The 72,089-nt window shown below is 42.0% G+C and overlaps 1 protein-coding gene and 2 pseudogenes across 2 annotated transcripts; 1 reads left to right on the forward strand and 2 right to left on the reverse strand.

The window, feature by feature from the left end:
• Positions 1-3,155: 3,155 nt before the first annotated feature.
• On the reverse strand, positions 3,156-10,859 carry PTGDR (prostaglandin D2 receptor). 2 transcript variants are annotated; one of them, XM_060098117.1, is made up of 2 exons: positions 10,014-10,859; positions 3,156-3,395 (listed from the first exon to the last, which is right to left on the reverse strand). In XM_060098117.1, exons 1-2 carry the CDS (start codon positions 10,857-10,859, stop codon positions 3,156-3,158), a joined length of 1,086 nt encoding a protein of 361 aa, XP_059954100.1. The 2 variants fall into 2 exon arrangements, with proteins under 2 accessions (XP_059954100.1, XP_059954099.1); XM_060098116.1 differs by having other exon boundaries at positions 3,299-3,395; positions 9,817-10,859.
• A 30,831-nt stretch (positions 10,860-41,690) lies between these two features.
• LOC132488053 (NADH dehydrogenase [ubiquinone] 1 beta subcomplex subunit 8, mitochondrial-like) lies at positions 41,691-49,394 on the forward strand (annotated as a pseudogene).
• Positions 49,395-52,572: 3,178 nt separating this feature from the next.
• Positions 52,573-57,618, reverse strand: LOC132488054 (TLE family member 5-like; annotated as a pseudogene).
• Positions 57,619-72,089: the final 14,471 nt, after the last annotated feature.

Raw genomic sequence — 72,089 nt, forward strand, 5'->3', positions numbered from 1 at the left:
TCACTGTGAAGTTCTGATAAACCTACACAACACCCTTAGTTCAGGTTTCCTCTTCTGTAATGGGACTGTGTGTGCACATTTATTACTGGGATTTCCACACTCTATTGTAACTGTTTACATGCTTGTCTCCCCCACTGGACAATGAGCAAATCATGCGCCAGAACTAAGTCTTACGTTTTTTTTTTTTTTGCGGTACGCGGGCCTCTCACTGTTGTGGCCTCTCCCGTTGCGAAGCACAGGCTCCGGACGCACAGGCTCAGTGGCCATGGCTCACGGGCCCAGCCACTCCACGGCACGTGGGATCTTCCCGGACCGGGGTACAAACCCGTGCCCCCTGCATCGGCAGGCGGACTCTCAACCACTGCGCCACCAGGGAAGCCCAAGTCTTATGTATTTTTTTCCTCAGCACCTAACTAATTGCCTGACCCAAGGTATGTGTCAATTAAAACTTATTTAATGTTTAATGATCTAATGAGTAAATCAATGAAGATCATTGAAGAGTTGACTTTTAACGTAACATGGATTTCATCTAGATGTTATATCTACATTCTGTGTTAAACAGCACTACTAACTCCTTGGATAAACCTGTGCAAACTTGTTTAAAGGAATACATATGCTAATAGAACAGCCTATAAAAATCCTCACTATTAAACTGCTAGAGAATGAAAGACTGCTGGTAGCCCTTTACTCAAAACAACAAAACAAAACAAAATAAAAAAACTAAACCCTTTTATTTCACTTGAAGAAAGTAATTTTCTTTGCAAAATATCATAAAGTTATGTTTATTGACGTATCCGGGAACTTTTCAAATGATCTTGACAATGATCATAACACACCTTCCAAAAGGAGAGGATGAAACAAATGCACTTCCTCTGACAATGAAACACATACAGGTACTTACAAATTAAATATACAAACGAGAGTTAAACTTGAAAACAAGTGCATTTTTCATCACATCATACTCTCAGATTATAATTCCTGTATGCCTAATTTGGCCATTTCACAGTTTTGCTACACACAAAAATTACACATATATTTCCAGGTTAATACCACCTCTGAGATAAACCAGAGGTGAAAAAATGGGGCTGCTCCTAAGCTGAAAATAAGGCAAATACTTTGATCTTTGGAAGGGATGGCTGAATGGGGGTCTCAGGCTATTCAGATGTAGCCGGCTGTCCAGCTCAGAGTCTGAGTTAGTCAGGTACACCACAGATGCTGAAACCCCCCTGATGCCCCCATGAAAAAACTTTCATCTTTTACCCAAGGTGAAAGTTCTTCCCTGCAGGCTGGGTCTACAGTCTCTTGCTTAGTTTACCAGCTGCGGCTGTGTTTTTCCCACTTTTCCCTTTTGGTCATAGTGTTGCTAACGTTTGTAAACATTATGTACAATTAAAGTGCTTGGTGGTGCTCCATCTGAGCCATATTCTGCTCCAGATTGAAAGCGTATCTCTCAGGAACCTCAATAAGGTCTTACTGTCTCCACCAAGGGCAGAATATGGCTTTAACATGTAGATGTTAAGGTCATTGCCACTGCTCTCAGCTGAGGCTGACTGAGTCCCGGGTGAGCTTGTCTCTGTGCTGAATGCCCGGCTGTGTCACAGCCATGCTTAGTAAACACGCTCTCTGGGAAGTCCTACATCCCTGTCTTCCAAAGACCATAAATCCCTCCCCACCAAAGAATCCATTATTTTGATAAACCTACAAAATGGAGCTTCCAAAAACTGAAACAACATTTTGTAGCCCACTCCAAATTTTCATGCCTACTGACACCCCTACCTCAACACACAAGAAACTGGACTTCAAAGGGTAAAAAGAACTTTTTCTTCTCTAGGGTGTAGACCATAGTCACATCTTGCCTTTCATTTACTTATTTACAGCTTCGCCTCTTCACACAAGGTGGTGAGCGTTTTCCCAGAGGGTGGCTGGGGAAGGACCCTCCAAACGCCTCACCTAGTTATATTTTCTACCACCCTTTTCAGAGGAGCATCTATAATTCAGGCTATACTTGTATCAGTTGGCAAAGGAAAGAATTAAACAGGGGCAATTGTGATGCAAAATAAACAAATCAGGTTCCACTAGAAATAAAGAGGGTAAGAAACTTTAAGAACACCTATCACATAATTGTAAACTGTGTTGTTTCTACTGAATTTAAATAAAGACCCAGAGGTCTCAAGACCGCCTTAAAAAATTAGGGACACCAAGTACAAACAATGGAACAATTACTATCATTGCTTTAAGACTTTTAACATTGTTTACAATATATGAAATTGTAGTTGCTATTATACTCAAAATGAAAAACCCCACTGAACTCTTTCATGAATATAGAGTGACAACACATTATTAAGATCGATCGAGGGCTTTCCTGGTGGCGCAGTGGTTGAGAGACCGCCTGCCGATGCAGGGGACACGGGTTCGTGCCCCGGTCCGGGAAGACCCCACATGCCGCGGAGCGGCTGGGCCCGTGAGCCATGGCCGCTGAGCCTGCGCGTCCTGAGCCTGTGCTCCGCAATGGGAGAGGCCACAACTGTGAGGGGCCCGCATACCGCAAAAAAAAAAAAAAAAAAAGATTGATCGAATAGTTTTGAAAATACATTTAGATGTTTTGTTATGGGACATAGCTTTTCTTTTTTTTTTCTTTTTTTTGCGCTATGCGGGCCTCTCACTGTTGTGGCCTCGCCCGTTGCGGACCACAGGCTCCGGACGCGCAGGCTCAGCGGCCATGGCTCACGGGCCCAGCCGCTCCACGGCACGTGGGATCTTCCCGGACCGGGGCACGAACCCGTGTCCCCTGCATCGGCAGGCAGACTCGCAACCACTGCGCCACCAGGGAAGCCCTAGGACATAGCTTTTAAGGATGTAACTTGTAAGATTTTTTTTTTTTTTTTGCAGTACGCGGGCCTCTCACTGTTGTGGCCTCTCCCGTTGCGGAGCACAGGCTCCGGACGCACAGGCTCAGCGGCCATGGCTCACGGGCCCAGCCGCTCCGCGGCACGTGGGATCCTCCCGGACCGGGGCACGAACCCATATCCCTTGCATCAGCAGGTGGACTCTCAACCACTGCGCCACCAGGGAAGCCCTGTAAGATTTTTTTGATCATGGTTCTTTGCCAGAAAATGTGATATATTCCTGAGTTTACGAGAGAGGTTAACACACTGTCACAGGCTGGATTCCATGTTAGTTCCGCAAGAATTGCTGTGCCAGTTCCTATACATAAGAGGCCTTATGAAAATCTTGTGAAAAAACATCCGAAATACTGATGTTCTGAAAATGATGAAAATCCAAGGGTCCACAATGGAGATCACAGAGAGAAAGCGTAAGGCTCGGAGGTCTTCAATTTCTTCAGCAGTTCCATTTTTCTCGTGAACAGCTTTAAACGCTCCATAGTAAGCACGATACTGTTTTAAAGGAAAATATTCAATTAGGATAGTGGAAGGTCGATGGCTGCAACAAATTCACTTACTTCACTTAGGAAACATTACTTTTCCGTAAGAGTATGGCAGCTTGGCTCGAGTATTCATTTGGGTAAATTTATAAGCAGCTAAGGCCACCACAGTGGATGGGTGCAAGTGAGAAGCCAGGGAGGTGCAGGGCCGACCTGGGAGGCTCAGTGGAAGCCTGGTCCTCCTGGGAGCCCCTGGCTAAGTCCCTGGAGCTGGTCCACCTGTGGTGAGTGTGGCAGGGCTAGAGTTGCCCGCTCCCTGCCTAGCGGTGTAGAGGAAGAGCTGAAGTGGGACAAATCTAGTCTACTGAGTCGTTTACAGAGTCACCGCACTCCCATAGATACTGATTCTCTTCCCTTTTTCCTCTGCCTCCTTCCTGTCCTCGATTCTTAGTTAGCCCAGAAATAAGCCACTCTTGTGAAATGTCACATGTGTGGAGACACCAATGAAACAGAAACTTGTTTTTTCTTTCTCTGAATTTTTTTTATTGAAGTATAGCTGATTTGCAATGTTTTAGGTGTACAGCATATATATGTATATGTATATACATATAAATGTATTTTTTTTCTTTTTCAGATTCTTTTCCAATATAGGTTATTACAAGATATACAGTTCCTTGTGCTATACAGTAGGTCCTTGTCTATCTATTTTATATATAGCAGTGTGTATCTGTTAATCCCAAATCCCTTATTTATCCCTGCCCCCGATTTCTCTTTTGATAGCCATAAGTTTGTTTTCTATGTCTGTGAGTCCATCTGAAACAGAAACGTTTAATCAACGTGAAGAGACAGGACATATTCCAGTGGAAAGACAGGAGACAACTTGTGTAAATTACTCATTTTTAGCACAGATGCTTATCATTCTGTGGTTGTCATCCTCTTTTCAGACTAGGAAGAAAAAAGAAACATACACAGAGCGATAAGCCTACTTACCTGTGCCCAGCCACTCCTGTATTGTCTTGCTCTTCTTTGAGCTCTCTGGCCTCTTGGGAGCCCTGCAAACTGCTTCACCCCTTTCCTGCCATTCAGCCGACACTGCTGTCTAGACCAGCGCTACAACTGTCTCCCACTCAGTTGGAGGCCAGCCACTTTTTCTCAGTGCTCTTACATCGCCCATGCTCATTGAGATTCTAAATCCATAATGGGACAAAATGGACTCTAATGGTACAGAAAATATGCACACTCAACATTAATGGGAGGGGATATGAATAAGTACACAGACCAGACCCATTCAACGCAATCAGGGATATGAGAAGATGTATGTTCTCATAATTGTTTCCTTACCTTTTTATTCTCTTTTCTGTAGGCTCAGATACTTCCATCTAGTGCACTTAGGAAGACGGAGTTTATCTGGAAGCCCTCTCCCATCATCACTGCTTAATAACACTAAGAGTAATAATAATGGCTAACGTCCACACAGAGCTTCATATTCTCAGGCACCGTTCTAAGTGTTTTACTTTTAAAAGTTTGTTTCATCCTTACGAAAGTCCTGTGAAGTAAGTATGTTCATTATCTCCATTTTACAGATGTGGAAATTGATTACATGCCCAAATCCTACCTTCTTTCCAGGTTGACCTAAAACATTACCCCCAACACGAAGCCTCTGGTGATGGTTAAGGTGGTGGTTAAGCTCATCAGCTTTGGAGTCCGACCATCCAGGTTAGATAGAATCGCCTCACTGGCTGTGTTACTTCAGGCAAGTTACTCTGTTTCCTCATCTATACAATGGGGATAATTGCACCTTTCTTTCAGGATTGTTATGAAATTTGCATGAGATAGTATGAGTACAACCATGAGAACAGGTCCTTGCATTAAGAATAATTCAATAATTAGCTAGTATTATTATTTTATCAATTAGGAGTCAATCCTTTCCTTTTCTAACTCCTTTCCGGCCCTAGTCACTCCCTCTCACCCCCAGTATTATAGCTGCGGGCAGATGTGATGTTTTTCTCATTTTATATCCCCACAATGAATTACAGTGCCTGGAATGTTGTAGGTTCCAGATCTGAGATGAATGAATAAATGGATGACAACAGGCTACACACTTGAGTTGACTGAAAAAGCAAACACTTTATATGACTTTAATCTTTATATTTGCTCCTTTCTCCTCAAAGTGGAGTGCAGCAAGATATAATTCTTACTATTTGAGAATGCTTGATTAGTTGGGATCTGGGTAACTGAATGATGTTTATATAATTAAGACAAACTTTATTTCTGTACACTATTTATCCATATCAATTCTATTGCATATTATTAGGTTATCTGCACTTTCAAGTCACCTGATTTGTATTAGAAATGTAATATTCTACAAACGGCCTTTTATTTATTTTTTGAGTTTACTAAAAATATGACAAATTTATTCCCTTGTGACAGTGATCAAAGTACATATTCTATTAATTCTCACAAGACATCCGTTTGAACACAATCTAGACTTTCGAAAAATCCTCTGATGATCAATGGTATTCCCTAGAATATACTTTATAAACTGCTCCTCTAACAGAGGGCTTGAATACGGAATACCCTCAGAATATACAACTGGTTTGTTCAACGCGTGTAGGTCATTACACAAAGAGAACTGGTGTGAGAAGAGCGCCCTCTGTTGAAATTAGGGGTCCACAAAAAAATGTTGCTGTTGCCGGTTCTCTGGCGACAGCTTGGCTGGACATCCCTGCTTAGGACATCAACATTGATTCCAACGCCCTCTCCCATTCAGTTCATCCATCACCACACCCTAGACCTCACCCTCTGCTCTAGCTCTTTAAATCCACTTCTTACCCTTTTCCCTGGGCCAGTCTCTTGCTACCATCCCTTACACAACTTTAACAGCCTCCTATGGATGGCGCATCCCACCCATTCTTTCTGCTCAACAAAATGAAACACACACACACACACACACACACACACACACACACACACACACACAAGAGTTATCTCAATGCATGCAGGAGGTCCTCTAACCACTTCTCTGACTCCATGGATTCTGATATATGCGATTGCACAAGCTTGTGCATACCTTTACCTGGCTTCTAAACCTTTCAACTACTATGTTGAATCTCTTCATGAAAACCCTCTTTCAGCCATTCCTGCTCCCCGACGAACCTCCAAAACACTGTGGTTTTCTAAGGTAAAAATAATTTTGATGAAAATACTTTGTATACATTAAAGAACGTGCTGCAAACTGCCACTAAAGTTCCTCCCATATTCTCTATACTTTCTTTTTACCGTATCAAATTGGAAATATGAGAATTCAATCTAAACATCTTGCTCTAATCCAGCATTATAACAAACTTAATTAAAAAATCATATTCCAACAAACTTTTCACTGGCTTAATGAAATATGATATTTATGTGATGAGCAAGATTTTTTTTTTTAAGTTTACCCACCTTCACATACAGCCTTATTTTTTCCAATCACTAAATCCTTTCCTTAGAAAAGTGATTTTCAAAGAACGGGCATCTTTAATACTCTTTCCGTGTGTCTATGTGGTCAAAACTATTTTCATAAAAAGATGTTACTTGTCTTTTTTCACTTTCATCCTCTCATAAGTGTACAGTGAGTTTCACAGAAGCTGCCTGATATGTAATGAATGACATCATCACTCCCATAGCTAATGGAATATGTGCTGTGTACTCTTGCATTTTCTAGACCTTTCTAAGGTAATAGGATATACATATGTGCATTTTCAGAGATTGTTCTCAGTGTTTCTGTGCTCTTAACATGCTTTTTCCCATGTTATCTGCTAATATTACTATACTTTATTATCATTCATTAAATAATTTTGAAATCTCAAACTTCTCTTTCACCTATGCAAAAACACAAGCAATAAGTACATTGTAACTTGTTTTACAATAATATCTAAAATTTTTCTTATTTTTAATTTCTAATATTGTAAATACTAATAGATATAATCCACATAAATAAAACATCTTTGGGTCCTTAATAATTTTTAAGAGTGAAAAGAGGGTCGTTAGACTAGAACAAGTTTGAGAACCACTGCCTTAAAATATTATACTATCTTCGGAGGTCATATTTCTTAATTAATTTTCTATGTCTAGCAGGCAATTATAATAAATGGAAGTTATAATTAGTAATACTAATTTTTGAGGCCACCAGGCACCTGGTTAGTGTGTATTTATGTATGTATGTGTATATATATATATATATATATATATATATATGTATATATAACATTTCAAATCCTCATAACTATCTTACAGAGCAAGAATAGTTATCCTCATCACAGATGAGGAAACTGAGGTTAGAAAGGATAAGTAAGCGCTTTTATACTTAGTAAGTGATGAGACCTGATTCAAACCTATGTTAAAGCCCTTATCCTTTCTAGAAATGATACTTCCTGTGAAGAATGCTGTCTGCATTGCATGTCTTTGAAACTTTACAAGTTTTTTAGAAAATCATTTTCAAGTCCATTATTTCCTTCAATCCTCACAAGCCCCTGTGAGTTATTCAAATCTCCTTAGAGAGTCGTCAAGTGCAATGTTCTTTCCAATGTATTATGCTTTCTGCATTATTCTTACTAAAACATTCAAACTCAGGACATAATATCCAGGCATTTGGCTAATTTCTGCTTTTATCGCAGCACAGGTAAGTAAGGCTCTTATTTTAGAGCAAGGATCTGAAAACATATTCTGTAAAGGGCTGAAGAGCAAACATTTTAGGTTTTATGAGTCAAGAGGCAAATAGTGAATATTTAGTAGGTACTTACTAACAAGAGAGAAAACACATTTCTACAATTTTAATTGATGAAATTAAAAATGTAATAATAATTGAGTACAATTTTTGGTAATACATGTCTACTAAAAAGAAGAGTGAGTCTTTTTCTTGGAATCATATTTGACTTAGTTGGGGTTCAGAGTTCATGTGCCCTATCATCAAATTTATGGCAAATGTTTACTTATAAAAACTATTCTTGGGCCTCCCTGGTGGCGCAGTGGTTAAGAGTCCGCCTGCCGATGCAGGGGATACGGGTTCGTGCCCCGGTCTGGGAGGATCCCATATGCCGCGGAGCGGCTGGGCCCGTGAGCCATGGCCGCTGGGCCTGCGCGTCCGGAGCCTGTGCTCCGCAATGGGAGAGGCCACAACAGTGAGAGGCCCACATACCGCAAAAAAAAAAAAAAAAACAAAACAAAAAAAACTATTCTTAACTCCAGGGCTGCACTAAAACAGTGGGCAGGACATATTTGGCCTGTGGGCTGTGATTGCTAAGTCTTGCTTTAGAGTGTGGTTCTCAAAATGTGATCCCCACATCAGCAGGTGAAGAAGAGGCTGCTGAATTCTTCAAAAATGTCTGCATCAGAAACTCTGGAGAATGGGGCCCAGCCAGCTCTGCTTCTAAAAGCACTGCTGATGAGTCTGAGCGTGCTAAAGTTTGAAAACCACTGTTAAATATCTATACCTATATCTCTCTCTGTTTATATAGATATATATTTATTTATTTATCTTGGGGAGTTCTGATCCTAACCCAGAGAGCTCTTTGCCCAACACATTAAGGCCTTCATTTAAGGGAAAAATCACAGTATATTTCACTTTCATCCACCCTTGAAAGTAATGTCCAAAACTGCTACACTGCCATGAGAAACTTAACTTTCCTATTCACATAAGTCTCAGGACTCCAATGACACGGACTTGGTAAAGAATTTATTTAAATGTTGTTCATGTTGAACAAGTACACTGTGGGGTCTGGAGAGGGAGAGGAGCAAGGCTGAAAAAGGTTTCTCAAGCCTCAGCCATTCCTAGGTGTCTTGGCCTGGGTCACAAGAGGAAATACCTGCAAAATGAGGAAGTAATTCAATCTGCACCAACGTTAGTGATAAACCCAACATAATGGCTTTCATGTCACCTCGCTTGCCAAGATAGAAACAAAACCTGTCGAGACAGGTTATTAGAACGACACCACCAGCGGAAACGTTCCTACACATCTGCTAATCCAAACAGCCTCTCCGCCTCTGCAGCACAAGAAACGGCATCCGCCACTCCTCAAAGTTTACTCACGAGTTAAAAAAAACCTAAACCTATGCTTTTAGTCACTCACATGTGCAAATCACTTTGACAGGAGCACACCTTCCCTATTCCCTTTCCACACCAACACCGGGGAGAACTCCCAGATACCATTTGCCCATTTCTGATGCCACTAAAATCATGGGCAGGTGTAACGAAATAAAACCTCACGTAGCCATCGAGAAGTGGTAAAGGACTCGTATTGCCAAGGTCCGCTCCTCAAAGTCCTGAGGTGCATAAATAACCCTGAGATCTTCGCAGAGGAAAGCAGGGAGGAGGGGGTTCTGCTAACTGGAGAGGTTCTGCGGGGCTAAGGGGACACCATCCGGCTCCGGCTTTCCCTACCTTTCTGTGGCTTTACCTCTTTTGGCTCAACAAATTGGGTTCTATCTCCTGGGGGCTGTGGAGGGAACCTGATCCGGGGAACGCAGCAACACACCCTCCTGGCTCAGGGCGCATCTCCTCTTGCACCGCGTCCAATGCGCCCCACCCTTCCCTCCTGGCAACTGCGGCCCGACGCGCTTCAGTCTCCCGCAGCCTGAGCGCCAAGCGACTCACAATTAAAGGCAGGGAGCACATGGTGAAGAGCACAGTCATGAGGGCTAACAGCAGGAGGTGATCCAGCTCCTCCAGGGGCTGCGCGGTCTCTTCCCTCTCGCCGGCGGCCAGCTCCGCTCGTTCCCTGGGGCCAGAGCGCGGGAGCCGCCGCAGCCGCAGGTGCATCGCGTAGAGGTTGCGCATGGCGCTCAGGTTGCACAGCCCGATGGCGAGGACCAGCAGCAGCATGAGGCTGGCGTAGAGCACCGAGTAGCTCAGCACCGACAGCGAGCGTTCCTCGTGGACCATTTGGATGAAGCACCAGGTGCCGGGGCAGTACTGCACGAACTTCCCGAAGCCCGCGAAGGGCAGCGAGCAGAAAGCGAGGCAGAAGGCGCCCACGACAGGCGCCACCAGTGCGCCCCGGCGCGGGGTGATGTATCGTCGGTAGAAGAAGGGATGCCCCAGGGAGAGCCAGCACTCCAGGGCCATGGCCAGCAGCTGCAGCGTCGAGGCAAGCCCGAAGAAGGACATGAAGAAGGCGAAGGCTTGGCACAGCGAGCTGCCGGATGCGGGCTCCAGGCCCCTCAGGCTCCGGTTCTGCGCGTAGGCGGACAGCACGAAGGGGCTCACGAGGGACTTGCCCAGCAGGTCGGTGACCGTCAGGCCGCACACCAGCACGTAGAAGACGGAGGGCGGCGGGCGCGGCGAGCGCCGCGGGCACGACCGCAGCCCCGAGCGCGCCAGCAGCCCCAGGGCTAGCAGGTTGCCCAGGAGGCCCGTGCTGAAGAGCACCCCGCCCATCGTCGCTGAGTTTCCCTTCTCCACCGACGTGGTGTTGCAGCAGCGGTAGAACAGCGGCCTCATGGCGGGAGGCGCGGCGAGCCAGAGCGGAGGCTGCGGGAGCGCTGGGGCCACGGCGTCTCGGTGCAGAGGAGCGCCCCAGGCCGCCCCGCGCCCGGCTCCGCCGGAGAGGCTGAGACGCCAAGAAAGCTCCGCGGACGGCGGTCTGTTCCCCACCGCAGGCGCCTCTTATCTCAACTCTCGGGTCACACCCCGCCCCTCGGGGCGGGACGCACGGCCGGCTGCGCAGCCCGCGCTGGTTTCTCAGAGACCCCCGGCAGCGGAGTGAAGAGCTCCGCCCCGACGCGCCGGGTCCTGAGGAGAGACAGATCCTCAAGCCCAGAGTCGGAAGAAGGGAGGGAGGAAGGAAGGAAGGGAGGGAAGGAGGGAGGGAGGGAGGGAGGAAGGAAGGAAGGGGGAAAGTAGGCAGACTCCCAGCATCCAAGACCAGTCCTTCCTGCGAGGCAAGAGAACTACTGAAATGGAGGGGAAATTAAGCCGCAGCCACTGGGAGGAGAGGGGCCCGAGGAGGAGCATCCAAGACCAGTCCTTCCTGCGAGGCAAGAGAACAACTGAAATGGAGGGGAAATTAAGCCGCGGCCACTGGGAGGAGAGGGGCGAGGGGGTGGTGGCGTGGTGGGACTGTGGCGGTGGCCGAGAAGAACTCTGAAGTTGAGCGCGGCTGGGAGGCTGAGAAAGCTCTACCACTAGTTTTCGCGTTAGTGCTTTAAGGAGGGGAAAAGGTAACCAACCTTCGCATAACACCTAAGCCTTAGCTCCTTTCTCTTCTAGATCCTGAAACAGGAACAGTGAGCTTCATGGCCTAGGTGAGGAAACGGAGATCTTGGAAGTTTAAGTCATCTCCCAAGGTGACAGAGTTAGTACTTGAGCTGGACTTGGAACCCGGATCTTCTGTTTATAGAGTCCAGCTGTCTTGCTTCCGTGGCTTCTCCTATCAAGCTTTCAGGCAAGTGGCTCCAGGGAAAACCAAGAGGAGATGCTGGGTAGCGTGAATCACGGTGGTTGTGTAGACATGGTGGGAGGAGGATGGTTAAGAGTGCTGATGATATCAGAGCCGGGTTTAAGTCCTGGTTCTGTTACTCACTGTGTGACCCTGAGAGACTTGCTTAACGTCGCAAGAAGTAACATCTAACCAGCTTGTTTGGCTCTTTTGAAACATAGGGATAACACGTGTAAAGTGCAAACGCGTAGGAAGCACTAAGTACATACATTTGTCAGGATTCTCCCATGTTTTAGGAAGGCTGTTTTAGTAGCTAATGTTTAACTGCAATTTTGAGCATGGATTTGGAAACCAGAAAATAGGAGACTTAGTTTGAAGCTTTTTCACTCTGGTCTGTGACTACTAGAAAACATTTCTGCCCTTCTGGCCTTTCACTTGGCTGCATGATAGATTGGAGGGAGTTAATTGTGCTTAGCGTGACTTATTTCTTTAATTAACACTTGACACCCTGGGAAAGAAACTGGCTTGAGTGTGGAATTTCAGGGGGATGACCAGGACCCTATTACATAAGCAAGTAGATTATGCCTTGGCTTGAAGAAGCTCATTTTGTGGCTCAGTGCCTGTTCTGATGGACAGACTCAGGGAGAGAGTAAGACCGGGCTTTAGACATAAAAGCCTAAAGGGTAGCCGGAGAGGCTGCTTTCAGATTGAAAGCCTGGCCAGTAATTCAGGTCTTGGGGTGGGGACAAAGAGTCCAAGCTTTGGAATTAGATCTTTCTGAACTCCACCACTAGCTGTGACCCACGGGTTAGTTTACTTAATCTCTCTGAGTCTGTTTCCTTATAAATAGGATATGGGACTTATGCTGGCCTTGTAGGGTTATTGTGAAGCTGAGAAAGTATAAGGCTTTTGGCATAGAGTAATAAAAATAGTGAGAGCTAACATTTATAAGCCCCTATTTATATATGCTGAACACTCTCTAATCCTTTCACATCTATTAACTCAATTAATAGAAGGTCTTTCGAGGGCTTAGTTCCCTTCTCCCTCTCGTTCCCACCACCTCTTATTCCCACCTCCAGCCCCTAATGAACAATTATGGACTTAGAGGAGCTCCATTTGAGTTGATGAAGAGGAAGAAGTAGCAGGCCCGATAACCAAAGGGCACAAAAATCTGATGAATCTGAGGTCTCCTCTCTAGACAGACAGCCACACGTATGCACAATTTATACCAATTTCAGTGTGTTCACAGTTTCCTGAAGTCTCGCTATGCTGCCTGGAGGAGGCCCAATAGACTCTAGGTTAAGAATCTTCCTCTAATGACGTTGTATCGGGATGTTCTCTGAAGCGTACCGACTCCCATTTTTTGCAGTCTTATTTTTCTGTTCCAGCTGTCTTGACCTTCATACCCCTTCCAAGAATGTACGCAACTTTTTAGAAACAACTCTCAAGTGGGACTGAAGGGGCAACTGTCCATCCTTGACATGGTCTATATATGTCATGCTTCAAGGCTGATGGCTTTGAATGGATACAATTCAGGAAACCACATGCTTCCTTCTGGCCAGTGTAGCTGGCCTTTACCATGGGATTTCCAGCTGCTTTCCTGCCTGTTTGCTCTGGTTCACCCTGCCCTATTCTCATGGTTAACTTTGGAGTCTCCTGTCCCTCCGCCTAAGAAATCTTATTGTACAACTTCATTGTTCAGCCCAGAAAAGTATCATTTGTTCATACATCAAGTATTTTTTGAGCTCTTACTTTGTGCCAGGAATGGGAGTGAGGTGTGTGGGCCTTGAGGAACATACAGCAAAGAAGCGAAGGCAAATGTCATGTCATGTGACCTTTACATGGTTATACACTTTTATATCAGCTTTCATAGTAACAAGGCTAAGGTTCCCCACCCCGACCCCTAGAGGGAAACTTCTAATGAAAATATCTTGGGCCCAGTTACATAGTAAAGTTATCTTCATAATCTGCAGGTTGCTTAATTGGGTTATAAGACAAATCTTCTGGAAAAATATATATGGTATAATGTGAACAGACACATCTAAATATATAATTATATTATGATTTTGTAAACATAAAAACCATATATGCTCATGGACAAGAACTAGAAGTGACATAGGCAAATGAAACATTAACTTAAACTTGAGAATGGATGGTTGAAAAATTTCTCCTTGGATTTGTGATATTTTCAGTATGGTACCTGTAATAATTATCTACAAATTTTTTAAACAGAAAACAAGTGTATGCTCATGGCCAGATTTTAGAAAGGAGAGAGTAGGAAAAAGAATAGGATTTCCTGGATCCATATTGACTGTTCTTATCCATCCCTCAATCCTACTGAACTCTAAGCAACATTTTGGGCTGGGGATTGTGAAGAGCAAAGAATAGGGAGGAGGAAAGCTAAAAAGTAAAGACAAACTTAGCTACCAATTTTGGAGCATCTGCTCTGTGCTAGTGGCCGTGCTAGATACTCTTCACATGCAGGGGGTGAGGTGGTGGCACAGCAGTGTGGTGGTGATGGGAAGGGTCTTTGTGGTCATACTGTGTGAATTCAGATCTCAGCTTTGCCCCCTTGCTAGCTCTGTACCCTTGAGCGACCTTCTAACCTTTCTAAACCTGTTTCCTTGTCTGTGGAAATGGAGGGAGGAGTACTTATACTGAACTCATATGCTAGTTATGTACCTAAAATAGAAAATAATCTTCATGGAGCAATCATTCTCAACCTTGGCTGTACTTTATTTATTCATTTATTTATTATTTTTTAATTGAAGTTTAGTTGATTTACAATGTTTCAGGTATACAGCAAAGTGATTCTGTTTATAGTTATTTATATATATATATATATTTCAGATTCTTTTCCATTATAGGTTATTACAAGATATCAAATATAGTTCTCTGTGTTATACAATAGGTCCTTGTTGTTTATCTATTTTATACATAGTAGTGTGTATCCGTTAATCCCAAATTCCTAATTTATCCCTCCTTCACCTCCCCTTTTTAACCATAAGTTTGTTTTCTATGTCTGTGAGTCTATTTCTGTTTTGTAAATATAAGTTCATTTGTATCATTTTTTTATATGCCACATATAAATGATATCATATAATATTTGTCTTTCTCTGTCTGACTTACTTCACTTAGTATGGTAATCTCTAGGTCCATCCATGTTGTTGCAAATGGCATTATTTCATTCTTTTTTAGGTCTGAGTAATATTCCATTGTATATATACGTCACATCTTCTTTACCCATTCATCTGTCAATAGACACTTAGGTTACTTCCATGTCTTGGCTATTGTATATAGTGCTGCTATGAATATTGGGGTGCATGTATCTTTCTGCATTAGAGTTTTCATCTTTTCTGTATATATGCCCAGGAGTGGGATTGCTGGATCATATCTACTTTTAGTTGTTTAAGCAGCCCCCATACTGTTTTCCATAGCGGCTGCCATCCTTGGCTGCACTTTAGAATCACTTAGAAAGCTGTAAACATTTCTGATGATTCGACACCTTAAACCAATTATATCAGACTCTCTGGGAGTTCCCTCCAGGCTTCACTCCACTGTGCAGTTACAGTGAGAACCACTGGACTAGAATTTAAGCTTAGTGCTGTGACTTGCTCTGCATGGCTCTGTCAGTGATGTCAATGTTTTTATTCCTGTCAGTAGCACCCGAGAAGTCTTCTTTCTTTTCCCCCCATTTTTCAGATAAGGAAAATGAGACTCAGGTTAATAACTTCTCCAAGTTTACATAATTAGTAAGTGATGAGGCTAGAATGGCATCCAGATCTTTTGGATTCCCCAGGCCTCTGCTTTGGAGGAAGAGAAGAACAGAGAAGACAAGAGGGTGGGAGAGACAGGAAGGACCCTGCGATTTCCTTTATTTGCTCAGAGGTGGGGAGGCAGAACTCCCCCAGGGTCAGACAGCATGCCAGTTGCCTACATTTCTGCTGGTTGCCTATGTCATGTGGCCAAGTCTGCACAAACATCATATTAGCATCTGTTGGCTAAAGTTTGCAGGTGGTTTAGTAAACTCTTCATTTTGTCCCATTGTGATTTCTGCTTTTTTGGGCTCCCCAACCTCTTGTCCATCAAGAAGTTTCATTTTGATATCTTTTGCTGCCAAAGCAAGTAATTAAATCCTCCAGAGATTCTGGGGAGTGGGTGTGTCCTGGCCGACCTCAGTGTCCACGTATAAATCAGGATCAGGATCTCTGTATGCTTGGATCTTGGAGAAAACATATTCTCAGTTATAGCTTGGCTGTAGTTTAAACCCTAAAGATCAGAATGAATTTTTGAAACTGCCTTTGGGTGATGACCTAGGAATAAATAAATGGTGGAATAATACATTTGTCAACCCAATTATAGGTTTGACGTTTCACTGATTACTGAGATTTTCTAGCAGTTTGCTTGTGGTTCTAAGGGATATTGTTGGCAGGTGTGGCTAGTTTGTTCCCTGTGAAGCAGACTCTGAGATGGAGGCTAGTGTGTAGGATATTTATTAGGAGTGCTTTGGTGATGAACACCTGTGAAAGGGAAGGAACAGAAGCAGGATTGGGCAGAGGGTGAAGTCAGGCTATGATAGTTTCAATAAAAGGCTCGAACCAACCTGACTGGTAGTTCAGAAGCTGAAAGGGGTCTTTGGAGTTGCCCCAAACTGGGGGTGAGGGCCTTATCACCTTGGGTTGGCCAGGCACTGGGGGCCCAGGGAAGGGCACATGACCTTGAGGGCAGCAATTCTTTTGAGACAAGGCAACAGCTAGAGGGGGCTGATAGTGAGGACTGTGTGCCAGTAGCCGGAAGAGTAAGCCCTTTAGTTTGGAGGGGGATCTGGGTAGTGCATTCAGCATCCACTACCAGGATGGTATTGTTGGGCATCTCAGCTGAGACCCAGAGGCAGTGAGCCCTTAAGCTCCACCTACACTTAACTCAGGTTTAAAGAAGCCTCCCTAAACCCCTTTTTGGTGACCTCAGGCAAGTTAGGCCAACGTCTAGGTCACAGCATTCCAATGCTATTTTTTTATTCATACCTTTTTTTAATCTTGCTTTCCTCAGCATAGTCTTGGATTTTTATTTTAACATTCTTCTTCAGATTCTTCCCAGAAGTTTCTCATCCTCATCCCTGAACCTAAGAAGCCCACTTTCTTGGGCTCGCTGAAAGCCCCATCACATTTAATGTATTATACTGTGTTGTGTGTTTGCACGTTGGGGTGTGAATCTCTCAAGGGCAGGGGCTGTGTCTTATTTAACTTTCTCCCCCAGGTCCCAGCACATGCTGTTAGGCACATGGTAGGCTCTCCATAAATATTTACTAAATGAACGAATAACCATGATACTATTTTTCCTTGTCCTGGAAGACTCTATCCTGAGTCAGAAACAATTTTGATCTCTCATTCTAAGAAGCTAAGATATTCTTCTGTATTCAACTGCCAGGCAGAAAGCCCAGATCAAACAAATTTAAGTTGTATGCTTATGTAAGTCTGGGTGTCAAAATTATTTTGTATACCTGTATGTGGCTCTGGAAAAAATGGAGACTGGCTTTTGAAATCACTTGTTTCTCTGTGTATGTGCTAATTTACATGAAAGATGAGTTATTTGAAATAATACACATTCTTAGCAGGAGAGCGTTGAGAGCAAACAATTGAAAAGTTGGAAACTTCCAACTTTAAGAATGAATTACTATTATTACTGTTAATAAGGTTGGAGAGAGAGGAGGAAAATTTATGTGGTTCAAACGTTTCTTTTATCACCTTGAATTTCAATACAGATAAATGTCTTCCTATTAGACAATAATCTGAGCTGAACAAAGGATAATTTATAGGCAGACCATTTTTAACCGCTGGTCAAGAGTAGACAGTAAATGTCATCTGTCAGTAACCATGGTAAGGAAATGCTGGGGAAGACTTTGATATACAGTCTGCAGAGAGAATTAAACTAACAGGGGAGTCATTAATCTGGGCAGTAAGACACTGTGATCCCCGTGTATCTTATAAACTTCATCGGTACTTTTTTTGTACTTGGCAAAAAAGCATTATTGTTGAAAACAACCAACATGACTCACATTTTGCAATTTTGGCTTTCTTGGGGGATCTAAAGTACAAACTCATAGTACATCTTATCTCATCTATTTCTTTATCTCAGTATTTTTCAAACCTCACTTTTCACAGCTATAAAGGGGAACAAGTCTAATTGTGATTAGAAATGGTTCTTATTATGGCAGAATGCAAATTAATTCATGCTTTATGACAACAACAATAAGAGAAAAAAATGTTGAGTAATGAGCTTGTTATGGCAGACAGTAAAGAAGAAATGCTCATCTTTGGCTTAAAGGATTGAACGAGTAAGATTTTCTGCCCTACCCAGTCAGGGTGCAGTGACTATGGCCTGTTCCATTCATGTCTGATGGTTGGGTTAGGGTCGAGTCTATTACTGAATGGCTTAACTGTAACGGTAGGCCAGAGACTAGCTAGTTGCCCACTAAATCCATTTCCTCCTCTTGGGTGGTCACACGTACTACATTTTCTTGCCTCCTCTGCCATTATGTCTCATCATATAGCTGAGTTCTGGCCTCCTACATGCTGTCCTTCATCCCCTTTCTCCATCTACTAGCTGAATATAGAGGATTTTGAGGTCCTAGAAAAAGATGGAATACATGGAAGGGACCTGGGTCCCAGAATGACCATGTAGGAGTTTTTCTGCTGGCTAGGAACATACATTTTGAGTATTATGTGAGCAAGAAAGTACTATTGTCTAAGCTGATGAGAATTTAGAATTTATCTTTTACAGCAGCTGACATTAGCCTAATGAATTCAAGCATGTAAGCTTATGTTTCCTAAGGCCATGTCTACTACAAGAAAGGCTGGGAAATTTTGTCCTTTAGTTGGACATGTTACCACTTCAAATAAAATTGGAGTTGTGCTGGTAAGGAAAAGGGGAGAATGAGATATTTGGTGGTCAACCAACAGTCTCTGCCATGGTATGTAATAGTTCACATATTACAGAGTGAACGAGGAAAATGAAGACTAAGAAAAGATCATTGAGGGGCTTCCCTAGTGGCGCAGTGGTTGAGGGTCCGCTTGCCGATGCAAGGGACGCGGGTTCGTGCCCCGGTCCGGGAGGATCCCACATGCCGCGGAGCGGCTGGGTCCATGAGCCATGGCCACTGAGCCTGCGCGTCCGGAGCCTGTGCTCCTCAACGGGAGTGGCCACAACAGTGAGAGGCCCGCGAACCACAAAAAAAAAAAAAAAAAAAAAAGAAAAGATCACTGAATTTGGCAAGTAGGAAGTCACTGATGACCTTCAAGAGCCCAGAGTAGAGCAATTATCAGATTGTAGAAGATGAAGGAGTGCATGGGTCATGAGTCATTGGAGCCAGCAATTCGTTTTGGCTGTGAAAGCAAAGAAAGAAATTAAAAGAGCAGAGGGGAAAACAAAGGCTTTTTCAAGCTGGGGGGAAATTGTTCCTATTTTGAGAGCTGACAAAGGAGAGGGTAAAGCTGCTGGAGAAGAGATGATGATTGAGGGAGCAAGACTCAAAGATGTTGGGATGGGAAATAGTGGTGAAGAAGTGAGCCCTAGAAAGATAAGATCTTCTCCCATGATGGGAGTTAAGAATCTGAAGGTGGTGTATACGGAGATAGAGATATTTTGAGATGAAAAGTAGGGTACAAGATAGAGCTGACCCCAGAGAGCCTCATTCATTCATTCACTAAATATCACTGGAAATAAAGCTGTGAACATGAAAGATATGGTCCCTGCCTATGTGGAATGAGGATAGATGACCATTGAACAAAAACTTACAATTAAATAAGAAGAGTGAGGTGAGGAGTTTGTCTGGAAAGTAAGGAATGTCAGGGGTATGAGGAATTTGGAGAAGGATGGAGGAGCCAATGTGGGGAAGGCCCTAAAGCACCACTAGGAAGTGATGGGGTGGTGGTCATGGTGATGGTGGTTGACAGACAAGAGTGAGAGCACAGCTGAAATTAGCATGAATTCGGAGTGCGTCCTTTAGCACAGTTCTTTACTTTCTCAGCATTCACATTCTGTGACGCCAAGGCAGGAAAGCAGAGGAAACACATGGGTCAGTCCAGGGAGTATTCTGTCTCCAATGTTAAGTGTAGTAAATTTTGGAATAATGGTCCAAATAAGTGAAAATTCTATACAAAAACCTAGTTAAAAGCCATTAGTTTTATTATTATTGTATAAGTTAGTTAAAGAGAAAAAATACACTAGTAAGGATAAATTACACTTTAGAATTTAGTGAACATTAATTTTTATCATACATGAGTTAATCTGAGCACAACTTAAAAGTCCATTAAAGAATTCTTAGCTCCTTGAGTTTGGTTTGGAAAAAGTTAATGAGTTTAAATTGAATTCCCACTCATTACTGTAGTAGAGATGAACTGCTCACTATATCAGTTTCCTCTTTTCCCCAGGCACATAGCTAAACGACATTTCCCAGCCTCCCTTAAATTTGGATGTGGCTGGTGGCTGAGTTTGGGCCCATGAAGTGGAGGTGGAAGTGATGTATGCTACTTGCAGATTCAGCCTATGAAATCTTAGCCATCCATGATCCTCCAGTTACTTTCTTCTTTTGCCTACTGGCTGAATGCAGAACATCCAGTGGAGGACTCTGAGGCCCAGGGATTAAAGGAGCCAGGGTTCCTGAATTCCACATGGAAGGCTGCCCGCTGAAAACCCAACTGAACTGTAAATGTGCAAAGTAAACCACTGTGTCAGGCCTGTGAGATTCTGAGGCTTGTTTGTGATAGAACCTAGCTTCATCTAACTAATAAAATTATCAATCAGATGGGAAGTTGGATTACTTAATAATAATGCAGTTTCGTAGTCTGAAATAAAGTCATCCCTAGGTATCCATGGGGGATTATTTCCAGGACCCCTGCAGATACCAAAATTTGAGGATGCTCAAGTCCCTCATATAAAATGGCACATTACTTGCATATAACCTATGTACACCCTCCTTCATATTTTAAATCATCTCTAGATATCTTATAATACTTGATACAAATGTAAATGCTATTAAATCATTGTAAATACAGTGTAAATGCTATCTAAATAGTTGTTTGTACATGACAAATTCAAGTTTTGCTTTTTGGAACTTTCTGGGAAAACAGTTGTTTTTTCCAAATACTTTCTATCCTGGTTGATTGAATTCACAGATGGGGAACCTGCAGATACAAAGGGCCAACTGTATAGCAAGCCCTTCCCAACCTCAAATTTCTTTACACGAAATTTTAGTACAATTTACTTAATATCTGTCCTAAAATTATGAAAATGTTGGATAATGTATATGTGGATTTCAAATCACTAATATTGAAGATGAATGGGAAAATTGCTAAGAATAAAGGGAGGTGAAGTATCTGGCAAAGGCTGGGAAGAGGCCTTTGGAATGCAGCCATGGAAAAGTAAAAGAATCTCAAGCAAAGCCCTCCTGGGTCTTGCACCTGCATTCCTGACACCACAGTGGATAGACAGCTGAGCTGCCTGAGCAGCAGTGTGCTGATGCATGCTGGAAGGAAGTTTTCAGGGGAGTGCCATGTTTTTAAAATCCTAGGAACAGGGAAAGGAGTTTGAGAAATACTCCTGGGGGCCAACCTGGAATTCTATACCCAGTGAAAATATTCCTGAAATCAGAGACAAAACAAAGACATTTCTCAACAAAGAAAATCTAAGAGAATTCATTGCCAGAGGACTCACTCTAAAAGAAGTAATAAAGAGAATTCTTCAGGCATAAGGAAAGTGATCACAGACAGAAAAAACAGAAATGCAGGAAAGAAAGAGTAAACACTTGGGTAAATCTAAATAAATACACACTATACAAACAACAATCGTAATGCCTTGTGTAGTTTAAATATATATAGAACTAAATGCATGACAACAATAGCACAAAAGGCATGGGGATAAATGGAGTTAAAATGTTTTAAGGTTTTAGCATCATCTAGGAAGTGGTAAAAATATTAATATACACTATACAATAATAAGTCAATAATGCATGTCATACTCTCTAGAGTAACAGCTAAATAATAGTAAAAGAATATATAATTAATAAAGAAGAAAATGCAATAACAAAATATTCATCTATTTCAAAATAAGGGAAAAAAGAAGAAAAAATATAAAATATGAAAACGACTAGTGAGATGGTAGATACAAATTCAAATATACCATCAATAATATTAAATGTAAGTGAACCAAAGTCATTACAGACTTTTAATTTTGAAAAAAATTAAGCTGCTTCTCACTGGATAGAAGCACACAGCACATAGTAGGTACGGTAGAACTAAGCAAATTAGAAATTTATTTGTGCATCATTTACAACGAATTTAAAAGTAAAAATTTTTTTGGAAACTACAGATAAATCAATCTTCTCTTCTGCCTCTTGTTTTTCCAAATTAGGTCTTTCATGTTTTGAAACATCAACTGGCAGTGAAGAGATAGAATGAATGAAAGGACACTACACCAAAAAAGGGAAAGGACTTACATACAACTCTTTAAAAAATTGACTTCTATAGCTTTTGTGAAAGGCTGGTGCTTAAATATTGAATAAAAACCAGGTAACTAATATTTTCAAGATATTGAAAAAAAAGAAATTAGAAGTTAGCACATCAGTTCACATCAGTTAAATGAACATTAGTAAGGCTTTTGAATGTAGGTTCTGGGACTCATAGCTAGACAGAGACCATTTGGGAGCAATCTTCACTGCAAATTTCTCAAACTTGGACTCCTATTCATAAGCCCAAAGATTAACAAGCTTGTAAGAACTTTTCATTTTACATTTTTATTTAAATAATTTAAAACATTTATATAAATCTATTCTGGCTAGTCAGTGTGACCTAGTACTGTTCCCATATGTTTCTGTCCATAATCACATGGTCCCAAGGCCTTATGATGTCATGGCATAGCATAAAAGAAATGTTTCACACTTGTTCCAATAAAGAAAAGCTGTGGAAGCATCCCTCTACCACATGTCACATAGTGATATAGGCCCACAGAATCCAATAGAACCTTCAAGGCAATAGTCAATTCCATATTTATATTTTGAATAGTTGTTTTTTGTACAATAGATCTTGCATACCAACTTTGCAAATTCAATCAGCAGTAAATGCAGTAGTAAAAACCCAATGAAGACTTCTCTGTTAAATTTGTATTTTAGAGTACACAAAAAAATGAGCCATCAAAATAATAGATCTGTGGCTTAAAATGAGTTCACTGTAAAAAGGAAAAACAACAACAACAAAAAGTACTGAAATAAAAGGTAATTACCTTTAATAATAAAAAAAAACCCATAATGATGATAATGGTTCATCACCTTGAAAACAAAGTTGTAGGGAGCTATAGCTGGGCTCCCTTCTCTATGGTCCAAATGAGAGCTTGGCAACAACCGTAGGGACGTCTCAAGCAAACAACCACAAGCATTCATGCCTAGGGTATCTTTTATTTTTTTATTTTTTTAATTTTAATTTAATTTTATTTTATTTTTACATCTTTATTGGAGTATAATTGCCTAACAATGGTGTGTTAGTTTCTGCTTTATAACAAAATTAATCAGTTATACATATACATATGTTCCCACATCCCTTCCCTCTTGCGTCTCCCTCCCTCCCACCCTCCCTATCCCGCCCCTCCAGGCGGTCACAAAGCACCGAGCTGATCTCCCTGTGCTATGCGGCTGCTTCCCACTAGCTATCTACCTTACGTTTGGTAGTGTATATATGTCCATGCCTCTCTTTCGCTTTGTCACAGCTTACGCTTCCCCCTCCCCATATCCTCAAGTCCATTCTCTAGTAAGTCTGTGTCTTTATTCCTGTCTTACCCCTATCTTCTTCATGACATTTTTTTCTTAAATTCCATATATATGTGTCAGCATACAGTATTTGTCTTTCTCTTTCTGACTTACTTCACTCTGTATGAAAGACTCTAGGTCCATCCATCTCATTACAAATAGCTCAATTTCATTTCTTTTTATGGCTGAGTAATATTCCATTGCATATATGTGCCACATCTTCTTTATCCATTCATCTGATGATGGACACTTAGGTTGTTTCCATCTCCGGGCTATTGTAAATAGGGCTGCTATGAACGTTTTGGTACATGACTATTTTTGAATTATGGTTTTCTCAGGGTATATGCCCAGTAGTGGGATTGCTGGGTCATATGGTAGTTCTATTTGTAGTTTTTTAAGGAACCTCCATACCGTTCTCCATAGTGGCTGTACCAGTTCACATTCCCACCAGCAGTGCAAGAGTGTTCCCTTTTTTCCACACCCTCTCCAGCATTTATTGTTTCTAGATTTTTTGATGATGGCCATTCTGACTGGTGTGAGATGATATCTCATTGTAGTTTTGATTTGCATTTCTCTAATGAGTAAAGATGTTGAGCATCCTTTCATGTGTTTGTTGGCAGTCTGTATATCTTCTGTGGAGAAATGTCTATTTAGGTCTTCTGCCCATTTTTGGATTGGGTTGTTTGTTTTTTTGTTATTGAGCAGCATGAGCTGCTTATAAATTTTGGAGATTAATCCTTTGTCAGTTGCTTCATTTGCAACTATTTTCTCCCGTTCTAAGGGTTGTCTTTTGGTCTTGTTTATGGTTTCCTTTGCTGTGCAAAAGCTTTTAAGTTTCATTAGGTCCCATGTGTTTATTTTTGCCTTTATTTCCATTTCTCTAGGAGGTGGGTCAAAAAGGATCTTCCTATGATTTATGTCATAGAGTGTTCTGCCTATGTTTTCCTCTAAGAGTTTGATAGTGTCTGGCCTTACATTTAGGTCTTTAATCCATTTTGAGCTTATTTTTGTGTATGGTGTTAGGGAGTGATCTAATCTCATACTTTTACATGTCCCTGTCCAGTTTTCCCAGCACCATTTAGTGAAGAGACTGTCCTTGCTCCACTGTACATTCCTGCCTCCTTTATCAAAGATAAGGTGACCATATGTGCATGGGTTTACCTCTGGGCTTTCTATCCTGTTCCATTGATCTATCTTTCTGTTTTTGTGCCAGTACCATACTGTCTTGATTACTGTAGCTTTGTAGTATAGTCTGAAATCAGGGAGCCTGATTCCTCCAGCTCCATTTTTCGTTCTCAAGATTGCTTTGGCTATTCGGGGTCTTTTGTGTTTCCATACAAATTGTGAAATTTTTTGTTCTAGTTCTGTGAAAAATGCCAGTGGTAGTTTGATAGGGATTGCATTGAATCTGTAGATTGCTTTGGGTAGTAGAGTCATTTTCACAATGTTGATTCTTCCAATCCAAGAACATGGTATATCTCACCATCTATTTGTATCATCTTTAATTTCTTTCATCAGTGTCTTATAATTTTCTGCATACAGGTCTTTTGTCTCCTTAGGTAGGTTTATTCCTAGATATTTTATTCTTTTTGTTGCAATGGTAAATGGGAGTGTCTTCTTGATTTCACTTTCAGATTTTTCATCATTAGTATATAGGAATGTCAGTGATTGCTGTGCATTAATTTTGTATCCTGCTACTTTACCATATTCATTGATTAGCTCTAGTAGTTTTCTGGTAGCATCTTTAGGATTCTCTATGTATAGTATCATGTCATCTGCAAACAGTGACAGCTTTACTTTTCTTTTCCGATTTGGATTCCTTTTATTTCCTTTTCTTCTGTGATTGCTGTGGTTAAAACTTCCAAAACTGTGGTGAGAGTGGGCAACCCTGTCTTGTTCCTGATCTTAGTGGAAATGGTTTCAGTTTTTCACCATTGAGGACGATGTTGGCTGTGGGTTTGTCATATATGGCCTTTATTATGTTGAGGAAAGTTCCCTCTATGCCTACTTTCTGCAGGGTTTTTATCATAAATGGGTGTTGAATTTTGTTGAAAGCTTTCTCTGCATCTATTGAGATTATCATATGGTTTTTCTCCTTCAATTTGTTAATATGGTGTATCACGTTGATTGATTTGCCTATATTGAAGAATCCTTGCATTCCTGGAATAAACCCAACTTGATCATGGTGTATGATCCTTTTAATGTGCTGTTGGATTCTGTTTGCTAGTATTTTGTTGAGGATTTTTGCATCTTTGTTCATCAGTGATATTGGCCTGTAGTTTTCTTTCTTTGTGACATCCTTGTCTGTTTTTGCTATCAAGGTGATGGTGGCCTCATAGAATGAGTTTGGGAGTGTTCCTCCCTCTGCTATATTTTAGAAGAGTTTGAGAAGGATTGGTGTTAGCTCTTCTCTAAATGTTTGATAGAATTCGCCTGTGAAGCCATCTGGTCCTGGGCTTTTGTTTGATGGAAGATTTTTTATCCCAGTTTCAATTTCAGTGCTTGTGATTGGTCTGTTCATATTTTCTGTTTCTTCCTGATTCAGTCTTGGCAGGTTGTGCATTTCTAAGAATTTGTCCATTTCTTCCAGGTTGTCCATTTTATTGGCATAGAGTTGCTTGTAGTAATCTCTCATGGTCTTTTGTATTTCTGCAGTGTCCGTTGTTACTTCTCCTTTTTCATTTCTAATTCTATTGATTTGAGTCTTCTCCCTTTTTTTCTTGATGAGTCTGGCTAATGGTTTATCAATTTCGTTTATCTTCTCAAAGAACAAGCTTTTAGTTTTATTGATCTTTGCTATCGTTTCCTTCATTTCTTTTTCATTTATTTCTGATCTGATTTTTATGATTTCTTTCCTTCTGCTAACTTTGGGGTGTTTTTGTTCTTCTTTCTCTAATTGCTTTAGGTGCAAGGTTAGGTTGTTTATTCAAGATGTTTCCTGTTTCTTAAGGTAGGATTGTACTGCTATAAACTTCCCTCTTAGAACTGCTTTTGCTGCATCCCATAGGTTTTGGGTCATCGTGTCTCCATTGTCATCTGTTTCTAGGTATTTTTTAATTTCCTCTTTGATTTATTCAGTGATCACTTCGTTATTAAGTAGTGTATTGTTTAGCCTCCATGTGTTTGTATTTTTTACAGATCTTTTCCTGTAATTGATATCTAGTCTCATAGCATTGTGGTCGGAAAAGATACTTGATACAATTTCAATTTTCTTAAATTTATCAAGGCTTGATTTGTGACCCAAGATATGATCTATCCTGGAGAATGTTCCATGAGCACTTGAGAAAAATGTGTATTCTGTTGTTTTTGGATGGAATGTCCTATAAATATCTATTAAGTCCATCTTGTTTAATGTATCATTTAAAGCTTGTGTTTCCTTTTTTTTTTTTTTTGCTGTACGCGGGCCTCTCACTGCTGTGGCCTCTCCCGTTGCGGAGCACAGGCTCCGGACACACAGGCTCCGCGGCCATGGCTCGCGGGCCCAGCCGCTCCGCGGCATGTGGGATCTTCCGGGATCGGGGCACGAACCCGTGTCCCCTGCATCGGCAGGCGGACTCTCAACCACTGCGCCACCAGGGGAGCCCTGTTTCCTTATTTATTTTCATTTTGGATGATCTGTCCATTGGTGAAAGTGGGGTGTTAAAGTCCCCTACTATGAATGTGTTAGTGTCGATTTCCCCTTTTATGGCTGTTAGTATTTGCCTTATGTATTGAGGTGCTCCTATGTTGCGTGCATAAATATTTACAATTGTTATATCTTCTTCTTGGATCGATCCCTTGATCATTATGTAGTGTCCTTTTTTGTCTCTTCTAGTAGTCGTTATTTTAAAGTCTATTTTGTCTGATATGAGAATTGCTACTCCAGCTTTCTTTTGGTTTCCATTTGCATGGAATATCTTTTTCCATCCCCTTACTTTCAGTCTGTATGTGTCTCTAGGTCTGAAGTGGGTCTCTTGTAGACAGCATGTATATGGGTCTTGTTTTTGTATCCATTTAGCCAATCTGTGTCTTTTGGTGGGAGCATTTAGTCCATTTACATTTAAGTTAATTATCAATATGTATGTTCCTATTCCCATTTTCTTAATTGTTTTGGGTTCGTTATTGTAGGGCTTTTCCTTCTGTTGTGTTTCTTGCCTAGAGAAGTTCCTTTAGCACTTGTTGTAAAGCTGGTTTGGTGGTGCTGAACTCTTTCAGCTTTTGCTTGTCTGTAAACGTTTTAATTTCTCCATCAAATCTGAATGAGATCCTTGCTGGGTAGAGTAGTCTTGGTTGCAGGTTTTTTCCTTCATCACTTTAAATATGTCCTGCCACTCCCTTCTGGCTTGCAGAGTTTCTGCTGAAAGATCAGCTGTTAACCTGATGGGGATTCCCTTGTGTGTTATTTGTTGTTTTTCCCTTGCTGCTTTTAATATGTTTTCTTTGTATTTAATTTTTGACAGTTTGATTAATATGTGTCTTGGCGTATTTCTCCTTGGATTTATCCTGTATGGGACTCTCTGTGCCTCCTGGACTTGATTAACTATTTCCTTTCCCATATTAGGGAAGTTTTCAACTATAATCTCTTCAAATATTTTCTCAGTCCCTTTCTTTTTCTCTTCTTCTTCTGGAACCCCTATAATTCGAATGTTGGTGTGTTTATTGTTGTCCCAGAGGTCTCTGAGACTGTCCTCAGTTCTTTTCATTCTTTTTTCTTTCTTCTGGTCTGCAGTAGTTATTTCCACTGTTTTATCTTCCACGTCGCTTATCCGTTCTTCTGCCTCAGTTATTCTGCTATTGATCCCATCTAGAGTATTTTTCATTTCATTTATTGTGTTTTGAATCGTTGCTTGATTCATCTTTATTCCTTCTAGGTCCTTGTTAACTGTTTCTTGCATTTTGTCTATTCTATTTCCAAGATTTTGGATCATCTTTACTATCATTATTCTGAATTCTTTTTCAGGTAGACTGCCTATTACCTCTTCATTTGTTAGGTCTGGTGGGTTTTTATCTTGCTCCTTCTCCTGCTGTGTGTTTTTCTGTCTTCTCATTTTGCTTATCTTACTGTGTTTGGGGTCTCCTTTTTGCAGGCTGCAGGTTCGTAGTTCCCGTTGTTTTTGGTGTCTTTCCCCAGTGGCTAAGGTTGGTTCAGTGGTTTGTCTAGGCTTCCTGGTGGAGGGGACTAGTGCCTGTGTTCTGGTGGATGAGGCTGGATCTTGTCTTTCTGGTGGGCAGGTCCACGTCTGGTGGTGTGTTTTGGGGTGTCTGTGGACGTTTTATGATTTTAGGCAGCCTCTCTGCTAATGGGTGGCATTGTGTTCCTGTCTTGCTAGTTGTTTGGCATAGGGTGTCCAGCACTGTAGCTTTCTGGTCGTTGAGTGGAGCTGGGTGCTGGTGTTGAGATGGAGATCTCTGGAAGATTTTCGCTGTTTGATATTATGTGGAGCTGGGAGGTCTCTTGTGGACCAGTGTCCTGAAGTTGGCTGTCCCACCTCAGAGGCACAGCACTGACTCCTGGCTGCAGTGCCAAGAACCTTTCATCCACACGGCTCCTCAATTTGGGATGATTTATTGTCTATTCATGTATTCCACAGATGCAGGGTACATCAAGTTGATTGTGGAGCTTTAACCTGCTGCTTCTGAGGCTGCTGGGAGGGATTTCCCTTTCTCTTCTTTGTTCTCACAGCTCCCGGGTCTCAGCTTTGGATTTGGCCCCGCCTCTCCATGTAGGTCGCCGGAGGGCGTCTGTTCTTCGCTCAGACAGGACGGGTTTAAAGGAGTAGCCGCTTCGGTGACTCTGGCTCACTCAGGCCAGGGGGGAGGGAGGGGCACGGAGTGCGGGGTGAGCCTGCAGCGGCAGAGGCCGGCATGACGTTGCACCAGCCCGAGGTGCGCCGTGCGTTCTCCCAGGGAAGCCATTCCTGGATCCCGGGACCCCGGCAGTTACGGGCTGCACAGGCTCCCCGGAAGCGGGGCGTGGACAGTGACCTGCGCTCACACACAGTCCTCGTGGTGGCGGCAGCAGCCCCAGCATCCCACGCCCATCTCGGGTCCGCGCTTTCAGCCGCGGCTCGCGCCCGTCTGTGGAGCTCCTTTAAGCAGCGCTCTTAATCCCCTCTCCTCGCGCACCAGGAAGAAAAGGGGGAAGAAAAAGTCTCTTGCCTCTTCGGCAGGTCCAGACTTTTTCCCGGACTCCCGGCTAGCTGTGGCTCATTAGCCCCTTCAGGCTGTGTTCACGGCACCAGCCCCAGTCGTCTCCCTGCGCTCCGACTGAAGCCCGAGCCTCAGCTCCCAGCACCGCCCGCCCTGGCGGGTGAGCAGACAAGCCTCTCCGGTTGGTGAGTGCCGGTTGGCACCGATCCTCTGTGTGGGAATCTCTCCGCTTTGCCCTACCCAGGTACGTGGGGAGTTTCTTGCCTTTTGGGAGGTCTGAGGTCTTCTGCCAGCGTTCAGTAGGTGTTCCGTAGGAGTTGTTCCACGTGTAGCTGTATTTCTGGTGTATCTGTGGGGAGGAAGGTGATCTCTGCGTCTTAGTCTTCCGCCATCTTCCCCGGAAGTCCATGCCTAGGGTATCTTGTTTCAAGGGAATCCTTGATGTTCTAGGGAAGATCAAGATCAGCTGACGGGAGCATGCCCAGACTCTTTGGGTCCTTAGGAGATTGAAGAAGGGTGAAACCTTGTTAACCCTGAGAGGTCAAGGAAACCAAGATACAAAAATGTTTCCTCCTGGGAGCTGCTTTCTATAGAACAGCAGCAAACTATTTAAGGCATGTAGGTAAACTGAGTCTCTGACCAACTCCAAGAAAAAGAACAATAAACCTAAAGAGCCAAGCTTTCATGGAGAGGAAGAGCAAGTAAAACAGGCTCTAACACACCAGAGGCACAGACGGGGAATGGTGATAACAACAAGGATAATAACAGCACTCAAGGAGATTTGGGTGTAGCTCAGAAAAGATTTTCTGACATTAAAAACATGAGTGTCAAACAAACACAACTTAGCAGGTGAAATGAAAGAGAAGTTGCTTGCTTTTGAGACAGAGATGCTTTCTTTGCCTGTCTGGTTGTTTATTCAAAAGTTCAGATCCTTTTGTGTGTTATGGTTGGAATTGATCACAGCCTCTTTCTGGACCCCATCATGGCCTGAGAGATTTGGTTTTGGACTCTAACAGTTCTCTGTGTCGACTCAGGTATATGTTTCAAACTTCTTTTGCTGTTCCTAGGATTTAAAAAAAAACTTGGCACTTCCCTGAAAACTTCCTTCCAGCATGCATCAGCACACTGCTGCTCAGGCAGCTCAGTTGTCTCTCCAATGTGGTGTCAGAAATGCAGGTGCAAGACCCAGGAGGGCTTTGCTTGAGGTTCTTTTACTTTCCCGTGGCTGCATCCCAAAGGCCTCTTCCTATGCTCTGCCAGATACTTTACCTCCCTTTTCTCTTCACAACTTTTCCACTAATATTAATAGTCCTTAATATTGGTAATTTGCAATCTACATATATTGACCTAAAATTTTAGAGTTCTAGAACTTATGTTTGTGGTTTTTCTACATTCCAGTCCTTTTGTGAAGTTCTCTATCCTATCATGTATTTTACTGAACATTTTAATCACAGTTACTTTAACGTCCATGGCAGATCATTCTAATACCTGAGTCATCTGTAAGTACATTTCTATGGTCCTCTTTTTCTCTTGGTCCTGACAATTTTTGATTAAATGCTGAGCATTGTGTAAAAATACTGTAGAAGCTTTAATGAAGTTATCTTTCTCCAGGGAGGGTTCACATATCGTTTAGAGGATAATTAGAATGAGGGCAAATTACCTTAATCCATCAGGGACTGAGCTGATTTGAGGCTGGGTTGCAGTCTTTTTGAAGCAACCTTGGCTGAGGGAGTGAATGGGGGCCGAAATCTAGCCTGTAACTCTTCTCCCTAAGCCATGATTCCTATTGTGCTCTACATCTGCCCCCCAAAAGCGTGATCTTTTCAATTCATACAAAAGTATGCATATGGGCTAAGTAGTTGCCCATTTTCAGCTCTTCTCATTACTGTCGCTTTTAGGGAAAATGGAAATGTAAACGAGTAGGTCTCTTAGGGCAACCTCAGTTATGGTTACGGTCTTCCAAAACTTGTAGTTCTGAAATTCCAAGAAACTTATAAGGCAAATTAACTGAAAAGAGCAGCACCAGTCCATTAAAAAAACATGAAAGTGGCATTGTGATGCATCAAGTCTGCACTTTTATAATAATTTTGTAAAACAAAACAAAAACATGGTCCCGAGATGTTTAGAGGTCTAATTAATTCAGAGCAGTACTGAGTGGCAAATATCAAGACAAAGGGGCCAGGATACAGAATAGATGCTTTCTGAAGAGCGATAGGCAAATTTTCTCTAAAATCCTACAGGTATGTTCAGTGGACATTTATAAACCTTCTTGGTTTCAAGATGACGGAGCAAAGAGAGTAGCAGACCTAGTAAATAGTTAGAACTTCTGCCAAAGCTAGACACCAGGTTGCCTCATCTAATATGGTGCTTTCAGCCTGGCCCACAATAGACATACGCTTGTTCAAATTACTTCTTTCCTTATTTAAATCACTTTATTTATGGACATTTGGGCCCCCAAATCAAAGATATTATTTAGAAGTAACTCTTGCAGTATGTTTTGACTAAAGGAAGCACCACGTGATTTCATCCCAAACAACTTTGCAATTACATAATATTTTCCATGAGTTAGTAAATTAGGGTAAGTGACATGAAGCAGAAACAGAAAGGTGCTGTAGCCTCTATTGCGTTTTTCAATTGTTTATTTTCAGGAGATATTTATTGGTAGCTTCTAGCATGTATACTTGCACATTTATGAAAATTCATGCCAGTAATTTATGAATTTCCAATTAGACATACCTAAATATGAAAGAAAGAAGTCTGCAAAAAAAGTCTCTTTCATGATTTTTCCTTCTTCCTTAATGTATGTGGCTGTACCCTATCCAGAGGTCTTGCCCTGTGCCCTGCTTCATTTCATCTGGATATTCCCCTGATAACTAAGTCACTGTAAGCGGGAATACTCCTTCGCATTAGGCCTCTTCTGTTCTTCTATTCTTTCCTGTTCCCAACTGTGACCTGTAGGTCTGGCATCTGAAATGGGAAAGGAAAAGCCCTAAGGGCAGCCAACATGACTCTCCAACTGTTCTATCTAAAGTATACTTTATGGTAAAAGCTACACCCTTAATCCTTTAGGGCCCAAGATTTTAGAAATTCAGAAGACATTTTTCCTCAGAACTATAAGCTCTAACATAATTTCAAAATGCTCAGTAGAAACCAAAAGCCAGGCCTTACTTTCTTTGTTTCCTGGCTGTTATTGTTACATCTCTTCCCTAAGGCAAAGATAGAAAGCCCTGTCTGTTTGTTCTGGGGGACTGGCCAGAAGTACAAGACTTCAGAAGAGCTTTGATACCACATTGGTGTCATAACAATTACAGATATTTTTACAACTAATACCCTTCATAATCTGACCAGGCCTACTTTTTTTTTTAAACCTTATCACTTATTCCCTGCCTTCCCTTACCCTGCCATCCCCACCCCAGCCTGCCTGCTCACTCACCATGTACCCTCTGGTCCAGCTGTATAGGACAGCTTTTCATTTCCTGAGCATGCTATGCACTTTCATACCTGAATTCTTTGCTCATGCTGACTCTGCCTAGAGTGTTCTTTCACCCTGTTACTCTCTCCACTGCTGAAAGCTTATTTATTCTTTAATGTTCAGCTGATATATGACTCCCTTGGAGAAGTCTTCTGGCCTGTGCCTCATCCTGGATTCTTCCTCTATACTTTGCCAGCAGGTAGTTCCTACTGTTAAAAAAAAAGGCATGTATCAGATTACTTATGGGCAGCCCAACAACTGTGGGATGGGTCTCCCCCATAGAAGTGAGCCCCTAGAGAGATGGAACATTGTTCTGGGCCTCTTTGAACCCCTAGTGCATGGCACAGTGCCCAGCACATGGAGAGCATTCTATAAACAGAGAATACTTAAATAAATTAAAGAATGAATGGGAAAAAAGGAACAAATTTAGATAAGGGGATGGTAACAATGGATTTGATTTTAGATACATTAAATTTGAGGATACCAAGTGGGACATCCAGGTAAAGATTCTCCATCATCTAAATTATCGCTGATATCCCTCCAGGATTCATAGTGGCTGCTACATGTGTCTTAAAATGATGCTAATTGGACCCATTCAGGTTTGGAACTGTATCAGTTAGGCTGTGGCAAGAAAAAGACACCATCCTGACATGGACATACATACACTACCCGGTGGAAACTAGATAGCTAGTGGGAAGCAACTGCATAGCACAGGGAGTTTTGCTTGGTGATTTGTGACCACCTAGAGGGGGATAGGGAGGGTGGGAGGGAGGGAGATGCAAGAGGGAGGAGATATGGGGATATATGTATATGTATAGCTGATTCACTTTGTTACACAGCAGAAACTAACACACCATTGTAAAGCAATTATACTCCAATAAAGATGTTAAAAAAAAAAAAGAAAAAGACAGCATCCTTAAGTGGGAAAATTGAAGAGGGGTTAATGGACTGCTTTCAAAGACATTAGGGGAAAATAACAGGGACGTTGAAGCACATCCTACCAATACATTTCTTAGTCCTGAAAAGGCAAGCAGTGGTTACTGGAATTTACAAGAGTGGAGCTGGAGTTGTTGTTGTTAGAGCTGTAGGAGAAGCTGCTGGAGAGAAGCTGTGGTCTTTGGTGGAAGGATGCAGCTGCTGCCAGCCTGCAAGCACACAGGAGGGAGCCAAAGGAATAAATATCTTGCCCTCTCTTTTCTACTTATTGCCAAACTGCTGCCAGTCCTTTCCATTGGCCTAACCCTACTGGAAATCAGTGGGCAAGGGCTCCTGTTTATTATCCATAGAGTGACTTCTGGATAGTAAACAGGATCACTTCTGGGGGCTGGGACAGGTAGAAAAGTGTGGAGAGGGGATCTGGAAGGCAACCTGAGATCACCTAGCACAGAGGCTCTCTAAATCAGGCCATCGTAGCTGTTTGCAGCCCTCCTACATGCTAGCCTTTATTGGAGCTTGCCTCTTGAGCATATGCTATTCAAGGTTCCAGGGCTCGGGCTGGACAGACAAGGTGATGAGCTACAAAGCAAGGATCTCAAAGGGAGGAGCTGTAATTGAGTATGGAAGCTGGAAGTCAGAGCTGGCTAGAGAAGCAGTACCAAGCCAAATCTATGGAATGAGACCATTTGAGGACTGAGTGAAGGAGTTAGAAAGAGAGCTGGAATAAGCAGGATGTAGAGGGCTGGAGTGGTGGGAGTGTCTCATTCAGGAAGGGAGAACAAAGGAGGTGGGTTGTTATAGGTGAGCTCTTACCTGAGCAAGCATCACAGCAGGGTGAAGAGAGGTGCCAGCCTCCTCAGTGAATTATGCTAGGCCAGCCACAACACAACTTTTGTTGACATTCCACTGACTGTTTCCAATCACGACCACAATTCTTAAGTCTCTGTCTCCAGCCCAACCTACCTCTTTCAGCGCTGGACCTGGCTCCTACTTCACCAGGGTGATTGGGGTCATCAGAAGTAGGCTTGCTCAGCCTCTCCTCACTACCTCCCTTCCTGTCTTCCCTTCCTCTTGCCTCAGAGAAAAAGTTTTCTTTCTTCATCTCTATGGCTCTCCGAGACTTCCCCTGCATCCTTGATCTCTTTATCCCCCCATTCCCCAAAAGGACTTTGGCATTTCAGTTGTCTTCTCTCTCTAACACTTTCCACTAATGTTCCTTCACATACATTATCCCGAAAAACAAAATCACAGACTGACCACTCTTTTCCAGATGCTGTCTCTCGCTCCTTGCCTCGGGCATCAAAACCCTAGAAAAAAATGGCTCATGGGGGCTTCCCTGGTGGCGGCGCAGTGGTTGAGAGTCCGCCTGCTCAATGCAGGGGACACGGGTTCGTGCCCCGGTCCGGGAAGATCCCACATGCCACGGAGCGGCTGGGCCCGTGAGCCACGGCCGCTGAGCCTGCGCGTCCGGAGCCTGTGCTCCGCATCGGGAGAGGCCACAGCAGTGAGAGGCCCGCGTACCGCAAAAAAAAAAAAAAAAAAAAATGGTTCATGGTCGCTGCCTCGCAGTCCTACCACCTACTCCCTCTTTACTCCTCTGTGTTTTGGCTCCTTTGACATTGCTCCCGAAGTCTTCTGGGGCCAACTAATCAGCCCTTCAAAACCTTTTTCTCAGTCTGGGGTTATGAATTATCTGAGAGATTTATAATTATGAACAACCCTTGCCCTTCTTTTTTTTTTTTTTTTTTTTTTTGTGGTACGCGGGCCTCTCACTGTTGTGGCCTCTCCCGTTGTGGAGCACAGGTTCCGGACGCGCAGGCTCAGCAGCCATGGCTCACGGGCCCAGCCACTCCGCGTCATGTGGGATCTTCCCGGACCGGGGCACGAACCCGTATCCCCTGCATCGGCAGGCGGACTCTCAACCACTGCGTCACCAGGGAAACCCAACCCTTGCCTTCTTGAAACTCCTCCTTTCACATCCATGACCCAGTGTTCTCCTGGACCTCTGCCCACTTCTCCTATAGTCCCTCTCCCTTCTTCAGCAATGTTGGGCCCAGGGTGCAGCTCTGGAATTAGACTTCCTGGGTTCAAATCCTGGCTCAGGCACTTCCTATTTGTCATTGGATCCTGCTGTACCTTGGTTTCCTTGTCTGATAAACAGAAGTGGGAATGGTAGCTCCCCTTTTGAGTTGTATGAGTATTCAATGGTATGATGAACGTAAAGCACTTTGCAGGCTGCCTGGCTTTAATAAGTACTGAGTTAGCTGTCAGCATTTATATCTCTCCTCTCTTGTCTCTGATATATTTTCTTCCACCAGGTGTACGTACATATCATTTCTTGGACTTGCTTTGTGCTTTGCTGATTTTGCTTACACCATTGCCCCTCCCAACTTCAACTATTGAAATCCCTCTGCTTCTTTAAGACCCACTTAAATGCCACCTTCTCTGTGAAACTCTTCCAGGTCACTCAAGCCAAAGCTAATTTCTCCTCCAATGAAATCTCATAGTCTCTTGCTCATTCTCCTGGCATTTTCTGCCTTGTATTATAATTCTATAATTTAGCTTCCTTACAATATTTTAAGTTCTTTGATTGCAAAAGGATACCTAGTATGTGTTGAGTAGTAGGTGGTCACGAAAATGTTAATATGGGGCCATGTATCCTAATCCAGTGAGGAAGGCATTATATTAGATTCAGTGGAAATATCTTTATAAAGAATATAGGTGATCTCAAGGGAATACTGAACAGAGTTTGTTTACGTGATTCTGAAATAAGACTGCATGGGAAAAGCAAAAGAATGAGCACATGGATTCTTCATATGTTTTTAATGAATATAAAACACTGGGGAAATATATAGAAAACTGGAGGTTGTAACCTCAGAAAAGCTATTTGATTTTAACACATATAAGAATGAAGTGCTGAGCTGAAGTTGTTTAGGAATTAATCAAGTAAAAAAGGAAAATTTATATATTGAGTCCATGCCTATTCTCAGAATCTCAGGAAACTACTGAGAGAGTTTGAATTTGGCTCAATATGAGAGAAGGAAAGAGAGATAATGGTACAAATCTTGCACACAGTGGGTCTTTGTTAAATATGAGTGAACAAATGAGTTAGGAAATGATTCTGTCAGCATTAAATCTTATTACTTTAAGATCACCATATTCAACAAGAGTAGATTGAATTTAATTTATTTGCCTATGTGGCTTTGACAGTGAGCTCTTTTCACTCTGCAAATATTTGTCACTGATGCACATTTTCTCCTCCATGTTCCCTCTTCTCCTGGATCCTTTCAAGATACTGCCGTAATGAACCTAGAGATGATCATACTAAGTGAAGTAAGTCAGACAAAGACATATATCATATGATATCACTTATATATTGAATCTTAAAAAAAGATACAAATGAACTTATTTATAAAACAGAAATAGACTCACAGACATAGAAAACAAACTGATGGTTACCAAAGGGGAAAAGGCAGGGGGAGTTTGGGATTAACAGATACATGCTATTATATATATAAAAAAAACAAGGACCTACTGTATAGCAGGGAACAATATACAATATCCTTTAGTAACATATAATGGAAAAACATCTGGAAAAGAATATATATATTTATAAATATATATAGCTGAATCACTTTGCTGCACATCTGAAGCTAACACAACGGTGCAAATCAAATGTACTTCAATAAAAAAAAAGATACTGCCATAGTTTTCTTCCTACTTTTCTGGCTACATATTCTTAGTTTCTCTTCCTCAGCATTCCATTCTTGGAGTGTGGCTCTTCTCATTTTGCTCTCTATATCCTTTCTACATGATCCATCCATCCATGCCCATGGTTTCAACTCTCTTTCATATGCTGATAACTCTCAAATATGATAACTCTCAAATATGCATTTCCAGGCTCCAGACACACTTATCCAACCAACTGTGAAGTTGTCACATTTCACTTGTCACATACTGAGCTGAACTCATCCACTTCCACCACCCAGCATGAGACTGAGATACATGAGCCTCTTAGGTAGTTATGAATTTGTCCCTCCATGTCACCCTTTCAATATTGATTGATTGATTGTATAATTTATAACATATAACATATTAGTTTTAGGTGCAACCTAATGATTCGTGTATATTGCAAAATGACCACCACAATAAGTCTAGCTAATATCCTCAACCTTTATTTAGAATAGAGGCTGAGAACTTTTGAGAAGGGCAGAGAAAGAATTGTCAGTGTTCCAAAGCCCCAGCTTCTCTTCTATTTTCCTGACCAAATCAGCTTGGTCCCAAACTTGTATATCCCTTTAAGAAAAGCAAAACCCATGGGACTAATCAGAACTGCCCTCCTTAGGAGTCAGTCCAGTGAGTTGCCACTTTTACTAGAATGTTCCATTGCAGGGAGTGGAGTCTTACCCGCATCTCAAGTGGCTTATCAGAGTGTTCTGTACAACTACATGCAGTAATCTCTTCAGTAGAGGTTCTGACGACACTTTCCTCCATCTTCTTGTATTTCCAGTGATCTTTAGGGCTATAGATAAGTTCTCCAGGAAGCTACCCACCTAGAATAACTCTGCCCTGACTCAAGGCTCACTTTCCTGTAGAATTAGCAATCTAAATAAATGGTACCACATGACGTATTTTCCCAAGCTGGAACACCAGATATCATCCTTATTTCTTCTTTCTCTTACTCAACCACCAAATCAGATCTGCTTCTTAATTTCTAAAATTAGCCCGCTTTCTTATTTCAAATAATGTATCCATTCAGTCTCTTGAATTCTTGTGCAGAGAGTGACCATCTGTGCGTAATGACAGTTCTGTTTCTTTCCTTCCAATAAATATGCCTTGTTATCTTTTCCTCAGACTGCCAATAAAATATTGTGACATAGTGATAGCCAGCATCTTGGTCTTATTTCCTTTTTCAAAGGAAATATTTCTAATGATTCATCATTAAGTATAATGTTTGCTCTAGGTTTTTGGTGGATACTCTTTATTAAGTTAAGGAAGTTCCCATGTATTTCTAGCCTGCTAAGAGATTTTTTAAAAGACTGTACATCTTTTATCAAATGTTTTTCCTTATATCTTGAGGTGATCATATTTTTGGACCCACATAAATCAGAAAGAATCATTCTTCTCTATTCACTAGGAGGTCGGTCTAGATTTTTCTTTCCTCCTGTTGCTCTTGTCTAGGTTTAGTATCAAGCATTTACTTGCCTCATAACATGAGATGGGCAAGTTGACCCCCTTTTTGACTCATTGGAACAGTTTGAAATGTTGAGATTATGTATGTGTTTCCTAAAGTTTTACTAGAACTCACCTATAAAACTGACTAGATCTAAAGTTTGTCTGTTTGTTTCTTTTTTTTTTTTTTGGAGGTAGATTTTAATTCTTGAAAAGCTCTAGGCTATTCAGGGTTTCTTCTTGAGTTTGCTTTGACTAGTTTTTATAGGAATTGCTCCCAAACCCAAGCTTTCAAATTTATAAACATAAAAGTTTTCTTAGTGGCTTTCTCTCTCTGAATGTGACATAATTTACTTCTTTAACTGCTCAGTACTCTTCAAGAGTGTCAAGATCATAAAAGACATGTAAAGGTTAAGGAAATGTCACAGACTGGAGCAGACTGAGGAAAAAAAACAACTAAATGTAATTTGGGGTCCTGGATAGTACCCTGGAACAGAAAAAGATCACTAGTGGAAGAATAGGTGAAATTTGAATAAGGTCTTTAGTTTAGTGAATAGTATTTTACCTATGTTAATTTCTTAGTTTTGGTAATTTTACTATGGTTATGTAACATGGGGAGAAGCTCGGTGGAGGAACTCTTCTATTTTCAGCAACTTTTCTGTAAGTCTAAAATTAGTTTAAAGTAAAAAGTTGAAAAAAGAGATGATTCTGGTAGCTATGTAGAAAATAGACCAGGGGTGGGGACAGACTGGACACAGTGAAAATAAGTAGCAGTTCAAGAAAGGTGGTTTGGAAGAGTAAAGATGGTGGCAGTGAAAATGAGACGCGGTTGATTAATTTTTTCAGCTACCATGTCTGTACCTCTGTCTCATTGTTTGTTTCCTAACATTGTTTATTTTACTGTCTCCCTTTTTAAATTAATAAATGTTACTAAAGTTTTATTGACTTAGTAGTCTTTTCAAGGAACTAACTTTTGAAAAAAATCCTTTTAACTCTTTGTTCACTATTACATTCATTTCTGTTCTTTATTTCCTGAATAAATATTTGTTGAGCTCTTACTATATCCCAGGCATTTTCTAGGTGCTATAAATAAATCAGTGAATAAAAGTGACCAAGATTCCTGTCATCAAACCCATCAAGTCTTAAATTCAGAGGAGCCCAGCAGCAGTGCATAGTGAGAGGACAATGGTACATCTGGGATCAAGTCCAGGTAGGACCAGAGGGCATGAATAAGCTGTATGAGCAGATAGTCCAGAGCCCCATGTCACCCCACAGTTGCACCAATGCTTCTGCCTCAGCTCATACTTGTGGCCATATGGAGAGATCCTTGTGAGCAGCTAAAGGTGGAGGCATAATCCCAAGCTTGTTTCACAAATGAGTTGGCTTGGAATATTGTGTAAGCTGAAAATTATAGCCACATCAAGAGTCACCTTGAAAGACATTAGAGAGTGAAAATCTTCCCAAGGATGGAATGTGAGAGGTGCACCTGGTCATCTACTTTGTGCTGGAATGGCCTGAGGTGAGGATGCACATAGATTCCTGTGCAGTGGCCAATGTGCTGGCTCTCTGGACAGGAAATGTACCGGAAAATCTGGTGTAAGATGTATGGATGGACTGATGGGCGTAGGCACAAAGTGTGATGATCTTTGTGTCACATGTAATGCCCACCAGAAAGCATCCCCCATGGAAGAGACTCTGAACAATCAAGTAGACAAATTGGCTCAGCCAGATGGCATTAGGCAGACTTCATAATCAGCCACCCCAGAACTGGCTGATGGGCACACGAATGGAGTGGCCACAGTAATTGAGATGAGGGCTACTGACCCAATTTAGCTACTGTGGCCTCTGAAAATCTGACCTGTTAGCAATAGAGACCAGTGCTGAGCACCTGGATATGGTATTCCCTGAGAAGACCAATCAGCCACCTGGTGGCAAGTCAATTACATTAGGCTCCTTTCATCCTGAAAGGATCAGTGATTGGTTTTCACAGGGTTAGATGCTTATTCTAGGCATGCTTTGTCTCGCCTGCCCATAGAGCAAGCCTCAGCCAGCATCCTTATTTGGGGCCTTATAGAATGTCCGATCCACAGGCATAGGATCCCACACAGCATAGGGGAATTATTTCATAATAAAGAACATATGGGAGTGAACCCATGCCCATGGAATCCGTTGGTTGTATCACAAACCACATTTCTCAGAAGAAGCAGGCCTCAGAGAATTCTGAAACTGTCTTCCAAAGGCACAGCTGAAGAATCAGCTTAGACACAATACTCTGAGAGGATGGGGCATTATCCTTTAGGATGCAGCATATGTGTTAAATCAGAGACCTCTGTATGGCACTGTGTCCCCATTTGAAATAATATATGGGTTGGGGAACCAAAGGGTGGAAACATGAGTGAACCTCCCCACCCCATCACTCCCAATGATCCACTGGGAGGTATTGTCCTTCCTGATGCTGGAACTCTGGGATTTGCAGGGTTAGAGATCCTGGTCTCCCAAAGAGGCTCCCCCTTGCCAGGGACTATGGCCACCGTCAAAGCCCTTTGGATTTCTTGTATCCAGGGCCAAGCAGGCAAGGAGAGGTGTTGCTATCTTGGCAGGAAGTGGAGCTGCTGTTACACAGGGGGGCAGGAGGAATACATGTGGAGCTAGATGATCCACTGAGGAGCCTCTGGGTTCTCCCTGGCTCCTTGTTACTTGTGAATGGACACGTGCAGTTACCCCAACCTGAGAAGATGCCTCAGGAATGAAGGTTTGGGTCACACCACCAGGGAAGTCACCAAGACCTGCTAAGGTGATAGCTGAGGGCAAGGGAAATTTCGACTGGATAATGGAGGAAGGAGATGATGAGTACCAGTTATGCCCTGGAAACTACTCCAATAATTTCCTCTCCTCTAAGTTTTCCCTTAAGACTGGAGGCCATGGGAACCATGGAAGAGCTGCTCCCCAAACCTACCTGGAAAAGTAGACCTATGTAGGTTAAAGGGTGGACTGTGGCTGCCATGGGAACAGACCACTCAGATCTCCTGCTGTGGGGAATGTTCCTGACTGACAATTCCTCCGTATCCACCACCACGTTCACACAGAGGCTGTTCCAGCTGTGATGGAGCACAGCTGGGAACTAGTGCAGACCCATTCCTGTAGGGCATGGACTAACTCTAATGGGAAAGTCAAGGACTCCCCATCAGCCTGGTCAAATTTTCTTGGAACTGAGCTGCAGTTTGAGACTCTTCCTACCCAAACCGCCCTCCTTCCTCCTCTGTTTTCATAGGGGTGTCATCATGATCTGAAGCCTCTCTCAGCCTACTCCTGCTTCCTTTATGCTTCACAGCATACAAATCTCTTGCACATCTAATCCCATCTTGGTGTCTGCTTCTTAAGGCCATAAGACTGGGTGAGATGCTCAAGGTTGTGAGTGCAGATAGAAATGGGAAGGGAACTGAACTCTGGGGCTCTCCAGCACTGAGTGAAAGAGAGGGAAAGTGAACAACAGAGACCAAAAAGAGGTGGCTAGCAAAGTAGAAGAAAAACCAAGAGAATACGGTGTTCTTGAAACTAGGTAAAGAAAGTGTACCCGAGAAAAGGAATGATTGACTATGTCAAGGATGCTGCCAGATTGTGTAAACTAAGGATCAGGGGTTTAGCAAGATGAAGCTCTTGGTGACTTTGACAAGAGCAATTTTAGTGAAGGGTGTGGATGACGCCTGATTGGCCTGGGTTTAAGAGAGAATTGTTCCTGTTGCACAGAAAAACAGAAATGGGGCAGTGGCTGGCAGGAGAACTGAGGTCAAAGAAAGGATTCTTAAGATGTTCAAGATAACAGCATATTAGTGTGCTGATAGGAATGACCCAGTAAGGATAAAACATTGATGACATAAGCAGAAAGTGAAGCACTGCTGGAGTGCTGTTGAGTAGGTGAGAAAGGATGAGGTCACTGAAGGGGGAAGCTCTTCAAAGAGTCTTCGCTCCAACTCCCTGCTTCTCCCAGGCCCACGTCTCGCCTGGGGTCAGTTAAGCTCAAGTCCCTGAAATAGGACAAAATTTCCCACCCTTTTAACTGAGTGTTGCAGCAGCTGAGGCACTCACCACTTGAATTTTCAGTTCCCTCTTTGTGTTTGTTTTCTAGCGATTTCACTTAGTCTTTTGTGACTTTTGACTATACTTTTAAACTAATTTTAAAACTTTAACCCATCTAATGTTTTTGTACCTGAAATTTTTTCTGGTTATCTCAGTCTGCTATCTTACTGGAAATGGGAATCTCCTGGAGTGAGTTTTTTCTCAAGTGCAGATCTTATTAGGGTACTACTTTGATGGTTTACAGTTACCATAGGAATAAGATCCTGGCTTTTTATGATGACATTTAAAACCTGTTTTTTTCCTCTCTGGTTCCTAGCTGTCCATGTCTTGTAGCCTCAGGAAACACTAAGAGGTCCTAAGACTCACCGTGCTCTCCAGTGTCCCCTTGTCTTTGCATATGTTGCTCTCTTCCCTGGAGAGGCATCCCCCCTTCATATGTTTAAAGCTTGCTTACCCTTTAAGATCCATTTTGGGAGCTGATGCCTATGAGGAATGTTTCCAACTCCCCTTATCCCTGAGGCTAGTTTAAGTGCCTGTCTCATGTGCTCCCATACCCATAGCTCTGGGAAAGCTTTTCACCCTGAGAATCCTTTTCTATTTATTTCTTGGTTTCCTCTGTCCACCCAGCTCCTGGCTGCCTCTAGTATTCCCAGTGCTTCCATATCCTTGGTAAATGTTTGTGTTGGGTGCAATTAGGTTTTCTGTATGGGTCACATTAAGTCTCAAAATAGATTCAAATTGCTGGAGAGGGAAATATATCTTAATAATTTATTTGTATAAAATATATTTTATTTATTTATTTTTTTAATTTATTTATTTTTTTTTTTTTGCGGTATGCGGGCCTCTCACTGTTGTGGCCTCCCCCGTTGCGGAGCACAGGCTCCGGACGCGCAGGCTCCGGACGCGCAGGCTCAGCGGCCATGGCTCACGGGCCCAGCCGCTCCGCGGCATATGGGATCCTCCCAGACCGGGGCACGAACCCGTATCCCCTGCAACGGCAGGCGGACTCTCAACCACTTGCGCCACCAGGGAGGCCCTAAAATATATTTTATTGATTGCTAAAGCCTTTATACAGCATTGGCATAACTCAGAGAAATAAAGACTGTTAGAATTTCAGATCTGGAAAGAATCTAGAGATTCTTAGAGATTACTTAACTCACCTCCTTTATTCTCTGGATAAAGAAATGTTTCTTTGTACCAGTTTCTGTGTCTATCCACGGTGTATGAGGATGCCTCTGTCTGCTCACACTTTCTCCCTAGAAGGGGTATTTTCAGTGTCTTATATCTTTGATAGTAAATTGAGTACATTTGTATATGTTTGTTGGCAATTTAGCTTTCTTCATTTTTGAAATGTCTGTTCATATCCTTCTCCCAGTTTTAATTGGGATGTTGATATTTTTCATATTTATTTGTAAGTGCATTTTATAACTAAAGATATTAACCCTTTGTTTCTCACATACATTGCAAGAGTTTTTCTAGATTTGTTTAACTTTCTTTAGAGTGTCTTCTTCTGTACCAGTGGTCAAATACATCAGTTATCCTTTTGGGTTTCCAACCTTGGTGCCATTCTAGTAAGGACCTTCTTCACTCTAAGATTATAAGACTGTTCTACATTTAACATAGTACATTTTATTATTATTTTTTTTACATTTCAGATTTTAATCCACCTATTGTTTCTAATGTGACACAGTAATCTAACTTTACTTTTTCTCACATTGTTTAGTGAATTGGTCCAATGCCCTTTTTCCAATTTTAAATATTACTGATTCAAAATGAAGGCACTGGCAAAGCTTCATTAAGAGCACAGGGCTGGGGGGCAGAGAGGTCTGGATTTGCTTGCTGAGTGCTAGCCCTGCCTCTTTCGTGACGTTGTGAGGTTTTCATGGAGACAGTTTATGTGGGGCACTGGCACCCAAGGGGAGTTTACTAATGTCATCATGTTGGGCACCTTTATGGCTTAGTAGTAGTAGCAATAATGGATTTTTTTTCTTTTTTGGACTCTATTTTATTCTGTTGATCTGTTTGCCAGGATTGTACTGCTTTAATCGTTTGCAGTTTGATAGAGTATTTTATTATCTAATAGGCAAAATCCCTTGTGTGGACTTTAACTTTTTGTAAATAATTTTAAACATCTTTTTTATTGCACATATAACAATGCTTTTCATTGCTCCCTTTTCTTGTCATTAGTTATTATAAAAGCATCTTAATGTGTTTTAGTATTTTGAGATTTACTACTTAGGATTTTAGTATTCAGAATGTAATTCTAATTCAGAATTTTAAGAAAATATTGCAGACAATGGATTTCAAAGAAAAAGTTGAATGGTTTAGGGTTATTTGGATTGGCTTGATGTATCATGAAGAAGACATTAACTTGTTATTTTCCATTGCTTCTGAGAACCAAATGAGGAAACAGGTTTAAATTGGAACATGGGTTTCAGTTAAACAAAAACAAAGAATTAAAAAAAAAAAAAGTAAGTCTGGCTAGGGAGTGAAGCATACTTCCAAAGAAAATGATGAACACTCTTCCTGGATTTTGGAACATCTGGTTCTCTCTTATTTCTCTCTAGAATCTCGTCCTGTGGAGAGGAAGGGAATGAATTCCTGCTGATTGCTTAAGGGGCTTTCTAACTTTAGGATTACATGAATGTTAACCTTTAATGCAAGCTATCCTGCATTTTGAGGACTTTCCATGCATGTCAGGAACCAAAATGCCACCATTCTCAGCAGAGAGTCTAGTTCAATCATAGTTTTGCACAATAATATACATATCTTAAAACACTTATTTTTCTTTGTTTTAATCAATTTCTCTTGACTTGTCATTAGTATTTCAAGCATACTACTGAATCATTATCTCTCTCTCTTTTTTTTTTTTTTTTACGGTACGTGGGCCTCTCACTGTTGTGGTCTCTCCCGTTGTGGAGCACAGGCTCCGGACACACAGGCTCAGTGGCCATGGCTCACAGGCCCAGCCGCTCCGCGGCATGTGGGATCTTCCCGGACCGGGGCATGAACCCATGTTCCCTGCATCGGCAGGCAGACTCTCAACCACTGCACCACCAGGGAAGCCCTCTCTCTCTCTCTCTTTTTTTTTAAAGTCTTTATTGAATTTGTTACAATATTTCTTCTTCTTCTTTTTTTTTTTTTTATGTTTTGGTTTTTTGGCCACAAGGCATGTGAGATCTTAGCTCCCCGAACAGGGATCGAACCCACACTGCCTACATTGGAAGGTGAAGTCTTAACCACTGGACCTCCAGGGAAGTCCCCTGAGTCATTATCTCTTAAAATACGTCTCTTCCCTTGTTTATTTTCTGCACATGCGCCGTGGGACAGGAAGCAGCAGGGAACGATCCCTCAGTGACTACTGTCATTTAGTGCTCTGCAGCTTCTTCTGCTGCGTGGTTTATTATTTTTTTAATTCACACACACACTCACTTTATTAATGCTCTGCCCAGTCTAAAGCACATTACTGATGCTGCTTTACATTTGAGGAAATAGCAAAATATCACCAGGGAGCTGGAAACAGAGAAATAATGGAGACTTAGGGCATTGCAGTTTCCAGAAATGTCTTAGTTTTCCAGTAACTTCATTGCTTTGGATTAGCATCAATCAACCAAATATTTCTAGAGTTAGTCTTATAGTGGGTGCTGTGTGAGATTCAAAAGAAGTTTTTTTTTTTTTTTTTTTTTTTTTTTGCGGTACGCGGGCCTCTCACTGTTGTGGCCTCTCCCGTTGCGGAGCACAGGCTCCGGACGCACAGACTCAGCGGCCACGGCTCACGGGCCCAGCTGCTCCGCGGTACGCGGGATCCTCCCAGACCGGGGCACGAACCCGTGTCCCCTGCATCAGCAGGCGGACCCTCAACCACTGTGCCACCAGGGAAGCCCCAGAAGTATTTATTTAGTTAGTTATTCATTCATCATTTAGCAAATGTTTATTGAGAGCCACCTGACAGGTGCTGGGGATCTACTGGAAAGAAATTACGCATAAAGGTTTTAGTCTAGCCAGGTTGACAGATGTAAGTGTTATGAGTGCTATGAAAAAAGAAGAGCAGTCAAATTTATTTATTCAGCATACATTTCTTGACCCATCTCTGCTTCGTGCAAAGCATTAGTGTTACATAAATTGGGAAGTGGATCAGCAGAGGCTTCCTGTGAGAGGAGTTGAGTGCCAGCTGAAATGTAGGGACTTTCTGAAGTCGTAGGTGAATGAGTTGCCTTTGTAGTGTGTGAACCAGATGTCATCAGGGAGGCACTGGCAGAAATTTCCCTCCTGTCTTCCTACTGCCTGCCACCCTGAGAGCCGCACTTCACATGGACTGCCATTTCAAGCGAAGCAGCAGGAGCAACTATGGAAGCCACCTGAAGCTGGCAGGTGGAGAGGTCATCAGAAGGACCTGCAGTGGCAGTGGAGGGAAAAGGAGGCAGAGAGAGAAATCCTCCCAGCCATGGAAGGTTCTGAACAGGCCCAGGTGAGGGGTAAATGTAGGTCTCTATAGCCATGTTCTTGCTCTGTGCTCTGAAAATGGGAATTTCAATATCTTTTCCAACTTAGGTCTAAACCCTAAATCACATCAAGAACCATGCCTTCCCTCCCCTCAACCAACCATTCATTCAATCAGCCAGCAAATCAATCAGCCAAAACCTCACATTTCTCACATTGGCTGGCCTTTCTCGTCGAGGTCTTCCTCCATTTCTTTCCCCTTCTGGATGGTTTCCAACCTTGGATGCACATTGGAATTATCTGGGGGGTACTTGAAAATACTGATGCTTGACTTCCATCCCAGAGATTCTGACTTAACTGGTCTGAAATATGGCCTGGGCATCATGATTTTTAAAAGCTCCTGAAGTAACTATAATGTACTAACAAAGTTGAGACTCGTTAGTCTAAAAAAGAATGTGATCAGTGCACCATCTAATTCACTAAAAGAAAGAGAGCACTGCTAATCATGTTCATGTGTTTGTTGGGGAAAAAAAATCACAAGCTTAAATTAGAACCATAGGTTTTTTTTTTTTCTCTAAATTAATTAATTAATTAATTAATTAATTAATTAAGTTTTGGCTACGTTGGGTCTTTGTTGCTGCACTCAGGCTTTCTCTAGTTGCGGCGAGTAGGGGCTACTGTTCGTTGTGGTATGCTGGCTTCTCGTTGTGGTGGCTTCTCTTGTTGCGAAGCACGGGTTCTAGGCATGCGGGCTTTAGTAGTTGTGTGGCTCACAGGCTCTAGAGTGCAGGCTCAGTAGTTGTGACACATGGGCTTAGTTGCTCTGCGGCATGTGGGATCTTCCTGGACCAGGGCTGGAACCTGTGTCCCCGGCATTGGTAGGCGGATTCTTAACCACTGCACCACCAGGGAAGCCAGGGAAGCCCCTGAACCATAGGGTCTTAAATAGACATTTGGTTTAGGACTGTTGTCTATAAAGAGTTTCCAGGGAAGAAGATGAAGATGGCAGCGGCTGGGGATTGGTCTTGGGAGACTGAGGGCTGCAGAGGGCAGGCTGAAATGTGGTGTCGTTGGGAGCACAGATAGCCTCCATATTATAAAGGACATGCTCCCAGGGCCCTATCCCAAGACCTCAGAAGAACGGGCAGCTGCAGCCAAGAAGTATAATATGTGGGTGGAAGATTATGAGCCCTGGCTGATGATGGCATGGGGTATGGTGACTACCCAAAGCTCCCTGACAGTTCATGGCAGGAGAGGGATCCATGGTGTGTCTGGGACCACCCAGACCTGAGGTTGAACCAAGTCACTGGGACCTGGACGTGTGCATCAGGAACTGTGTGCACACGTCCCCCATGTCTGCTTCTTGGAATCTCGTGTGTAAGCAGCTCTTCAGCTTCGTGGCCTTCATGTGGTTCATGTTTTGGGTGGGGGAGAATTACCCCACCCACCAACCCGTGCGTGGAACCAAAGCAGCATCCTTATACTAATCTGCACCTGGAAGGGGTCCATGATCCCACCAAAGAGCCTGAGCTGGTGGTTTACTATGAGATCTGGGGAGGCTTTGTGCACCCTAAGTAACTCCCTCATCCTTAGAGACTGAACCTTAATGAAATCCCTAATGAAACAGTGGTGTGGAAAGAAAAAAGAAAAGAAAAAGAATAAAAGAGGTTCTAATCCAACTGTGGAGTTGTCTTGTAGAAACAAATCAAGAAGGAGGCAGTACAGTGTTAAGTCTGTGGTGGTGTCATCGACTGAGTGTTTTTGTCCCCCTTGAATTCATATGTTGAAATCCTAACTCCCAATGTAATGGTAAAAGGAGGTGGGGCCTTTGGGAGGTAACTAGGTCATGAGGGTGGGGGCCTCACGAATGGGATTAGTGCCATTATGAAAGAGACCCCAAAGAGCTCTCTCTCCCTCTTTCTGCTATATGAGGATACAATGAGAAGATGGCAGCCTGAAACCCAGAAGAGGACTCTCACCAGTATCCATTTGGTTTCAGTATCTGCTTATTGTTTAAGCCACCCGGTCTGTAACACTTTTATTTTAGCAGCCCAAGCTGACTAGGACATGTTGTGACAATTAATCAAGGAAGTTGGCATAAGGTAAGGCAAAGAGTTGTAAACAAGCATTATCATGTTGGATTTATCAGGAGAGGGCTTGCCCAGGGTTTTATGAGAAATTTTATGATTTAATCATTTCCTTCATTTGGGCATGTGAACAAAAGATAGCTTAATGCATTGAACAGTGACAGATAGTTCTATGAGGAGTTGATTGCCTTCTTCAGATAGCTGAAGCGTTGTGTGGTAGAATGAAAATTAAATTTATTGTTTGGAGCCAGAGGGAAGAATGAGGATCAAAAAGGAAATGCTACATGGAAGCATATTTACATTCAATATGAGGGGAGAGATGTTATCTTTTCAAAATGCTGCCAAGTAGTGAAATGGGCAGCCCCAAGAGGTAGAGACATTTTTGACTCACGAAATATTCAAAGATTGCAAAATCTTTTATTGGTTATTCTGTTTGTGAGAGATGTGTATATGTTAGAGAGATGGTAGGAAGAGTCATGACATTCACAAGTCAATGTGATGTGAATGCTCCTGTTTAAACATGTACATATGTGTAACACATATTTAACAGTGTAGAACTTAGATTTTTCTTTATTAAAAAAATAAAACCTGAAATGAGAAAAGAGAATGCAGCCAAGGTTGAGGCTTGGATCCTATGAAAGTCAGGACATGGGTAAGGGTCTTTCTTCACATCTCTATTCCTTACACTGCTCAGTGTCACTTGGGAAAAGTGGCCTAGGATAGGGTTGGCAATCTACCATGTACATACAGAGGAGGGGCTTGGGTCAGCCATCAAAAGACTGAGATAAAATGCAGTGTGAACTTGATGTTCTCTAATCTTTCTGTAGCGTTCTCCTGCCTTGCATGAAACCTATTCCTTGGCCCTCGAATCTCCAAACTATCATGCTGCCTTTCTACTGTCCAAACCTGACCCCTACCTTCAGGGTGTCTGCTGCAGAATGCCATCTGCCTCATGTCTGTTACTCAGTCCCTCTCCCTCCAACCTCCTCTCCAAACTTTCCCGTCTGTTGAATCTCCAAAGATAATGATCTGAGAAATTTATATCAGTATTAGTGTTTTGAATGGCCACTGGCTCACCTATCCTTCAGAAGCAAGAATGTAAGTGGAGGTAATGTAAGTGGAGGGATATGTGTGGTGGATTTGGAGGGTAGAGGTTGTGCGTGGACCTGGGGAGAACCTTTTTCTTGTCCTCAGTCCTAGGACCAGGCAACCTGGAAGCCCATTTGCAAGACTGCCAAATTTTGATTTGATTTATGGATATAGAGATAAAAAAGTGCTACCCTTCTTAGACAAGGATTTCTTTCTTTTACAAAACCGGGCGAGTTATAGACATTGTTCCTGTGTTATATCAGGAATAATTTCTATGAATAGTAACTATGAAAAAATTCCCATAAAAAGTTCAGTTTTAGCTTGGAAGAGAAAGTAAAAATGGCACATCTTCAGAGTAGCAGAAGAAATATTTGCATTCATAGGAAGGACATCATCTGTTTCCTGTAATGAACACTACTCTTGCAACATCCATGGGGCTTAGGGCTTCTCTTAAGAATTTTATTTCAGTGGAATGCCATAAAAGGATGAAACTGGGAGCTTTTTAAAAATTTTTTTTAATTTTTAAATTTTATTTTGGCTGCATTGGGTCTTTGTTGCTGCGTGTGGGCTTTCTCTAGTTGCAGCGAGCGGGGCTACTCTTCATTGCGGTGCGCGGGCTTCTCATTGTGGTGGCTTCTCTTGTTGTGAAGCACAGGTTCTAGGCGTGCGGGCTTCAGTAGTCATGACTCGTGGGCTCTAGAGCGCAGGCTCAGTAGTTGTGGCGCACGGGCTTAGTTGCTCCACGGCATGCGGGATCTTCCCGGACCAGGGCTTGAAGCTGTGTCCCCTGCATTGGCAGGTGGATTCTTAACCACTGCACCACCAGGGAAGTCCCCGGGAGCTTTTTTCTTAAGAAAAAAATAGCAATAGATTTTCTTCTGTCTGGGAAGATTTTTTGAATCATTTTCCCCCTGGTTTTTATTTTTATTTTATTTACTTATTTATTTATTTAGAGTACCCTCATCTTTATTTGGGAGGGAATTCTGGGTTGTCATCCACCCCACCCTGCTCTGGGGGCTAAGCTTGCTGTCCCCAGCCCCTCTTTCTTTTGTGGGGGAGGGGGGAGGACCAGGTGGGCGTGGGCATCGGGAACTAGTGGAGGGTGAGTGGGCGGGAGGGGGAGATGTGGGATGCCCAGGGCGGGGAGGAGCAGCTAGCATTGTGTTTGCATGCAGTGCCAGCGTGCGAGGCCAGGTGTGCCCAGAGGGGGACGGCAGGAGGACTGTCAGATACACGTGTGTGAATTGGGGAAGTGCACGTGGTGTTGGACCTCTTGAGGTTCTGCTCCCTTCTGAACTGGCCTCCCACCTGCACCTCCAGGCCTCAGCTTGCCTAATCTGTGGTATGAGCAGGTATTCACCCTTTGAGGCTGCAGGGGAGGAAGAGGGATGCCGGGAGTTGGGGGTAGGAGCAAAGCCAGCGGGTGGCACACAAGCAGGGTGAGGGCCCCAGCAGGCGGCTACCATAAATACTAGCAGAGTTTAGCCAATCCCGAGCTATAATGTGTCTTGAGCTGAACCTTCCTCTCTCTCTATGTCTGACTCCCCTTTGTACTCCACCCTCCACATCCCAGCCACCCACTAATCCAGCTTCTCGCCATCATCCTCCTGGTGGGTGTCACCATCATGCCCGTTCTTGTCTTCCTTGGAGAGGTGGGCCAAGGAGCCCAGCACAGAGAGCGAGAGGAGGCCGGTGCCTGCGCTAGCTGCCAGCAGTGAAGGGGGCTGCAGCCTTCCAAGCAGTGGGGTCAGGGGCAGGGCCAGAGCCTGCAGCTGGGATAGCTGGTGGGCTTGGAGCTGCTGTCGGCTGATGGGGTTCAGCTCAGGAGCAGCACCCTGCTTGGCCCTCTGCTCTTGGGGAATGTAGGGCCGGACCTAGGCACATATCCCATTCAGCCTCTTGAAGATTTCAGCCTGCTTGTGCGTCTTTGTGTTCAAGCCGTAGGACATTTCGTAGTATGTCACTGTCGACTTAAAAAAAGGGGGGGGGGGCTTCCCTGGTGGCGCAGTGGTTGAGAGTCCGCCTGCCGATGCAGTGGACACAGGTTCGTGCCCCAGTCCGGGAAGATCCCACATGCCGCAGAGCGGCTAGGCCCGTGAGCCATGGCCGCTGAGCCTGCACGTCCGGAGCCTGTGCTCCGCAATGGGAGAGGCCACAACGGTGAGAGGCCTGCTGCACAGCGTGAGAGTTGCGAGTTAAGTTTTATCTGGAGCAAAATGAGGACTGCTGCCCGGAAGACAGCATCCCAGATAGCTCTGAGAAACCGCTTCAAAGAGGCAGGCGGAAAGGTCAGTATATATGTGATTTTGGTGAAGGGGGAATACAGGCAATCAAGCACATATTTTTGCAGAAGGTTGCTGCTAGTCTCGTGAAGGTTACTGCTATTCACAAGGAGCAGTTGTCACCGTGAAGTATTTTAGTGCTTTTCTAGATATGAGGAGATACAGGATCTGGGCCCGTAAAATTGTCTCCTGAAAATATCTAACTATCTGAAGGACTGTTCTGCCAGTTTTTCCCAGAGCACCCAGTGCCTCATTTCTGCTCTCCACCTGAACTCCTTTCAGGAGGTGTTGAAAGTCAACAGCTGCAGCAGCGCATGATTTAATCCTTGTAGAGGTAGATGGCAAGTGCCAATGGAAAATGCCAATTTGTAGTCAACATCACATAATGACTCTGCACCTCCAGCTTCTCGCTGGCCTGCTTGTCACATTTGAATTTCAGACTGTGGTACTGAGCTTGCAGCAGCTGAAACTCGTCTTTGATATGGTGGCGGGACTCTGAGGTGGTGAATTTGAGTTGCTGGGTTAGGTGCGATGAGTCGGATGCCTGCTTTGTGGAAACACCTTGTTAATCGTGGTGGGGGGTGCGGAATGCTTCCCAGCTGTGCGCCCAGGCTAGGACTGCTCATGGCGCCAGGTGGCTGGGCCTTTGTCAAGGCGGCGCCGATCCGCAGCTCCTGGGGCCGCCACCGCAGCCTCCGACACCCGGCCTCATCTGCTTCCTGCTTCCTGGTTTTTAAATTCTGTCTTTTACATGTCTTATCCAAATTTTGTAAATCAGACTTCTCTCCCTCCCCTAAGAGCAGAAATAGGTCTTTTCTGTGTGGAGGTGTTTTTTTTTTCTTCCATTGGGGATCAACTCTCAAGACAGGATGTGGGTAAGAATAACAAACGTCTGAGAAAATGAGCTGCAATATATTTTATTTCCTCCTGCCATAATCAAAAGGACTAGCAAGCAGTCAAACACAAGTTAAAATTTCCTTCTCAACAATGTCAACCTCACTTCTAGAAATTCTTCTGGGAAATTTTATCTGGTTGACAACTGGAAGAAAAATGCAACACATGTTCACACACACACATATGTTCACACACACACACACAGCCTAGCTCTCCCTTTGGCCTCACTTTTTTTTTTTTTTTTGCGGTACGCGGGCCTCTCACTGTTGTGGCCTCTCCCATTGTGGAGCACAGGCTCCAGACGCACAGACTCAGCGGCCATGGCTCACGGGCCCAGCCGCTCCGTGGCATGCGGGATCTTCCCGGACCGGGGCACGAACTCATGTCCCCTGCATTGGCAGGTGGACTCTCAACCGCTGTGCCACCAGGGAAGCCCTGGCCTCACTTTTGCTTTCACAGCCACTTATGACCAGTTTGAAAGGGGACTTATAGTGAGGTGGCAATGTCCTAAAATCTCATTCTTTGAGGAGCATGGCCCCCAGTAAGAGTTACCACCTGAAGTCGCATGTTTCCCTCGTGTTGTGTTCCTGGGTTGGCCAAGCCACAGAGACTGGGCAGGAAAATGACCCATTGGAATATAGGTAGGCAGGTTCACTGCTGATTATGTAGAATGGAGCAGGGCTATCTTTCATGTATTTATGAATTTATGAATCACTGGGAATCTTGTTAACGTATAGATTAGAATTCAGTGAACTTCTGGAATAGGGCCCAAGAGCCTGCATTTTGAAGTGTTTGCAAGGGGAGAGGTGAGCTCCTCTCCTTCTACTCCAGCCATCTTGAGCTCCTCCCCCTGGAGCCTGCATTTCTAACAAGCTCCCAGGTAATGCAGATGCTGCTGCTCTGTGGCACAGAAGAGCACCTCTCCCTGACCTTCTCTTCTCTGCCTTCCCATCAGAGAATTTTAGAACTGGAAGGGATCTTGAACATCTTGTTTAGTTACTCCTAAAATACTGGCCTATGGAGTGGTCTCATCTGAACCACTGGGGGAGCTTTAAAAACCTAGACTCCCAGAAGTTCTGATTCAGTCCCAGGCATCTGTATTCTTTCAAAGCTTCCCAGATCAACTGGAGGTGAAAAAAGGCTTTGAACTATTAACTGTCTCCTTTTATAAATAAGGAAACAGGTTGTGAGTGATTACGTGACTTGCCCAATAAGACCTAGTTAGTGACAGCAACAGGACCAGAACTTAGAGACCCTTTCCAGCTCACCGCCCTTCTACTTCCTCTTTGGCTGCCCAGGGCAGTAGCTTATGCTAAGAAAGGAAAGCAACTTCCCACCCCAATTCTTTAGGATGAATAAAATCCAAGTCCAGTGCTGTTTACTGGCATGCCATTTCACCCAGAACATTTTCCTCTGCTGGAAGCAAGCCCAAAGAGGTCTAATGGGCATGTGTTTCTGTCCTACTCTGCAAGAAAGTTGCATGGACAAGTGCACTATGGAACCGGAAATGGAAGTGTTTCACATTATATTCCCCTGGAAGATAATTTCATACTTTAAAATGTTTTTCTTCCTAGGTGTTTTGGACACCGAATGAAAATATCAGTGCTTTCCATGTAATCAACAATCCTAAAATTGACATGTTGTAATCCTTTCTTCCTAGAACCTGAAGCTTTCTTGTTTATTTTCATCTCAGCTGCCATAGCTCCTGGATTGGGTTGCCTTTATTTGGTCTCTTTAATTTTTGGTGAAACACTGAAACTTTGCACGAAGTCAACTTCTCCCTCCTTACTGAGCTGTGCTAATTCGGAGAATGGAACTGTGGTTTGGGTTATTCCTTCTGTCTGGGTAATTCCTGCTTTACCGTTGTTGGTTCTTTGTCTTTGAGAAGAAGAAAATCTCTATTAATGTTAAAGAAAAGTATATGCTGGTCTTGTTCCACCTAAACAGCCCTGTTGTCCAGTTGAGGAAGTTTCCATGCTTTACAAGGGTTTTCTCTGCAGTATCTGCATCTCCAAGCTGGACCATCTCCTCTCCACTTACAGTGAGATGTCTCAGCCAGAGAACCTCTCCTCCCCATCCTGAAGCCACTCTGGGCTGCTCTGGCAATTAGAGACTCCAGCCTCTGGTCACCCTCTGAAGGAGTTTCCTGGTAAACAGGACATCTTGTGACCCATCCTTGGGTTTCTCTGCTAGAGACAAATCTATTTTTGTCCTATGAATGCTGCCTCTAGAGAAAGAATCAACATAGAAAGAGCTTTCTTTGAGTGAATTTTCTTTCTAGAGCAGCTTTTAAGCAAGTGGCCTAAGATTAATTCTTGCTTAGGGACACTGCAGACATTTTCAGGGCACTGACTTTCAGCAGGTGCTTTCATTATACAGTGGGCTTAGCTTGGACTAAGAATGAGATGGCTGAGTGCCAGGCTCAGCTCCCCTCTGCATGGTCAGGTGTCCTAGAGAGCTTCAGGCTTCCCACTCTTATAATGGGGATAATGTCACCTGGACTATTTAAAATGAGAGCATGAAATGGAAGTCCATGGGACATCCAGATATTTGAGGATGTCCTCCAAATTCTAAGACAGAAAGCAAAATAATCAAGGAGAAACCTCCCAGAGGAAGCAGAGGCAATGCAGCAGCAGAATACTTTGGAATAAGAAGATATGCTATCCATAATAAAATTATTTAGATGCTATATAAAGATGGAATATTCAGAAACAGCAAAAAACGCTCTTTAGAAATTAAAAATAAGATAGCAAATAAAAATATAAAGGGTTGGAATTTAAAATTGAAGATACCATCAACTTTAAATTGTAAGTGGAGCAAAAAGACTAGGAGATAGACAATAGGAGAGAAAACAAAACAAAATAAGAGATCAACCCAGGAGGTCCAACATCAGTCTAATAGGTGCCACAGCAAGCGAGAACAAGAGAAAATGGAGGGGAAGAAACTATCAGAGAAAGAATACAAGACAATTGTCCAGCACTGAAGGATGAAAGTTTTCAAATTTAAAGAGTTCACTGAGAACGCAGCAAAATGGTTGAAAAAAAGATTACATCAAGGCACATACTTGTGGCATTTTAGATCACTAAGGATAAAGCTAAAGCTTTTGACTTCTTGACTTCAACATTGGAAATTAGATGAAAATGGAGTAATGTCTTCAATCTACAGAGGAGAAATGAATTTCATCCCCAAACTATCAATCAAGTATGAGTATAGAATAAAAACAGTTTTAGACATGCAATTTTTCAAAAACTTTACCTGTCACACACCTGAGGAGGCTCAAGCACAAAGGGAGTTCAAGGAAGATGCACAGAACTCAAAGCAGGAAGCACCCAGGCCTCATGGGAACTGGAAAGTCTTAAGGCCACAACCTTCTCCATCTTTTTCTGTTCCTTTCTGGAGTTGTGGTCTCTTACCTCTGCACATCTTCTTTCTCCTTTCAATGTAGACCATTTCTGTGGGTCTTTCAGTTTTTGTTCAGGCTCTGGCTTGATTGGGATTCTGATTTTGCTGATGCTCATAGGGAGAAAATGAAGAGAGGGAGGTTCTTGAATACCTCTGACTAATAAGCAAAGACAATCACAGATTTAAGTTCCAGAATGATTCAGAGAAGCTATAAATCATTAAAGACCACAGTGCTAGCTGTGTATTACAACTTGAGGTGAGTGGCAGAGCCTAATAATTGTTCCCCAATATCCACTCTCTTCTTTCTTTTGATAATCAACCCCCCACTTTTTACTTAGGTACATGACTGCCCAGGTAGAGACATTCACAGGCCTCAGTTGGAACTAGATGGATGTGGCCATGTGACTAAGTTTTGGTCAATAGAATGTTAGCAGAAATGATGTGTCCACTTGTAAGTAACATCTTGCCTTTCACTGCTTCTTCATCCCTTCCCACAAACCAGAGCATGAATGGGGCTTCAAACACGAAGATCACACTCTGGGACAAGAGTCATCAAACTTTAACCCATGGGCCAGATGTGGCCTGCCATCTGTTTTTGTAAATAAAGGTTTATTGGAATAATGCCATACCCACTCATTTATATGTCTATGGCTGCTTTCATGCTACAGTGCAAGACTTGAGAAGTTATGATGGAGAATGTATGGCCCACAAAGCCTAAAATAATTACCATCCAGCCCTTTGCAGAAAAAGTTTACTGATTCCTGTTCTACATGATTATGGAGCAACAAGAGAGAAGGAGCCTAGATACCCAAATGACCCCATGGAATGGAGTCTATTATTTGCCTAGATTATCTGCCTACCTCTGGACTATTACCAGAGAAAAAAAATTTCTCTCATTTGAGTCACTACCTATCTGGGTCACTTTCTTATAGCAGCTTATTTAAACTTAGTATGGTACAAAACAATATTTTAACAAATTTAATTTCCTATAATGAACATATAATGAGTAAATTTAATGTTTCCATAACAAATAATTAAAGGTAGCTTAGCCACAAGATCAGGGTTATGTAAGACAACACTAATTACTTAAGTCAGGATTTAAAGGGAACTCTTACAATCATAACTTGATAGAAAAAATGTGAAAACAACTTACAGAATATGTATATATCTGACAATATGGTGTCACTACTCTAATGTAGTTTAATATTTACATTCACAAGTTTTTCAAAGTAAAAGTCTTCTAAATATTCTCCAGTTTTTACTCTTATTGAATAAGACAAAATGACTGGTTCAGTCTTGTCTCTTCAGAGCAGCTATCTACAGGGTCTACTTTCTTGAAGTTCTCCAATAAACTGCAGATTGAGACATGTTCTTTGCCTTCAACTACAATTTCTAGCCAAGGCTGAATTTAAAAATATGTGTCTCAAAGTCGTGCAATCGTTATTACTATCTACTTCCAGAACATTTGCATCACCCCCAAAAAGGAATTCCACATTCATTAGCAGACACTTCCCTTTCCCCCCTTCCTCCGGGTCCTGGCAACCACTAATATGCTTTCTGGCTCTATGAATTTGTCTTTTCTGGGTATTTCATATAAATGGAACATGTGGCCTTTTGTGACTAGCTCCTTTCACTTAACAATCTCTTCAAAGTTCATCCATGATGTAGCATATATCAGTACTTCATTCCTTTTAATGGCCAAATAACATTTTGTTATATGGATATGACACATCAGTTGATGGACATTTGGGTGTTTCCATTTTTTTGGCTATTAGGAATAAAGCTGCTGAGTACAAAAAAAAATATGTCTTATAGTTTTCTATTTCTAAAAGAGACAGGGGTGTTAAGCCTAAAGGAAATCAGAGGTCAATTATGGAGAGCTTTAAAAGGTTGCCACAGGACAGAGTGAAGGGGAAAATTAACAAATTTAATTAACTATCCTCACAGCTGTCCTCTTTATGTCTGAGCTTTCTTCATTTCACTTGATAAACTACAGGATAAAAATTTTAAAACAATGCAATTTTTTGAAAAATTACTAAAATTTACTCCAGAAATGAAAAAATATATTCATATGAAAGCCTATATGTGAATATTTAGTGTAGCAAACTTGGAAACAAACCAGTCTTTCAACTGACGAATGGATAAACACTTTACTCAAGCAATAAAAGCAGGATAAACTACTCCTCTGCAATGAAGAGGAGTGATTATTGATACATACAAAACATGGATGCATCTCAAGTGCATTATACTAGGGAAGAAAGCCAGATTTAAAGGCTTTCCACTGGGTTGTTCCATTTATATTACATTCTGGAAAAGGCAATACTGCCAGAATAGAAAGATCAATCTTTGCCAGGGACTGAGAGGGAAGGGTTGACTAAAAAGTCCAACACAAGGGAATTTGGGGGGTAATGGAAGGGTTTGACTTGATTCAGTCTATGGTTACACAACTCTAGGCATTTGTCAAAGCTCAAAGAACTCAAAACTGAAAAAAATAAATTTAACTATATGTAAATTAAAACGTAAATTAAGAAAAAGTAAAAGGACACTAGAGGTGATAGAATTAAAATAGCAATGTTTGAATATTCTTAACCATGACATTATGCACATATAATAACAGGGGAAGAGTGAAATACACACAATCTTGTGAAATCTACTCTTTGATTTAGAGACACAACAGATGAAATTAAATTATTTATATGGAACTAAGTTATCCCTCGCACTGTTTTTGTTTTTGGTTTTTCGTTTTCTTTTTTTTTGAATTTCACGTAACTTAATTTATTTTTATTTTTAATTTTTTTAACATCTTTATTGGAGTATATTTGCTTCACAATGTTGTGTTAGTTTCTGCTATATAACAAAGTGAATCAGCTATATGTATACATATATCCCATATCCCCTCCCTCTTGCGTCTCCCTCCCACCCTCCCTAGCCCAACCCTCTAGGTGGTCACAAAGCACTGAACTGATCTTGTGCTATGCGGCTGCTTCCCACTAGCTATCTATTTTACATTTGGTAGTGTATATATGTCAATGCCATTCTCTCACTTTGTCCCATCTTACCCATCCCCCTCCCCATCTCCTCAAGTCCATTCTGTACATCTGCATCTTTAGTCCTGTCTTGCCCCTAGGTTCATCAGAACTTTTTTTTTTTTTTTTTTTAGATTCCGTATATATGTGTTAGCATATGGTATTTGTTTTTCTCCTTCTGACTTACTTCACTGTGGATGACAGACTCTAGGTCCATCCACCTCACTGCAAATAACTCAATTTAATTTCTTTTTATGGCTAATATTCCATGGTATATATGTGTCACATCTTCTCTATCCATTCATCTGTCAATGGACACTTAGGTTGCTTCCATGTCCAAGCTATTGTAAATAGTGCTGCAATGAATATTGTGGTACGTGACTCTTTTTGAATTATGGTTTTCTCAGGGTATATGCCCAATAGTGGGATTGCTGGGTCATATGGTAGTTCTATTTGTAGTTTTTTAAGGAATCTCCATACTGTTCTCCATAGTGGCTGTATCAATTTACATTCCCACCAACAGTGCAAGAGGGTTCCGTTTTCTCCACACCCTCTCAAGCATTTATTGTTTGTAGATTTTTTAATGAGGGCCTTTCTGACTGGTGTGAGGTGATACCTCATTGCAGTTTTGATTTGCATTTCCCTAATGATTTGTGATGCTGAGCATCTTTTCATGTTTGTGGGCAATCTGTATATGTTCTTTGGAGAAATGTCTATATAGGTCCTCTGCCCATTTTTGGATTGGGTTTTTTGGTTTTTTGATATTGAGCTGCATGAGCTGCTTGTATATTTTGGAGATTAATCCTTTGTCAATTGCTTCATTTGCAAATATTTTCTCCCATTCTGAGGGTTGTCTTTTTCTTTTGTTTATGGTTTCCTTTGTTTTGCAAAAGCTTTTAAGTTTCATTAGGTCCCATTTGTTTATTCTTGTTTTTATTTCCATTTCTGTAAGAGGTGGGTCAAAAAGGATCTTGCTGTGATTTATGTCATAGAGTGTTCTGCCTATGTTTTCCTCTAAGAGTTTGATAGTGTCTGGCCTTACATTTAGGTCTTTAATCCATTTTGAGTTTATTTTTGTATATGGCATTAGGGATTGTTGTAATTTCATTCTTTTACATGTAGCTGTCCAGTTTTCCCAGCACCACTTATTGAAGAGGCTGTTTTTTCTCCATTGTATATTCTTGCCTCCTTTATCAAAAATAAGGTGACCATATGTGCATGGGTTTATCTCTGGGCATTCTATCCTGTACCATTGATCTATATTTCGGTTTTTGTGCAAGTTCCATATTGTTTTGATTACTGTAGATTTGTAATATAGTCTGAAGTCAGGGAGCCTGATTCCTCCAGCTCTGTTTTATTTTCTCAAGATGCTTTGGCTATTTGGAGTCCTTTGTGTTTTGATACAAATTGTGAAACTTTTTGTTCTAATTGTGTGAAAAATGCCATTGATAGTTTGATAGAGATTACATTGAATTTGTAGATTGCTTTGAGTAGTATAGTGATTTTCATAATGTTGATTCTGCCAATCCAAGAACATGGTATATCTCTCCGTCTGTTTATATTGTGTTAATTTCTTTCATCAGTGTCTTATAGTTTTCTGCATACAGGTCTTTTGTCTCCTTAGGTAGGTTTATTCCTAAGTATTTTATTCTTTTTGTTGCAGTGGTAAATGGGAGTGTTTCCTTAATTTCTCTTTCAGGTATTTCATCTTTAGTATATAGGAATACAAGAGATTTCTGTACATTAATATTGTATCCTGCTACATTACCAAATTCATTGATTAGCTCTACAAATTTTCTGACAGCATCTTTAGGATTCTCTGTGTATAGTACCAGGTCATCTGAAAACAGAGACAGTTTTACCTCCTCTTTTCCAATTTGGATTCCTTGTTTTTCTTTTTCTTCTCTGATTTCAGTGCCTAAAACTTCCAAAACTATGTTGGATAATAGTGGTGAGAGTGGGCAACCTGGTCTTGTTCCTGATCTTAGAGAAATTGTTTCAGTTTTTTACCATTGAGAACAATGTTTGCTGTGGGTTTGTCATATATGGCCTTTATTATGTTGAGGTAGGTTTCCTCTATGCCTACTTTCTGGAGGGTTTTTTCTCATAAATAGGTGTTGAATTTTGTCAAAAGCTTTTTCTGCATCTATTGAGATTATCATACGGTTTTTATTCTTCAGTTTGTTAATATGGTGTATCACATTGATTGATTTGCCTATATTGGAGAATCCTTGCATTCCTGGGATAAACCCCACTTGGTCATGGTGTATGATCCTTTTAATGTGCTGTTGGATTCTGTTCGCTAGTATTTTATTGAGGATTTTTGCATCTATGTTTATCAGATATTGGCCTGTAGTTTTCTTTTTTGTGACATCTTTGTCTGGTTTTGGTATCAGGGTGATGGTGGCTTCATAGAATGAGTTTCGGTGTGTTCCTCCCTCTGGTATATTTTGGAAGAGTTTGAGAAGGATAGGTGCTAGCTCTTCTCTAAATGTTTGATAGAATTCGCCAGTGAGGCCATCTGGTCCTGGGCTTTTGTTTGATGGACAAACAAATCACAGTCTCAATTTCAGTGCTTGTGATTGGTCTGTTAATATTTTCTATTTCTTCCTGGTTCAATGTTGGAAGGTTGTGCTTTCCTAAGAATTTGTCCATTTCTTCCACGTTGTCCATTTTATTGGCATGTAGTTGGTTGTACTAGTCTCTCATGATCCTTTGTATTTCTTCAGTGTCAGCTCTTACTTCTCCTTTTTCATTTCTAATTCTGTTGATTTGAGTCTTTTCCCTTTTTTCCTTGATGAGTGTGGCTAATGGTTTATCAATTTTGTTTATCTTCTCAAACAACCAGCTTTTAGTTTTATTGATCTTTGCTATTGTTTCCTTCATTTCTTTTTCATTTATTTCTGATCTAAGTTTTATGACTTCTTTCCTTTGGCTAACTTTGGCTTTTTTTGTTGTTCTTCTTTCTCTAATTGCTTTAGGTGTAAGGTTAGGTTGTTTGTTTGAGATTTTTTTGTTTCTTGAGGTAGGATTGTATTGCTAAAAATGTGTTTCTTAGAACTGCTTTTGCTGCATCCCATAGGTTTGGGTTGTGATGTTTTCACTGTCATTTTTTTCTAGGTATTTTTTTATTTCCTCTGTGATTTCTTCAGTGAGCTCATGGTTATTTAGTAGTGTATTGTTTAGCCTCCATGTGTTTGTATTTTTTCCAGTTTTTTTTCCCCCTGTAATTGATATCTATTCTCAAAGCGTTGTGGTCAGAAAAAATGTTTGATACGATTTCAGTGTTCTTAAATTTACCAAGGCTTAATTTGTGACCCAAGATATGCTGTATCCTGGAGAGTGTTCCATGAGCACTTGAGAAGAAAGTGTATTCTGTTGTTTTTGTATGGAATGTCCTATAAATATCAATTAAGTACATCTTGTTTAATGTGTCATTTAAAGCTTGTGTTTCCTTATTTATTTTTATTTTGGATGATCTGTCCATTGGTGAAAGTGGGGTGTTAAAGTCTTCTACTATTATTGTGTTACTGTCGATTTCCCATTTTGGCTGTTAACATTTGCCTTATGTATTGAGGTGCTCCTATGTTGGGTGCATAAATATTTACAATTGTTATGTCTTCTTCTTGGATTGATCCCATGATCATTATGTAGAGTCCTTCTTTGTCTCTTGTAATAGTCTTTATTTTAAAGTTTATTTTGTCTGATATGAGAATTGCTACTCCAGGTTTCTTTTCATTTCCATTTTCATGGAGTATCTTTCTCCATCCTGTCACTTTCAGTCTGTATGTGTCCCTAGGTCTGAAGTGGGTCTCTTGTAGACAGCATATATACGGGTCTTGTTTTTGTATCCATTCAGCCAGTCTATGTCTTTTGGTTGGAGCATTTAATTCATTTACATTTAAAGTAATTATTGATATGTGTGTTCCTATCACCATTTTTTAAATTGTTTTGGGTTTGTTTTTGTAGGTCTTTTTCTTCTCTTGTGTTTCCTGCCTAGAGAAGTTCCTTTAGCATTTGTTGTAAAGCTGGTTTGGTGGTGCTGAATTCTCTTAGTTTTGCTTGTCTGTAAAAGTTTTAATTTCTCTGTCAAATCTGAATGAGAATCTTGCTGGGTAGAGTAATCTTGGTTGTAGGTTTTTCCCTTTCATCACTTTAAATATGTCCTGCCACTCCCTTCTGGCTTGCAGAGTTTCTGCTGAAAGTGCAGCTGTTAACCTTATGGGGATTCCCTTGTATGTTTTTTGTTGCTTTTCCCTTGCTGCTTTTAATATTTTTTGTTTGTATTTAATTCTTGATAGTTTAATTAATACGTGTTGTGGCGTGTTTCTCCTTTGATTTATCCTGTATGGGACTCTCCGCACTTCCTGGACTTGATTGACTATTTTCTTTCCCATATTAGGGAAGTTTTCACCTATAACCTCTTCAAATATTTTCTCAGACCCTTTCTTTTTCTCTTCTTCTTCTGGGAAGAAGAATTTAATATAATTTGAATTTTGCTTCATTTAATGTTGTCCCAGAGGTCTCTGAGACTGTCTTCAGTTCTTTTCATTCTTTTATCTTTATTCTGCTCTGTGGTAGTTATTTCCACTATTTTACCTTCCAGGTTACTTATCCGTTCTTCTGCCTCAGTTATTCTGCTATTGATTCTGTCTAGAGAATTTTTAATTTCATTTATTGTGTTGTTCATTGTTGTTTGTTTGCTCTTTATTTCTTCTAGTTCCCTGTTAAACATTTCTTGTATGGTCTTCATTCTATTTCCAAGATTTTGGATCATCTTTACTATCATTACTCTGAGTTCTTTTTCAGGTAGACTGCCTATTTCCTATTCATTTGTTAGCTCTGATGGGTTTTTACTTTGCTCCTTCATCTGTTGCATATTTCTCTGTCTTCTCATTTTGCTTAACTTACTGTGTTGGGGCCTCCTTTTCACAGGCTGAAGGTTTGTAGTTCCCTTTGTTTTTGGTGTCTGCCCCCAGTGGGTGAGGTTGGTTCAGTGGGTTGTGTAGGCTTTCTGGTGGAGGGGAGTGGTGCCTGTTTTCTTGTGAATGAGGCTCGATCTTGTCTTTCCGGTAGGCAGGACCATGTCTGGTGGTGTGTTTTGGGGTGTCTGTGAACTTATTATGATTTTAGGTAGCCTGTCTACTAATGGGTGGGGTTGTTTTCCTGTCTTGCTAGTTGTTTGGCATGGGGTGTCCAGCACTGCAGTTTTCTGGTCGTTGAGTGGAGCTGGGTCTTAGCGTTGAGACGGAGCTCTTGCTGATTGATATTACTGGGCCCGGGAAGTCTCTGGCAGTCCAATGTCCTGAACTTGGCTCTCCCACCTCAGAGGCTCAGGCCTGACACCCAGCCGGAGCACCAAGACCCTGTCAGCCATACGGCTCAGAAGAAAAGGGAGAAAAAAAGAAAGATAAATAAAGTTATTAAAATAAAAAATGAACACGAATATTATTAAAATAAAAAAATTAAAGTGTAACAAAAAAAGAAGAGTACAACCAAACCAATAAACTAATCCACCAATGATAACAAGCTCTAAAAACAATTTTAAGATACACATAAAAATCAGAAACTAGTGAGTCTCATACAGCAAACCCCAAGTCTACAGTTGCTCCCGAAGTCCACCGCCTCAATTTTTGGATGATTTGTTGTCTATTCCAGTATTTCACAGATGCAGGGTACATCACCCTGACTGTGGAGATTTAATCCGCTGCTTCTGGGAGAGATTTCCCTTTCTCTTCTTTGTTCGCACAGCTCCTGGGGTTCAGCTTTGGATTTGGCCCCGTCTCTCCGTGTAGATCGCCAGAGGGAGGGCGTCTGTTCTTGGCTCAGACAGGACGGGGTTAAAGGAGCAGCTGATTCGGGGGCTCTGGGTCACTCAGGCCGTGGGGAAGGAGGGGTACAGATGTAGGGCGAGTCTGTGGCAGCAGAGGCTGGTGTGACCTTGCACCAGCCTGAGGTGCGCCGTGTGTTCTCCCGGGGAAGTTGTCCCTGGATCACGGGACCCTGGCAGTGGCGGGCTGCACAGGCTCCCGGGAGGGGAGGAGTGGATAGTGAACTGTGCTTGCACACAGGCTTCTTGGTGGCTGCAGCAGCAGCCTTAGAGTCTCATGCCCGTCTCTGGGGTCTGCGCTGATAGCCTTAGCTCTCACCCATCTCTGGAGCCCGTTTAGGCGTTTCTCTGAATCCCCTCTCCTCGGGCACCCTGAAACAATGGTCTCTTGCTTCTTCGGCAGGTCCAGAGTTTTTTCCGGACTCCCTCCCGGCTAGCTGTGGCGCACTAGCCGCCTTCAGCCGCCTCCCAGTCCTCTCCCTGGGATCTGACTTCCGAAGCTGGAGCCTCAGCTCCCAGCCCCTGCCCGCCCTGACGGGTGAGCAGACAAGCCTCTCGGGCTGGTGAGTGCTGGTTGGCACCGATCCTCTGTGCGGGAATCTCTCTGATTTGCCCTCTGTACCCCTGTTGCTGCGATCTCCTCTGCGGCTCCGAAGCTTCTCCCCCCACTCCGCCACCCGCAGTCTCCGCCCGTGAAGGGGCTTCCTAGTGTGTGGAAACCTTTCCTCCTTCACAGCTACCTCCCAGAGGTGCATGTCCCGTCCCTATACTTTTTTTTTTTTTTTTTTTTTTTTTTGCGGTACGTGGGCCTCTCACTGTTGTGGCCTCTCCTGTTGTGGAGCACAGGCTCTGGACGTGCAGGCTCAGCAGCCATGGCTCACGGGCCCAGCCGCTCCACGGCATGTGGGATCTTTCCAGACCGGGGCACAAACCCGTGTCTCCTGCATTGGCAGGTGGACTCTCAACCACTGCGCCACCAGGGCAGCCCCCGTCCCTATTCTTTTGTCTCTGCTTTTTCTTTTTTCTTTTGCCCTACCCCGGTACGTGGGGAGTTTCTTGCCTTTGGGGAGGTCTGAGGTCTTCTGCCAGTGTTCAGTAGGTGTTCTGTAGGAGGTGTTCCACATGTAGATGTATTTGTGGGGAGGAAGGTGATCTCCACGTCTTACTCCTCTGCTGTCTTGAAGGTCCTCCCCCTCACTGTTTTTGATTCAGCCTTAATATAAAGTTAAACTCAGGTCAAATATTTTTGAAGCAGGAACTTGTAGGAAAACTTTAAGATACCGTTGATATGAATTCTTTTGTAAGTTGAAACCATTGAAAGCACTGGATTAACAATTAGCCTTTATTTAGATAGACAAGGTAGATGGTGAGTAAATATTTATAGTATGATTTGCCGTGAAATGTAGGTTAAATCTATAATTATTCTGCTTCTTATCATGAATTTGCAGGTTCATCTAAATCTGTTTACTAAGAGGGCAAAGAGCTTCCTTTAATATTGAAAGTTTGCATGATAATTTCAAAGACTGTTGAGAGATGAATGTTTGATAACACACCTGTTGGAAGGCAGGCTCTAGCAAACTGGGTTTGTTCACATAAAGTTGTCAGCTATGTTTGCCATAGGAGGCTGTCCTCGCTCACCAACTTATTGTGACTAACTAACCAGTTGACTGTCACCTCACTGATCTGGTATTTTGCAAAGTAAAAAAAAAAAAAAAGACTCTAATATATAAATTTTAAATCATAACAAATTCTCTCTTTTCCAAAAAAATGCTTTATATACCAATATATATAAATTAACTTTCAGATATCAAGTGCTGCCGTTCTACTTTAAATTTTATATTGGATATTTAAGTTTGGCTATAAAAATATAAAGGGTCAAACTATGTTATTGGCTAGTTAAGCTTATACAGATCTATCTTAAATTGCCTGGCTTGTCTTCCATTTTAAATATTTTTACACTATTTAATTTTTAAAAGTGTTAAATTGGTGGGTTGAAGATATTACCTTATAGATGTATATAGTATTTGCTACTCGTTGCAAGTATATGTAGCTCTAAAAACATAAGAAAGTGAGATTTTAATAAATAATAAATGGGAAAATAAAGATGAATCAATAATAAAATAGAAGACATGGAGGAAAAGCAGAAAAGCTTAAAAAGGAAATAATATTTAGTGAGTAATAAACTGAGCAAAACATATAGAATGAGAAGGTTTAAATGGTAAAAAAAAAAAAAAAGAAAGTTTAAACTAATAAGATAAAAAAGTGAGGGTTGTCTCAGGTATGATATTCATTTTTTCAGTTTGGGTGTGCAAAAAAAATGAAGTGGGGGTAGCTTTCCTTATATCTCCATAAGTAGGCTCAATTCAGTTTTTGCTAATGGTAGAAAACTTAAACTTGCCAATTCAGTTTAATTCAGTCCTTCCAGTTTAAAACAATCAGTTTTGTCTAATTGCTCTGTTCATTTAACATTCTCTATCTTCCTTCTTCCTGGGGGTAGCCTGAAACTCCAGGGGCTGCACAGTGTCCTGACCGTGAGGGAGGGATGCCTGTGAGTGGGCCAGCCTCTGCCCTCACTGGTGTCCTCTCTCTGGGCTTGACCTTGTCCTGTGTCCACCCGGCTCCCTTGCTGATGTCTGCAACTCCTTCTTGGCTTGTAGTCAGCAAGTTCCACGTACATTGCTTCCTCTTTGTCACAGTTATGAGCCCTCCTCCTTCTCAGCTCTGTGTTCTTCAGGGCAAATGCCAATTCCAGAGGCTCTTCTGTGCCACCCAGGTGTGCATGGGCCTCTTTGGGGCTGCTGTCAGGGCTACTTACATGGACACCACACTCAACATTGCTAAGTCATTGCCTTGAGTCAGGCTGGACTTAGGGCTCCTCTAGGGCCCTTCTCTCAGTTTACCCAGGGAAGGGAAGTACAAAACTCTATTCTTGAGGCCCCCCAAACTCATCAGAAAGTTCTAATCAACCCTACAACATTGGGGCTCAGCCTGCAGGAGAAGCAGCCTGGATCCAGGCTCTTCTGAGAAACTGTGTATCTCAGGTTTTACATCTCCCTTTGTAGCCACTGGTTGAATTCTCATTTCCTTTTGGGATGGGAAACATCTTTGATAACATCATGTACCTCTTTCCACAGAGGGACATAAATAACTTCCTCTGAGGCCTCCAGGCCCCCCAAATTAGAACACAAACAAGGCACTTCTGGTTCTTGACAAGTAGGAGACTAGCTCAGGCTGCTGGCCTCCTCCAGACCTATCCCTGGAGGGGCCTCAGAGGGAGAGAGAGGTGTATGGAGCTGAAAAAAGTAAAAAAAAAAAGGGGAAAATTTGAGTGAAACCCTCATGGGAAGCCATAAGGGGAATATAGCCTGGTAAGTGGGAGGTAAGGACGGAATGCTGGTCATATGCAGGCAGACATACAACTCCCTGAATGTCCCTCCTCTCCCTCCATTCCCAGAGGCCCAGGAGAGTATAACAAGGGGGAATTTTAAAATAGAACAGCCTCGGGGTAGGAGAGATAAGTAGGGATTCCTGAGGGGTCCAGTTGCCTGATGAAGAGAAAAAGCAGGAGCAGTAATTTCAGTCCGGGCACCACAGGCACTGAGGTCTGCCCTCATTCTTGCCCCTTAGACCTGCCGGGAAAGCACAAGCTAAGGCCCTGGCATCAGCCAGGAGCATGTTGCTAATCAAGGCAGCTGTGGAAATGACTGCAAATTGTCTACTAATATTTGTTTTTTCATAAGATGAAAAAAGAATACACAATGTTTAGCTGGACACATGATTACCCAGAATAAAAACTGAATTTCCCAGCCTCCTTTGTAGCATTCATATGACAAAGAATATTTTTTAACAACTATATGCTAATAAATCTGAAATTTATAAAAGTGAATTTCTGAGAAAAATAGAAAGCTAATATTGTCACAAAAAATAACTTGAACAGGCCAATAATCATTAAAGTAACTACAATTATAGTCATCAGAGATCTCCCCCAGTCACCCTAAAAGCTCCAGGCTTAAACAGTTGCATAGGTATAGATATAGATAGAGGTATAGATAAACAGCAAGATAATGCTCTTTAGTGCAAGTTGTTTCAAAAAACATGCCCCAGCTCTTTTCATGAGGCTGGTTTACACTTGTTTTCAAAAATTGCATAAGGAAATGAAAAGCAAAGAAATTTACAGGCCCATTTTCACTTATTAACATAGAAATCATAAGTAAACTATTAGTTAATCAAACCCAACCGTATATTGAAATATATTAGGTTAAAGTAGTTTCTCCCAAGAATGCAGGAATGGTCTAACATCTGAGAAATCTATTAATGTAATTCATTACTTCAATGCAGTAAAAGAGAAAAAAATCACATGTTTATTTCAATAGTTATAGAAAAAACACTTGATAAAATTCAACACCTAAAATAAATAAAATAAATAAACTCTAAGGGAAGAAGGAGTAAATGAGAGCTTCCCTAATTTCATGAAGTCTATATACCATAAACTAATGCTAATCTTGTTTCTAAATGGAGAAAAGTTAGACACATTTTTTTAGCTCAATAAACAAAAAAACAGGGATTATCACATTACCATTATTTTGTTGTCATAGTAGCAGATATCCTGGCCACTGCAATAAGTCAATCAACCAGGGCTTCCCCGGTGGCGCAGTGGTTGAGAGTCCACCTGCCGATGCAGGGGACACGGGTTCGTGCCCTGGTCCGGGAAGATCCCACATACCACGGAGCGGCTGGGCCCATGAGCTGTGGCCGCTGAGCCTGTGTGTCCGGAGCCTGTGCTCCGCAATGGGAGAGGCCACAACAGTGAGAGGCCTACGTACTGCAAAAAAAATAAAAATAAAAATAAAAATAAATTAAAAAAATAAGTCAATCAATCAATCAATTGATCAATTGATCAAATAAAATATATAAGAAATAAAAAGATAGAAAAAAAGCTGTGATTAATGGCAGATTAAACAATTCTGTACAAAGAGAATCCAGGAGAATTGACAGACACATTATTGGAATTCATCAAGATTACTTGATAAATGATACTTATACAAAAGTCAGTTACAGGGACTTCCCTAGTGGCGCAGTGGTTAAGAATCTGCCTGCCAATGCAGGGTACATGTGTTCAAGTCCTGGTCCAGGAAGATCTCGCATGCCACCGAGCAACTAAGCCCGTGTGCCACAACTACAGAGCCAGTGCTCTAGGACCCTCGAGCCACAACTACCGAGCCTGCATGCTACAACTACTGAAGCCCACGCACCTAGACCCCATGCTCCACAACAAGAGAAGCCACTGCAATGAGAAGCCCGCACACGGCAACGAAGAGTAGCCCCCACTCAGCACAACTAGAGAAAGCCTGTGCGCAGCAATGAAGACACAACGACCCGACACGGCCAAAAATAAATAAATAAATGAATAAGTTTATTTTAAAAAAATCAGTTACATTACTTTACACCAATAAGTTAGGTCAATGTAATTTTTTAAAATAAAAATACCATTTTTAAGACCCGATAAGAAACAGAAAGCACTGAGAAGCAAATATCACAAAATATGTACCAGATCTTTGAGGTGAAGATGTTAAAGAAGTCCTAAATAAATGGAAAGGTTTATTATTATTTTGTAAATATGTAGATTAAATAGAAAAAGTTTATTTTTACCAAGTTAATAATGT

The sequence above is a fragment of the Mesoplodon densirostris genome, chromosome 4 (genome assembly GCF_025265405.1).
Source record: "Mesoplodon densirostris isolate mMesDen1 chromosome 4, mMesDen1 primary haplotype, whole genome shotgun sequence".
NCBI lineage: Eukaryota > Metazoa > Chordata > Mammalia > Artiodactyla > Ziphiidae > Mesoplodon > Mesoplodon densirostris.

Excerpts from the sequence above, each read along its gene's own strand:
- PTGDR (XM_060098116.1), bottom strand. The coding sequence starts at position 10,859 with ATGAGGCCGCTGTTCTACCGCTGCTGCAACACCACGTCGGTGGAGAAG. Across the intron at positions 3,396-9,816 it reads AATTTGTTGAGCCAAAAGAG|TATCGTGCTTACTATGGAGC; the intron begins GTAAAGCCACAG and ends CCTTTAAAACAG.